General features: G+C 37.9%; 2 protein-coding genes across 3 annotated transcripts; one reads left to right on the forward strand and one right to left on the reverse strand.

Annotated features, from left to right (window-relative positions):
* Nucleotides 1–35,622: 35,622 nt before the first annotated feature.
* On the reverse strand, nt 35,623–42,242 carry nudt5 (nudix (nucleoside diphosphate linked moiety X)-type motif 5). The gene is made up of 10 exons (XM_038302041.1): nt 42,137–42,242; nt 41,728–41,820; nt 39,923–39,990; nt 39,783–39,835; nt 39,601–39,708; nt 39,424–39,519; nt 39,210–39,311; nt 36,710–36,718; nt 36,577–36,630; nt 35,623–36,228 (listed from the first exon to the last, which is right to left on the reverse strand). Exons 2-10 carry the CDS (start codon nt 41,782–41,784, stop codon nt 36,119–36,121), a joined length of 657 nt encoding a protein of 218 aa, XP_038157969.1. The 5' UTR covers nt 41,785–41,820; nt 42,137–42,242; the 3' UTR covers nt 35,623–36,118.
* A 1,245-nt stretch (nt 42,243–43,487) lies between these two features.
* Nucleotides 43,488–59,781, forward strand: cdc123 (cell division cycle 123 homolog (S. cerevisiae)). Of its 2 annotated transcripts, XM_038302062.1 has the most exons (13): nt 43,488–43,603; nt 43,829–43,900; nt 49,789–49,852; nt 51,085–51,117; nt 52,101–52,196; nt 52,265–52,371; nt 52,497–52,548; nt 55,041–55,116; nt 55,336–55,458; nt 55,542–55,570; nt 56,644–56,751; nt 56,827–56,964; nt 59,376–59,781. In XM_038302062.1, exons 1-13 carry the CDS (start codon nt 43,530–43,532, stop codon nt 59,433–59,435), a joined length of 1,032 nt encoding a protein of 343 aa, XP_038157990.1. In that variant the 5' UTR covers nt 43,488–43,529; the 3' UTR covers nt 59,436–59,781. The 2 variants fall into 2 exon arrangements, with proteins under 2 accessions (XP_038157990.1, XP_038157989.1); XM_038302061.1 differs by having other exon boundaries at nt 56,644–56,964.
* The last annotated feature ends 1,167 nt before the right edge of the window (nt 59,782–60,948 follow it).

A 60,948-nucleotide genomic window follows, 5' to 3' on the forward strand; every position in this document is an offset into this window, starting at 1 on the left:
CTTCCAGAGTTTCAGATCTCAGACAGGTTCTTCCTAGAAGCAGAGAGGACAAAAACTGGTTAGGTTCAGGTTATCAGGGAGTCTAGATTCAGGCAGGCAGGTTGGCTCAGGCTTGCTAACCATAACTGTCAAAACACTCTGGCCCTGGAGTGTTGTCCACAGCCCACTTAAGTACTGGTCTCCTGATGAGCAGATGAGAAGCAGCTGGTGAAGTCAGCTCCAGCTTCAGGAGATCCAGTACGCCCTCTGGTGGAGGAAGGTAGACAACACCCCAGATCCCAACAGAAGTACAAACCATCAGGAAGGGATCCTCGGCGCCCTCTGGTGGGCAAGCCTCTGGATCCCAACACACGCCCCCTCTGCATACAGGGGAATCTCCAAAAAAGACTATTTAAAGCCTAAAATTTATGCTTTTAAATAGAAAAAGTTTTTTTTTTTCTTTTTTAACAAGTTTGTCAAACTTTCACCCATGGATAGCATTTTTTGTTTCTCAAATTTCCATTTACAAAACGTTTGCTGCTACAATAACGGAACAAAATTCACTCCATAGCTTCCAAGACACCTATTGCTGAAATCTCTAAAAAGGTTGCTGGTGAAGATTCTCATTCATCCAGGTCATAGTCAATACAACAAAAAAAAGTTAAAAAACAATCCACTGGACTTTGTTTCCAAGTTTGAAGACGTTTCGTTAAAAATGTCTGGAATAGCGTTGAGTTCAAGGTTTTATACCATAGTCCATCAAAACCACGTTTTTTTATTGAAAACATGCAAAATTGAAATGGACAAGGGGAATGTGGGTCGTTTGGCTTCTTTTGTTAGCCTGCAATGCCCCATATTAGTCTAAGCGTTTGAAAGGGGGGTCGTTGAAGGGAATTGTTAGCCTGGCTGAATAGATGAGGTATTTTTTCCCCCTGTAAATGGGTTGGGGTTGCAATGATAGCAGGAAGGGATTAACTCAATTGCTGGATTGTAGGTTTTTGAAAGCTGAAAGCTGAGTCCTTGGTTTAAGGTTGGTTTTTCTTTCTTATCATAGATGGCTTCCTTCACACTCCTCTCAAAACACCAATTTTTCTGCTCCAAAATGTGAACATTCTGGACCTCAAAAGCATATCTTTTGTCCATAAGGTGTAGATGTACTTCTCAAAAAATGTTTTTTTTTAGCCAAACATTATTAAGGCGTAAGCTGATAAAATGGTTCCGGTTAAAATTACACACCTTTTGTCCCTTACACATAATACTACTGCTTCTATTTCACATTTAATCCTAATTCTTTTAACTTATTGTCTTATCGAGTTGTTTTGGCTTTTGGGTATTAGCTTTTGCATTGTATATGCATTTCAAGCCAATCCCACTGAACTGGTGGTTAACTTGAATGCCTGTGTTTCTGTGTAATTCAGTAGTGTTTGTTTCAGATCTGGCATGCAGGTGCACTGTTAGGTTGGGCATTTTAACTCTTCTATTGGAGGCCAGACAACAAAATTAAACTGACTGATCTTCTTTATTTTACAGCAAAAAGGAGGATTTGAATAAAATACTGGGAGAGCCTTAGGCCAAATTAAAAAAGAAAATGAAACTATATGAAACTTAACAGTCAGAGACTGCAATCCTCCACCAGAGATATACTATCTCTGGGGCCATAGAAAAAATAACAAAAGCAGTTTGAAAAACATGCATTAACCTTGTATTTCAGTTGGAAAGAGGCTAAAGTGGGAGATTCATTATGCTGTCGGGATGTTTTTGTTGTTTGGTAACCAGGAAACTATTATGCTGTGTTCACATCAAACATGATTCCAAATTGGTTCCCTCATTCTTGTGCTGTTGCTTGGTTGATGTTTTGCCAATGAGGGCAAAGCTGAGCTCCTTTCCCAGATTTATCTGTTTTCCGGATGTCTGTTTAACTCAACCTGGATTTTACTGAGGGAGTCCATTTAATTTGGACAGCCGAACAACTGCGCCAGTATCCACTGTTCCTACAGATCCTCCAGATGCTCCCAGTTCAGGGACTACATGAACTATGGCTGGATCTCAATTATGTCCTGCTTTGCATCCACCTCGGGTTTCACTGTGTTTTATTTGCCCATAGAAATGAGTCCTTTGCAATTCTTCACTCCTGAATGCACCTTCGCACACGGATAACATGTAAATCACCTTCTCTGGTTGCATCACTCGCATTCGATGCTTTATTAGAGGCTAAAACAAAACAAAAGATCTGTGACTGGGGAACAGATATATTGGCTCTGATTTAACAACAGACTTCACTTAAGTGTTGCACTAAACATTCGCCAACGATAACAAAAAACTGAGGAGCCTTAAAAATAAAAATAAATTAGAAGCTTATGCCAGCGATAATAGTAATAAGAGGGATATTCAAGGTAATTTCACTAGAAAAGAAACAGCTAATGCATTTTTGATCCCCAACGGTTTAAAGGAATAGTACACCCAAAACATGATTAGCCTTCATTTTCTACTCACCCCCATGCTGAACAACACTCTGGAGTACTTTTTTGATATCTCAAATGGATCTGGAGATCTGGGAGGCTTCTTGCCGTCTGCTGACATTCAAATAATGGAGGTCTATGGTGCTCGAGGCAGAAAGGTCCATAAAAATCCACAAAAAACGTGTCAATATTCCTCCATACTGCTCGTCCAATGTATTCCAAGTGTCCTGAGTTGGTAGCGTCCAGAATTTACTCGAAACGAAGTCATTTAGAATGTTTTTAGAGCATAAACAGTAGTGTATAGGATTTCCTAAAAGCGCGTTCACGAGCCTACGGAAACCGCGGCAGACCAAACCAGACGAAAGTGCGCATTCAGCGTCTGCTCTGCCGATAATGCAAGCGTAGAAGAAGAAATGTGCTGTTTACCTGTGCAAAGAAAGAAACAACGAAAGAAAAATGTCTGAGGACTTCAGTGTTGAGGAAGAGCATGAGTTCTTTGCTGAATGCGCACTTTCGTGTGGTTTGGTCTGCCGCGGTTTCCGTAGACTCGTGAACGCGCTTTTAGGAAATCCTATACACTACTGTTTATGCTCTGAAAACATTCTAAATGACTTCGTTTCGAGTAAATTCTGGATGCTACCCACTCAGGACACTTGGAATACATTGGACGAGCAGTATGGAGGAATATTGACACGTTCTTTGTGGACTTTTATGGACCTTTCTGCCTCGGGCACCATAGACCTCCATTATTTGAATGTCAGCAGACAGCAAGAAGCCTCCCAGATCTCCAGATGCATTTGAGATATCAAAAAAGTACTCCAGAGTGTTGTTCAGCATGGGGGTGAGTAGAAAATGAAGGCTAATCATGTTTTGGGTGTACTATTCCTTTAAGTGAGTAATTTTACTTGGTTTCATTTTGGCGCAGTGCTGAAACTGTGGCTAATATGCTTCTGTTGCAGATTAAATATCCTCCTTCATCTTTGTCCTTTGGCATCCGGGTCTTATAGGCGAGACACACAGGTATTCAGCTGAAGCCACCTTGCCTTGGCCTCCTGATGTCATCTGAGCATGGGCGTAGGTTTGCATAGGGACCATAGGGACATGTCCCTACCAAAATTTTGAACCGACCTAATTGTCCCGACCAATAATTGGATGTGAGCAACATGTTTATAATTTACAGCAGTAGTTATTGCAGCAGTGGCTTCTTTTCCTCTCGCAGCTATTCTGCCTGCTCTCTCCTGTCCCTTTCACGTAGCAGCGCATGGAACTGTGCTGCGCTGTTTAACTCAACTCTCATTGGTTGTTCTGCCTTAAGTTCCGCCTTCTCTCTCTCTGATTGGCTGTTTACTAGTCCGCGTGTGCTTGGAGCACAACATTGAAAATTTATTCACACTAGAATGCAGCGGTTACAACAATTAATATTAGGCTACAAAAATAGTCCCAATAAAAACATGAATATCATGTACACTAAAAAACAAAAACAAAAGCCAGGAGTTCTGAAGACTGCTGGAAAAATGGGCAAATAAAGGCTGTAAGCCATCAACATTTCTGATTCTTAGCCACAGCCAACTAAAAAAGAAAATGTGAGGGTTTCCTTTTTACTGATATTTAGTTGATATTACTGTTTTCATTTTTTTGTTTTTATTTTTACAATTTTGCTTCATTACCAGTAAAGAGCGAGTATCCTTCTATCAAATGTGTTGTGGAGTGGGAGCTGAGAGATAAAGACAACAAAGACCTGTTCTGCATCCGATTCCCAGTTCAGATTGTGAGCTAAACCACCATAACAGAGAAGAACCTCAGATGAGCTGCTTTTAAGAAGGGATTCAGCTTTGAGTAAAAAAATAAAAAATCTAATATCCCTGGTTCTTGAGACTTTTATCTAAGTGGGTTGCTCTGTGGGGAAAGGCACATTTTACATTTATATTACTGTATGTTTTAAAGTCTCTATACTCCAGTTAATGATGAATCACTTACTAAATTAGTTGACGATTATTGAAATAATCAATTAATATGATTCATTTTTTCAGCCCCAGATGAAATACATGAAATGGGCGACACAGAGTAACTACAGCCCAGATGTTCAACTTTTATAGTGAAGTTAATATTTTAATGAATGTATTATTTTGCTTGATACAGAGAGAGAATAGTAGGTACAAATATAAGAGTGGGGTTTAACTCTGCACAATTCTATATCTTCAAAAGAAAATACTGTATTTACCTTCTCTCTTAGTCGTTCAAATGAAACCGTTTTCAAAGTGGAAAACAGTCCTAATTCCACATTCATCAGAGCCGGTAATACTTCAAACATTGATAAACAGCATCTAATGAGTGTAGAGCTTATAACATTTTTATTAATGGAGCAAAATGTTGCTTTTCTCTTTTAACAATGAATTCCTCTTATCAGTACGGATGCTCACATCGAGCATAAAAAAGGGCATGCATATTGCATAGCACCAATGACACCAGACCAATAGTGTCCCTACCAAAGTTCAAATCAAACCTACGCCCTTGCATCTGAGCTAACACATTTTGCTGCATTTCTGCATCATTGTTCTTTATTCACTGTAAAACTGAATGGAGCTTCACTGTTTGATGGCATTGGCGCCTCAACCCCCTTATCAAAATGTCCCCTGAATGTTATGGCCGAAGGGCAAGAATAACTACTCCCCCCACCCACAACTGTAGTGCTGGTTGATAAACGTTCGTCTTATCAAGGACAATGGCCTGTGGATGGAGTTCATGGACAAATTAAACACACAAGACACACACATCTGATACGCAAATGTAAGATTGACTTTCATCTGGCTCCTGCCTCCGATGTGACCCTCTGCTCAAATGTTTGTCTGGTATTCATATGTGCTTTTCTTGTGCTGATATCCCAAACTGTATCCTCTCAAGGATAAAGTGTAAAATATGTTTTTTTCCCTCTCCCTCCCCAATGTGGCTCCTATCTTTCCACAGAATTAAAGGCAGCTATAGTGAACCGCCTCACCGTGGGGCCCTTTGCAGCCAAAGGCAGCGTTCTGCAGCACGCATGGCCTTCCTGTAAGCCCCCCCCACCCCAATTAATGTGATATATTTGATGAACGGTTTATACAATGTAAATTGTAGTTGACAATAAAGAAATTGATTGATTGATTGATTGATTGATTGATTGATTGATTGATTGATTGATTGATTGATTGATTGATTGATTGATTGAAATGTGAAAATAATAAAGAAATATAGACAGAGTGATATATAGATGTCTTTTTACTAAGGAAATTCACTGTGGCTTGGCAGTATTAAGTAGTTGCCATCTGGTAGTTTTGTAGTACTGTTAGCAGATGGAGCCATGTGCACATTGCTTGAATTCCATTTAGGCTTAAAGATGGGGCTATCTAGACAAGATAAGGATGGACCTTTGATTTAAATAACCTTATTATATTATAGGATCAAATGTTTTTTGGTCTTTTTTGTACAGACTTATAAAGTGATTATGCTTTTTTTTTATCAGTTAATGCTGTAATAATTTTTACTGTCTTTATTAAAGGGAACTATTGAGATCTTCAAAGAAATAATCAAATAGCAAAAAGCAGTTATTTTCTCTCTATTCCCTTACTTGCATTGTCCCACTTCTAAAGACTCAAAGTCACTAGTGCCTTAAAAATATCACCAATTTGATAAGAAAACATTTCAGGGAAATGCACAAATCCTGCTCCATTAGCAGCTCCAATTTCACATCCTTGTATCTGTGTGCAAGCTGCTGTGAACACCTTGTTCAAATTATACACATTGCTAGACATTATGAATAATAGAAACATGATGTTACCCCAGTTCACAGAGAGGTTTACAGAACTTCAAAAAGGGAGAAAACTCAAACCTTAACTCCGAAAACGCTTTCAATAAAAGTTGAGACGTGCCGCTTGATACTAACAGCATGGCTGCAGAAACAGTACTACATTGTAATCTTTTGATGATATCAAGCCTACACTGCAAAAAGTATCTAGAAATGAGTAAAAATCTCTTAAATTAAGTGAATTTACCCTTAATTTAAGTAGGTAAATAAGATGATCTGTCAATGGAATTAGTATTTTTACTCCGAAAACAAGATAATTAGAAAATATGCAATTTAAATAAGAGACTGCAACTGTTTTTTCTTATGTCAAATGTAAATTGTCTTGTTCCATTGACAAAGTGGCTCACTTACTTCCCAAATTCAATACAAAATGCACTTGTTTTGTGAAAAAAATGACTTAAGATTTAAATTTTTGGCTGTGTGGAAATGTTTTCTGAAGAGATGAAGGGCGTGGGTTTCAAAACCACATTTGCTCTGTACCTGTTAGTAATCAGGCTTTGGACCCTGTGCTGGCTCCGTGGCATCGGCTGTGCAAAGCTAACAGTATGACCTCAAAACCACATCCTCTGACCATTTTTATAACCTTTGAGATCATTTAAACAAGTTCTTCACCCATATAAAGAGAATCTCATCAGACTGTTTTATTATAAGACAGGGCTGTAAAAACTTCTGCTCCATCTTTAGTTTCAGCTCTTTAATGAAATGCCTTTGTTTGCTCTAGGAACTTAATATGTGGCCGTTTCTGGGCTCCTGAGCTTAGCTGTCCTGCGCAGTATTAGATTAAGCCTTCTTGAGTCTGTGATTCATAAAATTCAGCTAAATACACAGTTGAAAGCTTATTTAAGCAATATGAAAGGAAAAACTGTGATGTTTTAAGACTAACTGTGGAACGATGATTCAGCTGGGGGTGATGTCACTTCCACATCCAAATTCAAACTCACAAACTAGAAACTACCATCACACTTTACATTTAAGCCATTTGCTAAACTTAGTGCTTATTCTGGCTAAAATATGTTAATTTATGTGTTTTTCTAAACTAAAGCTACCTCTTTGAGACGGAGGTCTTCAACAGGGGTCCGCGACCCCTAGGGGTCCACGGAGGTACTGCATCTGGGACGCGAAAGTTTTGGTTCATTAGACTTTTTTTTACATTCCCCTCTGCAATTTTTTCCACTAATTGAAATGTCTTTAAATACACATTAACATGAATTCCACACACTGAAGTAAACAGATAAATGGAGGCAGAAAATGTCCTTCAGTCATCAATGCACACATTCAGCGACACATAGGAGCTCTTTCAAGCTGGGCACCGTTTCATTCACAACACCTGTCCCATCAACCAGGAATCAGAATCAGAAATACTTTAATAATCCCAGGGAGAAATTACTTTAGTTACATTACTCCATCTGTAATAGAGTGACTATAGGACCAGTTTGATAGAACACAATTTCATACAATATATATAATTAGGGGGTCCCTGCTCCATCTCGCCATCAGTTTGAGGGTCCTTGGCCTGGAAAATGTTGAAGACCGCTGCTTTAAGACATTATTTGCATAAATCATCATTGGGACTTTGTTGCGTGCAAAAGTTCAGCTACCTCCATACACCCATTAACTTGATAAACGTCACATTCTTGACCCAAGAGGTTTCAGATTATGTTGGCAAACCTTTTGCAGCTTTTGGATACATTTCCATAAATTTTAGGGAAGTTTGTTGTGGAAAAAAAACAAACTAGAACATGCATTTGCGAGGTCAGACACTGATATCGGACAAAAGTCTTGCATGATATATTTTCTAATTTCTCCAAAATGCATCCCTTGACTGGCTTTGAATCTTTCTCATGTCAAACTCACTCATCCTTTTCTTTGTCCACTCTTTTGTGGAGCGGTACAAAGTGAGAAAGTTATTTTCATCCAAATGGATGTAATGTTTCCATTAAAGTTAATGTTGAGATGTAGTTACATTCTTCTTGGAAAATGAACAGACGACACCAAATGACAAAATCATGAAACTGATCAGTCAGAGCCTCTAACATCTTCTCTCAGTGACTACAGATAGATGTTTCTGCAGCCACAGCTCACTATAAAGTATGCATTGAATGTGTGTGTATGAACTATGCACTGATTGCGCCATACTTTTTCTCTGATAAGTAAATAATATTCTTTACTATCAATAAGTCTACTCAATGTAGTTAAAAACCTTTTGTTATTCCAAATAACTACAGTTAGAGTTTTAGGACGTGTTAGATATTCCTCCTATCTTAGCTTCCTTTCATTGGCTTCCTGTTAAATCCAGAATCAAATAAAAAAACCGTCTTCTCACATATAAGGCCCTTAATAATCAAGCTCCATCTGATATCAGGGATCTGATCATTCCTTATATTCCTAACAGAGCACTTTGCTCTAAATCTACAGGTTTGATTGATTGACTTTATTCAGCTCAAATAGTCAAAGGAAAAGAATAAGGTGCCAAAGGAAAAAAAGTGCATGTGATATATACAGTATATATAGTACGTCCACGTATGACAGCTTTTTTCTTTTTTTTATGGGTTATTATACAGGGTTATTGCACAGGGTATCTACATGGGTATTTATATAGATGGATATTTATATATATAGTTGTTGCACTGGGTGTCAAAAATAGAGAAACATTATTGCACAAGGTATCAAATAGTAATTGCACATTATACATTGCAGAAGTTATTGCCGTTGTAGTGTCGCATTGTAGAGTTTTGTTGCAGCAGTGATGAATGACCTGCGGTTGCAAAGAGGATGTAAAAGTCTTTCACTAAAAGAGCTGCTCAGCTCCTCTACAGTCTGGTGTAAAGGGTAGAAAGTGTTGTCCATGATGGATGTAAGCTTGGACAGCATCCTCCTCTAAGCCACTTCACCAATGAGTCCAGAGTGCAGTCTAGGACAGAAGTGGCCTTTTTCACCAGTTTGTTCAGTCTCTTTCTGTCCCGCTCTGCGCTGCCAGGGTTCCAGCAGACAACAGTTGAGACGAGGGCTGATGCCACCATAGAGTCATAGAAGGTTGTAAGCAGGGGCCTACTCACTCCAAAGTCTAATGATCATCCCTAGACAAAATATTTCTAATTTTCAACAATATTAAGGAGCTGAAAGAAGGAAATTTGAAAAACTTTGTCACATACAGGAACTGGACCAGCCCAGGTCAGCAATATTTAAAGACAAGCGTCATTTAAAAAGCACAAGCACGGGGAGTCTGGGCGTGCAGCTCATTCTTAAGCAGGATATCCCCTGACTGCGGGACCTCAGAGCCTGGGGAACTGGCTTGGATGTCGACGAACTGGTCCGGTACTGGGATCCAACTTTGGGCGGGGTTTTGGGGGAGAAACCGTTGGGCAGCCAACAGGTAGGCAGATAGTCTGTTCAGGGTTTTCCAGAGGGGTCCGGGTCCGTACACTGAGAGGCAGATTTCCAGCAGCAGTACAGGTAGAGTGATCCAAGAGGGAAGGTCCAGGTCCGTGCAGGTCTGACAATATGCAGGATCAGAGATTTCACACAGGTTAGGCAGAATCCGGTCCTCACAGAAAGGCAGGGTCAGGTAAACAGGAGGGCAACACTAGGGAAGGCAGGTAGGTAGGTCCAAGGACAGATCAGGTCAGGTCTCCAGGCAGAATCAGAACCGGCAGGCTCAGTAACTGAAGGCAGAATCGGGTCATTCAACAGACAGGCAGCCAGGATAAGGAATGCTGGAATGCTCGTATGGGTGGCTTGAGACAATCTGGCACTAGTATCTGATCTGCATGGAGGTTATATGGAGGTGAAAAAAGGTGGAACTAGTAAGAGCTAATTGCAGCGAGGGAGCAGTAGAGCAGGTGTGCAGAATTGCGGATCAGACCTGCACCTTTGTCACAACTTTTTTTTTTTTACAAATGGGATTTAAATGACAAGTACTTAACAAAAAAAAAAAAAAAAAAAAAACACAAAGGTTTTTTTTGTATGTTATTATCGGATGCCAATTCAATGGCATTTAGATAAGAGTGACTAACTGATCGTTTTTAAGTCTAACTTGTGTCCTTGTCCAAAGTCATTCAGGTTTTAATGTATTTTAGACATTCCTGTAGTCTATCTAATAGGTTAGATTCCTCAGAATTAAAGGTAAATATAGCTGAGTATCATCAACATAACAGTGGAGTTAATCCCATGATGTCTGATAATTTTATTATTGAAATAATGTTATTTATAAAAAATCCATAAAGTCATCTCTGCTGAGAGCTGCGGGATTGTATGATCAGTGGAACTTTGACTCTATGTGAGCTTGAAAACTGTATTGAAATCTGGGATTATTCCTATTCTCCTCTATTACTAAAGAAAAATTCAGCACTTTTGTTTCATGAAGGGTCATTTTACAAAGCAGTGGGTTTTACTAGATCAAATAGTGTTGCCCTAAGTGTGGAGAGCCATTTTTTCTTTCTTTCTTTGAAAGTATGAAGTTCTAGGTTAAATTGGAGAGCAAACCTTCTATGGAATAATCCCTTCTTCTTTCACGAGGAAGTAACACTATGACATCAGTTTGTAATAAGGAACACACTAAATGGCTGCCGTCTGCTGTGTTTTTCTGTAATTCAGAGGAAACGAAAATGGGAACAGATGCTTTAAAGGAGCTGGCCAAAGTGACAGTACACTTGGTGTAAGTCAAACTGGTGAGGCTCAACACTCCAGACTGGACCAATCACTGCACGGGAGGCAGGCCCATAATGAAACAGCACTTTTCTTTAACCATAACAGTTAAGGTTGCAACTGTGAGAGAAGAATGTTTTATAGATACGTTTCCTTTTGTCCCAAAAGAAAACAGTCTTTAAAAAAAAGTCTTTTTTTCATCACATCCATAGTTTTCTAAATGGTTCCTAGCTGTCTGTGTTGACTCCGGTAGACCTGCTCTGCCAGCTTTTTACCGGAATAATATGTTGTGTTAATTCAATATTCTGGCTGGCAATGCTACAACCAACCATAAATAAATCCCTAAATATAAAATGTGTTATTATTTGACTCTTTATTTAGTTCCGGTTGAGCGGTGTTCAGACCAACACTTGTTTCAGTATTATCTCTTCAATAAACCTGTTAAACCTTTCCCCTGGTCTCTCTGAATTGGCTTCTCTGCATGTGAGTCCGAGCTCTTGATAAAACCATGACAACCGTAGCTCCAGCAGGCGTTGGAGATCGTAGATGCCGGTTTGATGTCTAGTTTGAATCATTTTAAGCGGCATATTTTGTGAAATTGTCGAGAGGAGCTGCTCTTGGCCGCTGCCTTGGAGTGCCGCCATGTAACCAAATTAAGGAAAATAGGCTACAGGTTACTGGCTACTTACAACATGAACTGACATCATAGACGACGTTTTTATTTAAATCATGTAAAAATAAAAACTCCAGGGCTGACTGGCAGTTATAAAAGGCAGGATATGATGCATTCATAGAAATATTGCAGCTTTTTTTTATTAATTCCAAGTCAAAATATTAGTTCCTACTTCCCCTTTAAGACAGTTTCCATTCTCATTTCATCACATCCTAAAAAAGTCATTTCACATTATGCAAGTTCCTGAACTATTAATACTATTAAACTAATAATACTACCCTACTTAATTTAGGGATATAATCACATCTTATTGCTTTGAAACATTTCTAACACTGCAAAAAAAAAAAATAAATTTTTCTTGAATAAATCTATTTTCTCTTATTTTGAGCAGGTAAACCAATTTCCCAATGGTAAAGAATAAAAAGACTCAGTTATCTTATTTTAAGTGTCTCACTTACCTCCTCAATTCAAGAAATAACTAACTTATTTTAAGAAAAATTACGTATTTAGATGAAATATTTTGCAGTGCAGGAAGCAGTGTCTAAAAGGACCGGGAAAATCACCATAGACTCCTCTCACCCTGCACACACACACTCTTCTCACACCTGCCCTCTGGGAGGCGTTACAGAAGCCTATGAACTAGAACCGTCAGACACCAGAACAGCTTCTTCCCCACAGCTGTCTTGCTCCAGAACGCCTCCTGACACCAACTATAAGTACTTTACACCCCCCCACAAAAAAACAACAACACACACAACAATACCATATGGACTGTCCTCACACACATGTCCACGGATCCAACACCACTTACATGTACTTCTCAACTATAGCTGTACATAATCTGTAAATCCTATATTTGCTATTATCTGTCATTATTTATCCAGTATCTTAACCCCACTGATATATATTGTATATTATCCATATCATAACTTTCCGTATTTTGTTGTTTATCTTTTAACTATTCACTAAGGTCCACATCTGTGTGACCATTTTTTTCTATAGTCATTTTGCTGCTGTAACTCCAGAATTCCCCATTGTGGGACAATAAAGGGATTTTCTATTCTATTCTACTGTTGTGACGGGGTTCTTTGCTCTCCAAGAATTCCAGGCTCAGTCGGGTTACCGGTGTTGTTAGTTTATTGTGCTCAAAAACTCAAAACAGAGTGCAAAAGAAACTAAACATATACAAGATAATCTGGGCCTCAGCCTCCCTCCAGTTACCAGCAATGTAACAAAAGAAACAGAAAACAAAATGGCTGCTCTTCTTCCCACAGCCCTTAATAGATAGTTTAAGCCCCTCCCCTCAGTCTCTCTTATTTCTGATTTCCTCTCATAAATCAGTTTTGTCCATATATTACATCCACAAACAATCAGAATTGATATACAAAAACAAATAATTTTTACAACTTAATTCCTTTACACAGATTCATTGACTTATTCAAATACACCAAACTTTTAAACATAAAATAAAAAAAAATAAATAAATAAATAATCTGGCAAACATTCAGCGAGTCACGTGTTGGTGACGTCACTTCCGCATTCCAACAACTCTGGCGTTTTAACCGCTTACTGAGCGTTGCCTCGGGTTTGAACCCAGGAATGATGCCGCCAGACTGAAGATGACAAGTCCCCGTAGCATACACACGTACACACACACACCCACACACAGTTGTGTGGCACGCAAAGTTAGCGAGGTTGTTTTCAGTGACGAGGCGGATTCGTCACAACTGTATTCTATTCTATTCTATCATCTGTACAAAGTTTTCATATTCATTTATTTAATAGCCTCTCACAATTACTCTCTTTTTATACTTATCATTTATAGTCAATGCAAACATAGTCTCTGTGCACATGTTAATAAATATGTATGATATCCTGCATAGCACTTCTGCATAGATGCAAACTACATTTCGTTTGTTTGTACTTGTGAAAAGTGTAGTGAAAGTAAAGTTGAATTCTATTCTATACTATAATAGCTTATTGTCTTGTTTTAAGAGAAAAAATACCCAATCCATTGGCAGATCATCATATTTACTCACTCAGTTTAAGGGTAAAAGACTTATTTGAAGGAAAATGTTACCAATTTAAGTGCAGACATGGTTAGTATTTGAATTTTACAGACGATGCAATGAAAGAAGTAAGAAATATTTAAGATGGACTTTAGGTAATCCAAATGTTTAAGAGCTAGATCTTCTCCCCGGGTCAGACAATTTTCACTAATGTAAGTTATTAACCAGGGTACCAGTAGGTGACTACATCTTATTGGTGGGCTCAGAAAAGGTACTCTAAGTCCACAGCCCAAGTTTTGGTTATGCTCCCCTGTGTCTCTTTAGAAAACAAGCTGCTGTTGTTCACATATGTGACCAATTATTTAGACATGAGAATTCCTGCAACGTGTGAGTCGGAGATTGATTGAAAGCAGCTGTTTCTTCCATAAATAGTGGTAGTAAAGTCTTACCATGTTGAGGATTATGCAAAGCAGCGTAAATCTTTTGGTTAGTCCTGCAAAAATGTTAAATTATATATTTCTAATCAATTTTTTTACTAGGAAAAAGTTTTAATTAGCCCCTAAACCAAACATGGAAAATGCCCTCCTGTCATCAGTGAGCAGACAGAAAGGTGATTGGAGCTAAGTTTTGTCAATAACAATGCCCCTAATGTCCTCCACATCCTTTGAATTTGTCTTTTTTTTATGTATTTATTTACTCTAAATATGAAATACGAACTTGAACAATTATTCAATGGAAAATTTATTCCAAGTATTTTTTTTTCATAATTGGCCTTTTAGATGGAGGCTATTTGCTTATCCACTTATAGATGTTACATAAATAACATGCAAAATAATCCAATGATAGAATCTATATGTAATATTAGGCTATGATTGGCTGATTATTTAAAATGTATGTGTTGTGACATGTAGTCTTATTAATAGGCTAATTGCGGCTTGTTGGCTTGTAACAAATAATTTTATTAATAGATATAAAACAACCAACTGTGAGACTCTTCATCAATTCAGTTCATAGGACAATTTTTAAGCCTCCAATCAGCACAGTTGATTTTCAGTTTAATTTCTGGATTGTATTTTGTCAAATATTCTTTGCTTGCAACAACAAAAAAGAAACAAAATTTACTCTAACTAAGAGATTGTTTAGTCTGTTAGCCATGATCTGGGACTTTTGGAGGATTCCGGGGTATCTGGGAGTGAGCCCCCTGTGAACATGCTAAATGAACTTCACCAGAGGATTAGCCATTTGCGTGTTCAGCAAGTATTAGTTAACCATATGTTTTCATTTATCCTACATACCTCACTACAGAGTAAAACATTACAAAACCAGTAGTTTTCTTTTTGAGCTACCAAGTACAGAAACTTTCCCTCATGAATGTGCTCTTTGTTTGAAGACTGGATTTATTGACTCCCAAACGTACTGCATCCTGCTTTTCTCCCTTTTCCTGCTGAGGTTGGTATTTTCAGAGCTTATGGCTCTGCTCAAAACTTCCCACACTGATTCCATCTAACTGGAAGCCACTGGGGATATTTAAAGGGAATTTGGACCATTTCACTGAAGCCAATATTTATATTGGGATAGACATGCTGAACTTGGTAAATAGTCCTAGAATATATATATATATATATATATATATATATATATATATATATGTATATATATATGTATATATATATATATATATATATATATATATATGTATATATATATATATATATATATATATATATATATATATATATATATATATATATATATATATATATATATATATATATATATATATTTATGTGTGTGTGTGTGTGGTTTGACTTGTGATAAAAAAAACAAATCTGGAGATATGAAAAAATCAACTAAAAATAGGCTGACACACAAATGAAGTCAATCCGTGAAGTCATATTCCGTGTTTATATTTATATATATATATATATATATATATATATATGACTAGGAATAACTTAATAAGTAATGGTTGTAATATATATTTTAATATGTAAATTTTAACCCTTGATTGGATTATATAAACAACCCAATTGTTGTATGAAGAGAATCCACACAAATTGCTGGGTTAAAATAATCCAGCACGTGTTCTGTCCAATATTTAAACAGTGCTGGGTTGGGAAACTTGCTAAATTGGGTTGTTTTTTTAACCCAACATTTTTCAGTGTAAGAGCAGAACATTTGGTAATGATCCAGATCGTGTTTGAGTTTTATCCTTAAGTCAATACGGGGCAAAATGAGCTGTTCGGTGGAGGTCCGTGCTCTCTGAGTGAATTTCTAGTTTAAAATAACAGATTCATTAATGTGCTCTGACTGTCATGATGGCTAACTGATTTAATCCACATGCAGAACACACTGCAGAAACGGGGGTAAAAAGTTCAACAGTTTATTAAAGTTGCACAAGCATGAAAATCACTGATACAGGTTCATGTCCGGGACAGACTTCACAAAGGTTTCTCTGTAGAGAAGGGATAGTTAGGTTAGCCAGGGGTCTGGGGAATCTTGACAGAGTCTGATGCTATTTGGTACCTGAAGGTATTCAGACAGATGCAATGAGAGAGGGAACCAGTTGGATCCAGAGTTTGAGGGTGCGGCAGAGAGCTTGTCTTCAGACTAGAGTATTCAGACCTTGAGGGTTAGCCAAAGTTCTCTCCTGAGAACTAAGATCAGACACAGCTTGCGGATCTTCAGGTTTGGCTCGTAAGGGTAGGCAGACAGGTCTAGGAAGTAGAGAAGACAAAAACTGGTTAGGAATCTGGTTACTCCTCAGAGAATCAGGAAACAGACTTAGCAGGTTTGGCTCAGGTTCTGCTAACCATAACTTGGCAACACTCTTGCATCTGAAGACAGGTCTGGTCGCTGCTTAAGTAGCTGGTCTCCTAATGGGCTGATGATCCTCAGGTGTGCAGGAGGCTCCAGCTCAGGAGACCCATAGCGCTCTCTGCTGGAGACAGGTGGCAGATCGGCAGATCCCAACACTGACAGCAGTCGCCATATGCTTTAAAATTACTTCTAATGCAAGTCAGTCCAACTTTATTTATAAAGCACTTCAAATTTTTCCAAGGACCAACATGCTGCACAATGAACAACAGTAAAAGTGTTACACAAACTCAGAGGACTTAAATTAAATAAAACAATAATGCGTGTAATACATACAATGTGTATAATACATACAATGAAATTAAAATAAATGCAACATAATTTTGGAACCTTGTATGAACATTTTTTATTGTATGTCAAGTGTTTTGTCTATAGATAGAATATCTTCTTTTCTAAAGCTGTCACCATACTTAACCTATGTTCGGACTTGCACTAATGTATTGTATATGTATGTATGTGTTATTTATGTGTGCACTTTTACAGAGTTGCTCTCACAATCTCATTGTATTGTGTACAATGACAATAAAGGCTTTCAATTCAATTCAAGCTGTCAGTTGATGACACGGTTGTTGGAAATGAAGTCAGAATTCAACTCTTCAAGAAAGCAGCAGTTAGGGAAGATAACACTACTGTCTCAAGAGGTGGGATTTCCTGATAAGCAGATTTTACCAACAAAAGTTGTCAGGATGAAGCAGAAACAGATCCACAGACAAATAGCAGAAAGGCTATGTTTACGTATAAAACAAGATCGCTTAGGAACATGTGTCTTACACATGAGGGTCTCGTGTTGCTAAATCTCCACAAATACATGTTAAAATCTGAAGGATAAAGATGAGCTCAGTATTTTATTGTTTATTTGATGTAATTATGTCTTTATTTGAAAAATGCAATTTATTCATTGCAGCTATTTTATTTGTTTGTTGTTTTTGCACTAGAAATAATTTTTGCACACTGCTAGCTGGAATTAAAAGGTTTAAACCACAAGATGTTTCAATGCTATTAAACTGCATACTAGTTTATTTTATTACTTTTAGAAACACTAGATTATGCATGGAAATATGAGAGAGTAAACAGCATTGCCAGATCTGCAATACGTTTATAGCAGGTGTGTGAATCATCCTGTCAGTGGATGATTGACTAGAGGGATAGACGTTATCAGCTGAGGTGGACAATCCAGGTCCAGAAAGTAAAAATTTCCAGTTCTACAACTTGTGCCCAATCCAAAACTGGCCCCTAAGCACTTTACCCTGAGTACTAACCTTCTGTTTGCTCGTTTTCGCCACATTAAGGACCATCCCAAACCATGTAGTGGGTACGACCAGTGGAACGTTCAGTCCTTAAATAGCGAGTCTCCATCAGTGCAGGCTCGCTGGAATATGGCAGTGGATGTAACAGCGAACAAGTGGCGGAGGAAATACGTTCCTACTTTGAATAAGTGCCACGGTTTCGGAGCATATGAGGCACACTGGTTTCGTGCTCGCGGGTGGAAGAATGAACATGTATGCATCAGTCCATTCCGTGTTGAACGCTCGATTTTCAGCATCTACTTTTCTCTTTTTAGAAAGCGCAATAGTGTTTGCACCTCTTCTTCCTGTAATTCACGCCCTGTCTTCCTGTATCACCTCCCTGCGTTTCTCGCTTCAATCGCTTTTCGCTCGCCTTTCACCTCCTCTTCCTTATATCACACTGCGTGGATGTCTGTGCCTGGCTACAAACCTCTGCTTCGGTTTGCTCATACAACTCGCTCTGAGTTCAAGCTGGTGATTTGATTCGCTAGTTGAACCACGTGGTTAGTATGACTCGCACACGATTGGATTGTAGCTTTCAATCCTTGCTCAGTGCAGTGCTGGTAAAAGCACTTGTGTCAGATAGGGAAAAAAATAAATGCCTCGGTTTAAATTTGATTCTCCCGTCAATATTAACAAATATTTTAACAATTTATTCCGGGTCCGGATGGGATGGCATATGGGTCTGTATCCGGACCAAGGTCCGTTGGTTGCGGACCACGGTAATAGTTAAATGTAAATCCCTTTATTGTCCCACAATGCAAAAATTCACTCTCTGTATTTAACCCATCCCCTTGGCGAGCAGTGGGAGCAGTGCAGGGATAAGGTTTTTGCTCAGGAACCCAGAGTGGAGGCTGTAGGGATCGAACCAGGTACTTTCAACCTTTTCAGAGCACAAGCACTCCGCTCTAACCCACTAGGCCAACCCTCAAGGGAGCGCTTTTTGATTCAGCCACAGACCACTCACCTGAGGGGCTAATGACCTGGTTAAGTGAACAGGATGAATAAAAACAATGCAGGGTTTTTACTTTCTGGACCTGGATTCCCAAAATCTAATTTTGCTTGGGGCCCCACAGAAGTTTGGGCCGGCCCTGGCTGATCAAATAGTATGCTGTCATCAACATGGGTGATTCTAGGCAGTGCCGGGCAGTAGCGCCGCTACATGTAGCTAAGCTATTAGTTTAACTACATTTTCCAGTAGCTTGACCGTAGCGTCGCTGCTTTATTTATCAAGTAACTTTCCAGTAGTGACGTTATTATTTTTATCAAGAAGCGACGTAGCGTCCACAAACGCTACAAAATCCAGGGCAAAACTAAGTAATGAAACCATGTTTTCTATTTTTGAAACAACAATCTGAGTTATTTGTTGGACATTCACGCATGAGCTTCTTCTGTGGGTATCTACTGAAACATGCGCACTGCAGTGGAACTCAAAGAATAACACACACAGAAACACAGAGCCACATACACGGGATGGAGGAGGAGACAGGAGCAGAGCGCCTTATCTTCAGAGATTTTGAAACTTATTGAATCCTCTGATAAAAAGTACGTGTTCAAATTTCGGTTCTTGGCCATAGAGAGCTCATGTGGCCAAGACTAGCCATTTGTTTTACATAGCCAAACGCTCATTAAAACAGTCAACTACAGTCAATTTTTTAAAATAAAAATGAGAAAAATATATCAGCTTTAACTTTATTGGCGCCTTTAATTTCCAGATAGTTCAATCTGATGAGTGCCACTAAGATATTCTCATTAGAGAGCAGTAGCCAAACTTAGATATTGTATTTTCATGGCCTAATTTACCAGACAGGATGTTTACATAAATCTGTTTTAAGGCTTATTTGCAGAGATAAAACTTTTTAGATATGGAGGAACAGCTCTCCCATATATAAAAATAAATACCGTACATAAATAAATACGATCGATCAGGGGAGGGTTCCGTGATCAGAGGAAATGTTACTTTGCGCAGAACAGTTGTGAAAATTTGAAGTTCAGTTTAATATAATAATACAACTCTGTGAATATTTCGGTCTGAAATTAATGAAAATAGTTGTTTTAATGGTTATTGAGTCAGATATGTGGCGGTAATGTTTGATTTATCTAAAGGTTTTTATCTGTTACTGTGTAAATGGGTTTGGCTGGAATTTAAGGACAGATTCTATTATATCTGCAGGGTGGGAACTATAAATCTGATGGGATTTTAATTTTTTTATTGTTGTTTTGCACAATATGCTTAACTAAGTATTTTTTGTTGTTGAATATTAGAGATTTTGCAGATATATTTTGTAGATACATTGTTTAAATTTACTTATATATTTCTACCCCTTTTATAGAATAGAATAGAAAATCCCTTTATTGTCCCACAATGGGCAAATTTAAAGCAGCAAAAAGATTATTGAAAATGGTCACACAAATGAGGACCTTAGAGAAATGTATAAGAATAACATAATAGGGAAGAGTTAAAATATAAAAAATAAAATTCTGTAAAGTGTTTTAACAATATAAAACTGGAGAATAAATAACCAATATGCAGCTATGGACATTTTTACAATATTGGATATTTGAAAATAGCAGCAACATCAGAGATTTGCAGAATGACAGCAGCAGGTTGTTTAACTGACTAAGGTTTCTATCATTACATTTGATTTGATTTGTTCCTGCTCCCGCTGGTTGGAACCTTTATTCCACTCTGGATTCTTGTGAGTGTAGTCTTTGTTCACTTTAACTTTTTAAAAAATAAATAAATAAACAAACAGTTTTGAAAACCTCGGTATTCATTCTTTTCCTGCTTTGTGTGTCAACTTTCACGGTTGCTAAGCAACAGAGCATACGGCGGTAAAACCCGCCGAAGGGAGGACCTGTTCGAATTTACAGACAGAACTCTTCCGGCCTCCTTATTTTCAAGGACTTCGAAGGATCCAGTCTAGGTAGACCGCGTCCTTGGAGGATGCAGCCCAGGTTTTTGAACAGAGCCTCTGATTAAGAACAGGGCTGCCCGCACTGACGCGGCTCAGGGATTACGTCACACGGAGCGTCGTGAAATCCTGAAATCAGGACATTTCCTCACTTTCTAAAAAAAAAACGGGACGCCCGGGACAGGACGTGAAATACGGATATGTCCCGGGAAATACAGACGTTTGGTCACCCAAATGTTGTTAAGCTACTTTTAACACATTAGTGTAACTTAGCTTGCTATAATTCTTTAGGTGGTAGCTTTGGTGTAGTGAAGCTTAATTTATTGTTGAGTAACTGATAGCTTAGCTCACTACACTGGACAAGTAGCTTGCCCAACACTGATTCTAGGCAGGGGCCAGTGCCCCTGTAGAACCTGCCCTGTCCCCTGGTATTGCTCCTGTACCAAATACATAATACGAAATAAATTTATAATAGATAAATAATTGTCCATGCCCTAAGACCATTTTATTCATTTTTTTTTTTTATTTTACTGCTAAAAAATGAATTTGTTGAATACTGAGCTTCAGTCATATTGAGATAGGATCACATTTTTCAGTTTTTAAGAGCTGCAAATGGCTCTTTGGTTGACGAACATACCGTATATGATAATGCTTGTCTTTTGTTTTATTCTTTTTTTTGGTGCTCCCATGAAAAAATTGCGGCCCCAGTCTGAATTTGGGCTAGAACCAGTTTAAAATGTGATATCATAACTTTTCTTTTCAATGACACTGACTTATTCATTGACCAGCTATATTAGGTTTCTGTTTCTGTTATGTTTTTCTTTTGCTCCTTGATTTCTTGTCTTTAGTTTTCTTTTCACCATGTTTCTTTATCCTAGTTATTTGATTATTATTTTGTTGTTGTTTTCTTATTAGTTCCTTTCCTCCAGGTTTTCCATTTGTTGTCCTCTGCTGCCCTCTTGTGTCCTCTTTCTCTTGCTCTGTTCTCTGTTCAGCTCTCACCTGTTTTCAATTCCCTCATTAGCCCTTTCTTTGTCTCTGTCCCCTTTAAAAGCCCTTCCTCTTCAGTTCCTGTTTGCTGGATCCTCGTCTAACCTCTCGTCATCGTCTGTCTGCCTTCCTTGTCTCTCCCTGGTTCCTAGATTTTGGTTTTCCCCTGATGTCACCTTGGTTCTGGTTCGTTAGTTATTTTTTGTTGGATTTTTTGATTCCTGCCTCAGTGCCTGTTAACCTCCTGCCTCAGTGCCTGTGAACCTATTGAACCACCTCTGCCCACTCGTCTCTGCATTTGGGTCCTCCAAACAAACATCTCTTCCTGACAAGCTATCCATTTTGGGCAAGTGATACATTTTTATGAATAAGGTTTTGCAGTTTGTAGTCCTGCTACTTGTTTTGAACACTGTACAACTGAAATGGTCCAAAGGGACCAAACCAAAAGTGTTTAAACCTCAAAATAAAATAAAAAAAAAAACTAAATTTTTTGTTACGGCTTTAATAAAGATAAATATATCAACCCTAACTGAACTGAACAAGAATATGCCTCATTTCATTTCAGCTGTTTTATTTCTTCATTCGATGTGTGGGGCTCCTGCCCAGAGAGTAGATTTATGTTTAACAAGTGGTGTGAACGTCCAGCTGGACCTCTCCAGTGAAAGTTTATAAGAACAAGAGACAGACATGGAGCCCTTTGGTAAACAGAGGCTGCACAAGAAATGTGTTCCCGTCTTCTACTGTAAACAAGTTCAAGAGACTTCAGATTCAGTGCAATCAGTGTCTGTTTCTTTCCTCTGTCCTGTTTAAAAGCTAAAGCATTCATTAATTTTAAAACATGTATGATACCAGAATAGGAAGAACACACAATCCCTGCTCCATTTGTTTATAGCTCCCTTCAAAATGTTTTATGATTATAGTTTGGGGCCTCATGGCTTTGGATCATTTAACAGAAAACAATTTCATGTTTGAAAACATGGGGGAAACAGTCTAAATAGCAAAGAAGTGGTGAGCGACAAATGTCGAAAATGGGATTTAAAGAGATACTCTTTTGAATTTCCAGAAAAGCAGATATGTGCAGGTGAAAGGGAACTAGAGCGTATTTGTCACAGAAAGGAAGTTGCTCAAGTAGAGGAAACTGAAAGATGCAAGATAAGTGAAGATGAGTCAGAGACCAAAAAACGGATGTTCAAAAAGATCCTTGACTGTAGTCTTCCTGTGAATTGGCTGTAGTATACGACGTTTGGTTTGTTCAGTCGGGAAGGAGCAACTTAGGAGGTTTTTTGAGGTTCGACATTTAATTTGAAGAAAAACGAGAAGCCTTGCATTCTAGAGAAAGTAGGAACATTGCTGATTATCAGAGTCCAGACCAACAAAAGCAATAGAAAGGAAATTGGTGAATACAAATACTGATTTTTTTTTTTGTTTGTTTTTGGACAGTTATGGGTAGGGAAAAAAAATCAGTGGAAATTAAGTGATTAAAAAACCTCCTATAGATGTTTAATATAGGATAAACAAGCTTGCATCAATATTTAGTCCGAAACTTAGCCTTCTTTCTGCAAAAAAAAAAAAAAAAAAAACTGTTAATTTTTTCATAAAGTTACAGTTTAATTGGTCAGGCTGCAGGATGGGAATTCCAGATAATGCATACTCCCAAAGATAATGTCTAAAATAAGAGCATCAATCATCATGTTTTTGGGATTTCTACCAAATTTAGACTCCACTGGTCTGTTTTACAAAAACAGAGTTAATAAATCCAGGAAAAGAGATAATTACAGGCTTATCCTGGATTTATAAACCCAGGGATGGGTTTGTTCTGAGTTTGCTTCATGAATGTTTTTGCAGCTAGTTTCATCGTTTGCTGCTCGTTTCCACCTAAAGGCCACTGAACTGTGGTCCAATTATTGTTATGGTATCCAATACCTGTGCTGACACTAAATTCCTACATTTCAGCACAGAGCCCGTGCTGCAATAGTAGCTTCAAATGTTAGTTTTTAGGTTGTTTGTTTGAAAAAAAAAAAGACAAAGAAGAGAAGTGGTTAGCTAATGTGTATTTTAGGCTATTTAGACATTTGGTGCAGCCAGTATTGTTTTTGAATCAGTAAATCTGTGATCTACCTTATGGTCTGTGGAATAAAGCTGCAGACTTGCATTTAGCTTGATTACTTAACACTTGCTTGATGTAACCCCTCCTATGGGGCCTGGATTGACCTTAGTGAAACAGGAAGCCAGGATACACAGATTATGCTGACTTGATCTCTTTTCCTAGTTTTCTACATTCTGCTTTAGTGAAACACTCCTCTGTTTTTTCAGGATTTGTTTTATTTTCAGCATGTCCCCGTCGTTCATTATGTTCTATAGGTCTCACCTTATCTTGTCCTCATTATTGCTTATGTTGTCAGGGTTTTGATGGTTTTATTCCTGTATGTTAAGTTTTGTCTTATTCTCTATTTCTTGCATACTCTATATTAAGTAAGATCTCTGTAAGACTTTTTCCTTCGTTTTGAAGGTTTCTTTGAATACTTGTTCAGCGCCTCTGCGTGAGTTAAGCCCCATTTACACCAACCTTTTGAAACCGGGCTGAGAACAGTTCGAGCACGGTAACCGAGAGAACTGATGAGAGTAAATGGAACGCAACTAAACTGAAACGTGCCAGAAAGAACCAAACCGTGATAAATCTAGTACTAGTTCAACAGTCGGGCTCGATACGGTTCAGTTGTTCTCTGAAAACAAAAGGCCCATTTATACTACCCCTCTGAAACTGAACCGTGCCAAGTTCAGACTGAGCTTGGATCAGATAACTGTGCTCAGCTCGGTTCCTTACCACACGTTAGCATTCGGTGTGCACGCCATTTACACTCAACGGTTATCGTCCTCGGACTGATCTCGGCACGGTTTTAAAAGGGTAGTGTAAATGGGGCAAAGGATTCTAGACAACGATGGTTAAGGCCTGCTAAAATCTACCTACTGGGCTATGAAGAGTTTTCAATCTGTAATCAAATATGAGAGACAGTTTTATTATGATGATTTTGTTGGGATCCTGAGGCTTGCCCACCAGAGGGCGCCGAGGATCCCTTCCTAGGGGTTTGTGTTAATCTTGGGATCTGGGGTTCTGTCTACCTTTCTCCACCAGGGGGCGTATTGGATCTCCTGAAGCTGGAGCTGACTTCACCAGCTGTTCCTCATCGGCTCATCAGGAGACCAATACTTAAGCGGGCTGAGAACCTCACTCCGGTGCCAGAGTGTTAGTCAGTTAAGGTACAGCAAACCCTGAGCCAACCTGTCTGTCTAGTCTCCAGACTACGATACCTGAACCAGAACCTGATCCGTTTTGTCTTCTCTGCTTTCCAGGTTGAACCTGCCAGGAACCAGAAACCCCCTGAAGAATTTCTCTGGTGGAAATCTGTCTGTCTGATCTCAGAAGAACCCTGGAGAACCTAACCTGTCAAAGATCAGCCAGCCTGCTCCCAGAAGAATCTGGAAGGGAAACTCAAACCTGGAGATCTACAAGCTCTAACCAAGCTCAGCCTCCACCAAGCCCTCAGTCTGCCGTCAGCCTCTGAACCCTCCTGGTTTTCTCCCCCTCTGCTGCTCTGCTCAAGCTCCAGGACAGTAACCCATGCGTGACCAGCCCTGGACCTGATTACACCCCCCAACCTGTTTTTGCACCTCTTCTTTATTAAACCTTTGAACTTTTTCCCTGTCTCAGAGTTGTGTTCTGCATATGGGCTAGCATTCAGAAACCCATTATGACAGATTTAATTGATTAAAGAACCTAAATCTTTTTTTTTCAGTGGATTAAAAAACTATATTGGTCTCATCTTTGCTGCGACTCTGTTTCAATTTACAAGAGAGCTTTTCAGGGGGTAAGTCTTTCAAAATAAACGTGAGCTAAAGTGATGCCTGTTCTAGACATGCTTCTAGAGAGCAAAGCTTGTGGTTCTGCCAATTTAAAGTGTGGAAGCAGCCATCCCACATCCACCATGATGTCAACAATTTTGTTTTTAATTTGTCTCTGAATTTTATTTAGCTTGTGGCATGATGCGTTTCTTTTTTTTCTTTTTTTTTAGATCTATTTGCCTGCTCCATGTTGGTGCAGTCTGGGTAGCTTATTGATTTTGCAGGTCTGGCTGTGATTAAGCCTAAAGTTTATGTATGCCATGTATGACAAACAACAGTTCTTTTTAACTTTGACGCAGTTTGAGTTTATCTTTCTTTTTTTGGAATATCTGCAAAAACTCATCCATGTGCCAAGAAGGCTGTCTAAACTTTTGCGGAAATTAGCCTTTGTTCTGCTTTCTAAAGTAACAACAGAGTGAAAATAACTATAGCGACATAACAAAACAAAAAAAATCCCCAAACGTAAAGTACCATGATGTCACATTTCAGTTTCAGATGGAGCTGAGAAAGCAGGAACAGTGGTTTTAATCCCATTTAAATTGATTTTTTCTGCATTAGTAGTCAGTGTCTGACTGAATCTTTAGTTTACCCGGAAAAGAGAGAATTACTCAATTCCCTTTGAGCTAAGTAATTACCACCACCCACCCTTCCCAGTTTGTAATCCATTGTTCCTTCCACTGTAAGCAACAAAGAAAGAAAAGTTAATATAAGTGAAGGCTCAAATATAGAGGGAGATGTTTTCTTTAATCATATTTATCCTCTTTAGTAGAAAATATTAGTATATCTTCTACAAAGAGGTCAGAAGGTTGTGTCCTCTTGCTTTTACTCTCAGTCCAACAATCAGTTTTAACGTAATAAGAAATACTGTGTTGCATAGCGAACACAGCGAGTGTGTAACACATTTCTTTCTCTTTCTACCCTTCTGCTGATTATGTGGTGTACTGCGCCATGTGTTTGCAGAGAGTGCCTTACCAGCATTAACAATGCTTGTTCAAGCTCTCACACCATCCATAGCAACCCCCAAAGTGCAACTATAACTAAACCTTAAAGCTCTGACTATATTTACTAACCTAAACTGCCTTTAAGTGTTCATCTGTTGTTTTCTTTGGCCTTAAAGGAATAGTACACCCAAAACATGATTAGCCTTCATTTTCTACTCACCTCCATGCTGAACAACACTCTGGAGTACTTTTTTGATATCTCAAATGCATCTGGAGATCTGGGAGGCTTCTTGCTGTCTGCTGACATTCAAATAATGGAGGTTCATGGCGCCCGAGACAGAAAGGTCCATAAAAGTCCACAAAAACGTGTCAATATTCCTCCATACTGCTCGTCCAATGTAATCCAAGTGTCCTGAGTGGGTAGCATCCAGAATTTACTCGAAGCGAAGTAATTTAGAATGTTTTTAGAGCATAAACAGTAGTGTATAGGATTTCCTAATAGCGCCCCCATGCGCGCTCACGATTCTACGGAAGCCGGCAGACCAAACCGGAAGGAAGTGCGCATTCAGCGTCTGGTCTGCCGATAATGCAAGCGTAGAAGAAGAAATGTGCTGTTTACCTGTGCAAAGAAAGAAACAACGAAAGAAAAATATCTGAGGACTTCAGTGTTGAGGAAGAGCATGAGTTCTTTGCCGAGCTGAATGCGCTGGTTTGGTCTGCCGGCTTCCGTAGAATCGTGAGCGCGCATGGGGGCGCTATTAGGAAATCCTATACACTACTGTTTAGGCTCTAAAACGTTCTAAATGACTTCGTTTCGAGTAAATTCTGGATGCTACCCACTCAGGACACTTGGATTACATTGGACGAGCAGTATGGAGGAATATTGACAAGTTTTTGTGGACTTTTGTGGACCTTTCTGTCTCGGGCGCCATAGACCTCCATTATTTGAATGTCAGCAGACAGCAAGAAGTCTCCCAGATCTCCAGATGCATTTGAGATATCAAAAAAGTACTCCAGAGTGTTGTTCAGCATGGAGGTGAGTAGAAAATGAAGGCTAATCATGTTTTGGGTGTACTATTCCTTTAATGGGGATGTTTGTTCACAAAAATCCCCCACCTGCTAGATGCATTTTAATCAGCTGCAGCCATAGTGAGTGTTTTGTTGATCTAACCTATTAACCCTCAGATTAAGTATTGGTTGCTGCAGATTCCTAGGTCGTCATGCCATAGGCCATGATATTAATTTTGGACAAAGATGGACCAATGCAGGTTTTCTTTGCAGAGCAGGAGACTGCCAAGCATAAGCTGGAGACGTGATGCTCCTCCTGCTGTGTTTGGTAAGGAGCCTTTGTAAGCCCCATACTCAATTCTCTTTGCCTGTCGATCCTGGAGATGACCCCACAATGGGGGGATTCATAGCTGGGTTTCCAGCTATTAAATTGTGTGTGTGGACTTGTTTTCATGACAGTTTGGGGACTTTAATCTGTTTACACAGTCACATCATGGGGATCTGAGTCCTTATGGGGACCAAATTCCTGGTCTCCATATGGTAAAGTTCTTTTGCGACAATAAAGATGAGACAAGATTGGTTGTAAAAATATATATACGTTTTTTATTAAACCAAAAAAAGTCATATTCCTCTCTTTTTGCAACACTGATGGCTTAAGGTAGACAATATACTATTTATACTCTGACATGTAGGTGGATAGTGGACAAACCTGCATAACCAGAAGAAGAAAGCTGCAGACTCACATAAGGCTTCACAGCAATCAGGTGAAAATAAACACAGCAAACAATCAGATCTGATACAATATTGTCTCCCAGCTCACAGTATGCTTGGGACAGTGACCAAGGAAAAACAATCAGATAAGAAGAAAAAAAAAAAAACATTAATTCGCCCTCTCATGTGAACAATGGGATTAAAGACACCAAAAAAGAGTCGGATTAACTAAAAACAAAACATAAATCTAAGAGAGAAACAAAAACTGTCTCTGTAAAAAAACAAAAAACACCAAATTACAAAAAATTCAATTAATTTATATTCTTGATAACCAACATGAAATCTCCCTGCACATACAGCCTGGTCTAAAAAAAAACATGCAGAGCCTCATGACAGAGAAACAAACCATCACAATGAGCATTTGTCCAAATTAAAATTTAATATAACCCTTTAACTTTTGTACGCTTTTATAACTCTTTAAAAACACATTTTTTTTAATTATTTAATGTGTTTATTGTTAAGTACATAAAGCCTACAAGGAATCTAGTAGTGACTGTTAATGATTATATGCTTCCTGATAAGATCATTACATTTTATTTCTTAAATATTTGCAAGGGTTTCTTTAAGATGAGTCCCCACTTAATGATTTTCTCAGGAACAATCCAAGTTTAAGAATGAATTATGTGAACCATCATTGATTTCTAATTAAGGAAAACACATATATTTACCAGCTAATCTTTTATTTGTCTCTTAAATTTGCATTTTAAATTGGTTTGAGAGCTTTATAGTGCTCTAAATTGGTTTAAAGGCTAATTTGACCTCATTCCAAACTGTGGTTGTCAAACATAAAATACGTGCCAAACCCTGACATAATTGCATAATTTTACCAATTATGGTTTTCAACCACATAGTAGCTTCATTTAGTTGAGTTTCAATAATTTAGTCAAGATTTTTTAATTGAAATATGTTTGACCTGGAGTTGAATGATTGTTCTTTTTTATTAAAAAGTCTTATATTTTGAATGCAAGCGGTTGTGAATTTATCCCATTGTGAGGGACTGAGGTAAAAAGCATCAGGAGTCACAGGAATTAATACAAAAATAGGGTGTTTTATTTTAACCCAAACAAGAAACTTACAAAAAATACATGGGTTCAAGTCATAAAAGAGGTCAACCAAAAAGGAGGTAATTCAAACTAAACAAACAACCACAAATGACAAACATTGGCAGTACAATTAGGTTTGGCAAAAAAAAAACTAATTTATATCTAAGAAAAATGAAAACACACCAACAGCAAAACAAATCCTAAGTGAAAAATGCAAAAAATGAGGAAAGGAAAATCCAAATTCCCCCTTTGAGCAGCAGCTGATGGAACAGTCCAATTTCCCCTCCTGCATTTAACAGATCTGAGCCCTGGCTGCCATCTTTTGTCGGGCCAAACTCCTAGGCACCATAGTTAAGAAACAGTTTAGTGACAAAAACAGAAAGAAATATGAATAAGTGCAAACAAATACAGTGAACTAAATGTGCGCGCTTACAAATAGAACACATGCATTTGAACTAAGAATAAAGTTTTATTGCAAACTAAAGTATGTGTTTGGATTAAATAAATAAAGGTGCGTATATAGTCCACACTTAAGGTGCTGCCATGGGTTTGGCCATCACACCCACATGTGTGCAGAGTTACCTGATTGAACTTGATTTGAGCTCGAATCACACTTGTAACTTATTTATCTGGGTTTGAGTTCACAGGACAACACATAAAAGGCCAAACGTCATTTGACTGAATAATATAAATGTAAACAGAATTTAATTGCATAACATGGTAATGTTACTTGCAAACTGGGCGCAAAATATATGTCCATACATTATTCAGATGTATAAACATACACAGAATCATCCTTCCTGCTGATGCATCTGTATGACTTATCGCCATTGTAATATTTTACCGTATCCACCAGACTTTTAAATCTGGTATAAAAATAGAAGCAAAACTCCACCTGTAATTACTTTCAGGTTACTTCCTGGAAACCGGCTTATTTTCATGAAGACAAACAATGAAGATAAAAACCCAGTTGGTGCTTTCTGTTCCACTCATCATACAACCTCAGTCCAGTTTGAAGATAAGCTTTCAACTGTTTCAGACCTAAAGTTTGCACTTTCAGTGAAATAGGTTACAAGCCAGATCATCAATGAGTCATATAAAAAAAAAGTTTCCAAACAGAGAGTTATCATGTTAAGATCAGCAGTGTCAACATTAGACATATATATAATGAAAAAGCATTATAGGAGTTTTTAACCATGTTTAAAGTCAGAACAATGCTCTAAAATGACCTGAAAGGTTAATTTACATTTTGTGGTAGTCTTAAAAAGGAGTAAGAGAGACCCTCACTGTACAAACACAGTGTTCTATGTTAGTAGCTCTGTGGTTACATGTTGAGTTCAGATTCTCTTTAACACGGTGGAACTCACACCCTTCAGCTGGGCACGCTCACCTAATACTGGCAGCCGGAAACGAAGGGAGTTTTTGATGAGTCGAAAATAGTTTTAAGTTGCTTCTCTGGAGTTCTGAGTGTTTAACGGATATCTCATTTCAACATTTTGTCCACTTTTTAAGAAAAAGAGAAAATGAACACTAATCTTAAAGGGGTTGTAGAATGCAAAACTGAGTTACATTGTCATAGATGAATAACGATAGTTCAGTGGGTGAAAGATTAGATTAGATGAGCTGGACGTACAGAGAAGTTCCAACCCCACCGACACCTCCTTTCTCTGCAAATCTCACAATTCTAAAACGAAGCACTGAATTGACGTCAATTCGGGGATGTCGCCTTATTTGGTTCTGGCCTGTACTTTTTTCACGCCCCGAAATTGAGATTCAGACCAGCCCACTGCTTCACTGGCCCAAGGGAGGGGGGGTATGAAGTGTCGACTGCTGGGCCACTGACTGGACCGGACCTCTGCAGAGCGCCATGAGCCGCCGTCCTCAGCCGGAGGAGTTGCACTGTAGTCGACCAAAATCCTGGACGATTTTAAATTCCCCCAGACATTTTTTTAAGTATGAAAAGTAGGACATGTCCGGGAATAAGAGGACATACAATGTCTGGTCATCCTACCATATCAACAATTTTGATGTTTCAGTGAGTGAGTGCTTGTTGCTATGATGCGTCTTTGCTCAGCAGCTTCACTCGTTATAAACCAACCAATCAGCGCAGAGCTCGTCTAAATATTCATGAGCATTCCATAAAAGGAAGAAAACCTGTCGTTTCATTCTAGGGCTTTTAATCAGCCTTGCATTAGGGATCATAGAACAGCAAATATACGATTTTCAGCCCAACCGATGTTACACACCCTATTCAGAGACCTTAAAGACCAGCACAAAATACCCTTTATAATCATTCTATCACCCCTTTAAGTCTATCTATTTAATACTATAAATTAAATATGATAATAAATTAACCCTTCTAAGCTGACCTTATAATGACATGTGAGTGGAAGAGTGGAAGTGGGATAAAAACATTGGAGAGAGTGCGCCCTCTAGTGTCAAACTTAAACAATCACATTTTGGTCATGATGAATTAAAGCTCATCTTTTTTATCCCTACTTCCTTGTATTCTTCCTTTTCTCATTATCCCCTTAGGTTCTTCCTTCCTTTATTGTTCTTAGTTTCTGTTATTTCCTTGTGTCTTATGTTCCTTCTGTTCTGGTCGAGATAATTAACAAAATCTCTTGCATAGGTGTTTGATTTTGTAAATGTAAATCAATAAACAAGAATAAATACAAGATTTGTATTTATTACTGCCTAAAGTGACATTAGGTGTTTCATCTATGATAATGCAAGTTTAGAAGTTATGAATGCAATTCACATAGTTACAAATTTGCAAAAATACAAGTACAAATCAGCAGTGTCGTGCATTAACCCAAACACTTCCTGATCTACTATAAATTATGCATTACACATAGATCAATAAAATCTCTATCACTCCAAAAAAGCTAAAAAAAAAATTATTAGTATTCTTGGCCAATTTTGACCTTATTTCTAAGAATTTGCCCTTTGGTTACCGCTGCTCAGGGGTTAAAGTAGATTCAAATTCCTTTGGGGTCTGACATTAAAAAATACACAGAGAACCTTCATATTGGCTTATAATGCCGTGGCAATCAGGACCTAAATTTCAATATGTTAACTAAAATGCTGAAATATTCAAATAGACAAAAATGAGAGCGAAATATTCAAAGATCTATTTACCTTTTCACCTTGATCTTTATCCAAAAAATAAACAGAATGCAATAAAATATTTTCTTTGGATATAATTTAGAGATTCCTTTTGATATAAGTTAAAGAATGTTTAGTATCACTTCTTGTGAGCTGAAAGAAATAAAATCTTAATAGTTAGACAAAAGGATTTTTTAAAGCTTGGCAGAGGATGATCAGCTTCGTAGTTTATTAAGTAGTGAGGGCAGGAAGAGCCATACTGCTGAGAGGGAACCATCATTGTGGAGTGTAAAGCGAACACTCTGAGCTAACAAAGACGCATATCTGTACAAACAAAGCTGGAAGAGCAGAGTTTTTCAGAGTTGAGCCTATTTTCGCCCCTGCTGCTGCTGCCATGGTTCATCTGTGGTCATGCAGAATGTGCAGCGCTGCACGCCTGGGTGGCACTGAGACCAAACAGGAAACAGCAGCACATTTTAAACGTCTAACAGACCACCTGCTACATTTTCTAATTAGTCTCGTCCCGTTAACAAAAACTCACACCCATGACTCGTCATGTTTTTGTCACTGTTCATGTTTAGCTTGTCAGTTCTCATTATCATCGTGAAAGAAGGGAGCTTCAATGAAATTATTTCGCCATCGTCAACAAAAAACAACACTGAGCCATTGATTTTGCAGCTGACTCTCTTTTCTCAACTTTATTATTAGACTGGTAAGTTAATGCTTTGCTCCTAGTATACAGTCATATATCTTTGTTATTATTTTAACAGAATAATTAAGGCAACTTAAACAAAATTCCCCTCTCAGTCCTTTGGAAAAGTGGTTTGTTCCAGGCTGCCACCTCCAGCTGATCTGCATTTGCAGAACCTCAAAGAAAACAACAAGTGTGGGTTAAACCATTCAGACACATAAGCTAAAGTGTGCAGCCATTAGAAAATATAAATCGGATGGAATAAATTAAAACTGGAACTAATGTAAATTATGAAAAACAATACAAACACCTTGTGGTAGTGGTAGAAGGATCCAGCACATATAGCCAGTGGCGGGGACAGAGCAGGGTATCTGTAAATCACAGGAGGGCATGTCCCCCCTGTCTCCGGTGCTATCTACGCCCATGCTTTACTGTAGGAACGCTGTCATTGAATCAGTGGCTCTGCAGCATGTTCCCTCCTCTGTGTTCACGCTGAGGTTACGTATCGTATCCAGGCAATGTAATGTAGCACCAGGAAACTCCTTCTGCATAAATGGTAACGAATATCAAATCTGATTAAAGCATAGTAACAACTAACTTGTTACTGACTTTTAAAAAATATTTCCAGTGCTATATTCTTATAAAGTAACATAGTTACTGTAACGTGTTACTAAATAACTTGTTACTTCCAACGCTGTACAAAAATACATATATGTTGGGTTTTTTTTCGGTTATTAGGGTGGCAGAATCAGGCTTCTGTAACTGATGTCTTTAATTTGGTGTTAAGGGTTACTGCCGGCCACTAGAGGGGGCTGCTGTTCAATTTTTTAGCCTTGCTGGCATTGGCAAGAGAATACTAGATTAAATCAGAGGCACCTATATGTATTAATGCTATTAATGCAGGGGCGGTGGTAGATGGGGGGCCATGGCCACCCTCAGCCAATCATTGGCCACCCCTAACATTTTTTCCCCCTCTAATACAGACAGTGGCAGCAGTAATTTAATTTATTTCATTTGACAGGGACAGTGCACATTAAAAAGCATTCCTGCAAATGCACCAGAATTAGCCAAAAGGCTATTTTTCATCTGTTGTCCCTGCACAGATCCTAAAATTGTGTACCTAAAAAAAACACAACAGTAAGCATGTTACAATGAAAAATACAAATATAAAAAGAAATAAAAACAGCTATAACTCCTCAAAACTGATTTAAAAATACAGAATAAGTGTTCGCTGGACTACAGAGGTTCATAAAATAGAATAAAACATTTAAACTATGTACACATATATATATATATATATATATATATATATATATATATATATATATATATATATATATATATATATATATATATATATATATATATATATATATATATATATATATATACATACATACATACACACGTATACACAAAAACATAAATACATACACAAAGCAGAGACACAAGTGGCAGCATGGTTTGTTAATGATAGACATTCAACTAATGCTGACATGACTGATGTGTTATACTTCAGAGTTAATACTCTCAAGTGGAATGTTCTAACTTATCTAACATTTAAATTTTTGATATGTTAACAGTTACTTGACAACAAAACCACTTTGGTTAAATATGCAAATCAATATACAAAGATTAATGATGATAGATACAGAATTCATGCTCTTTTCAGAACTAGATTTTCTTCTTATGGGGTAAAGAGAAAATGATGTGTCTGCAAGTCATCTATGAGTCTTCAGTGAAATCAGAAATAAATAACTGCTTTAACAATAATTAATCCATTTAATTTTAACTTTATTCTTATAATTGTATGACTTTTGTTGTGACTATTTGTACAAAACTGAAATTCAAAAAAACTTAATACTTAAAGGTGATCAAAGCAAAAGGTGAATTTAACTCATAGTCACCTGATGCACTGTGGATTCTGGCTTACACAATCCAAAAAGGGTCAAAATCCAGTTCTTTGCTTGTTTTATTCAGCGGTCAGACAAAACAGCTTACAGGCTTCACAGGATTCTGCTACTGCTGTCAATCTGATTCCTGCACCTGTTCTTTGACTGTTTGACTGGCAGACTGACAATTGATGGCAAAACTGGCTGAAACTGAAAACTGATAAAAAAAAAAACGACCACCCACATGCATAATCAGCTACCTAAGACCTCCCTGTTTGTACTGTGAAACACTCACATCCCAAGCTAAAATCAATTAACTGATTAAGTGAATCACTAAACAAATCCTATTCTAAATAACAAATTAAACTAAATTACTGAAAAACTAAAAAACTGTAAAAGGGAAAAAAGCTCCTATAACTTTATCTCATGTTACAAGCTTATTCTTGTAATTTTATGACTTTATTCTCATAATGTTACTTTATTCTCAGAATTTTATGATGTAATGTTACAACTTTAGTCTCATAATAGAAAAAAAAAATCTCTAGCCTGGTCCTAAAAGTCCATCGTAGAAAAGTAACCAAAAAGCACAACCCAGTCATGACAAAAAGACTATAATTTTTATTCATTAGTCAGTAACATGTTGTTCAGCTCATTGCAGCGTTCTGCAGCAGTAACCGTACGTCTAAACACCCGTTAGTGCATCATCAGGTTTGTTATCATCAAAACCATTTCAACAACAAAGGTCATATTCTCCGAAAAGTTTCAATCGAATGTTAGCAATTATTAAGGAATGTTTCCAGAAAAAAAAAAAAAACATAAAAAGGGTTTATCATCATTAAAAGACGAGGGTTAGTAATCGCCATTACTCAGGGAAAATAATACTGAAGACCGACAAAAGCTAATGTTGTTACACAACCTCAAAAGGCTTAATGGCTTTTATTGTTTCGTCACATTTAAGTTGAAAACAACTAAGAAAAAACAGTATTTGAGTGTCAGATTTATTGAGTTTTAAAAGCACAAAGCCAGGTGTTTCTACGGAATGTTAAGATCCGTTATTTCCCAGGCGAGAGGAACAGGAGAGGCTGTTTCTGTCACTGCTTCAGGACGGGCAGCTCCCTGGGCTTGAAGAAGGCCTGAGCCATTCCCATACCAAAGATGTAAACCTTGGAGTCCACGATGATCTTCTCTTTCTGCAGCAGGTCTGTGGATAAACCCAGCCGAGCATCAACACAAACAATACTTAGCAACCTGAGAAATCATCAGTTAAACTTTAAAAATAAGTCATTTAACTTACAGAGTAAAACTCAGATGGTCAAGCTTTATTATAAACAGTAATTAGTTTCAAGAATTTCCTTACCATAAGTTTTCCTTCCAGTGAACTTTCCGTTAATATGCTTTTAAACAGCAATTATTAGTCACTATAAATAGATTTTTTAGTAATACCTGAAACTGATGAAATAACAACCATCTTGGTTTACATTCTAGTTCACCGTTTTATAAATGCTCAGGAAAATTACCTGTCTGTGTTGAGATTGTTCTGAAAACCTACCGTCGACTTTGGACTGGAACTCATCAAGCGGTAAAAGGATAACTTCAACAAACTCTGGAAAGGAAGAGTGAGTCCTGTGTGAAAGTTTACGTGGAGAGGGGAATGTATCTGTGGAAATAAAGATGGGACTCACCTCCGTCACCTAAAAGAGAGCAAAGGAGAGCAGGATTAACCCAGTGAGGGAGACAAACACTGCATGTAATTTACAGGTGAGGCATTTTGTTTTCACCAATGTCTCCATTTTGTTTCTGTTTACACACTGATAGTAAAAACAAATTATAGCCTAATAATAAAAATGATTTGCTCCAGATGTTTCCCAATTAACCACAGAGTATTAGAGCCAAAATTGGGCTGATTCTTTTAATAAATATGAAATAAAACAGTAATATTATGAGACAAAGGAGTCGCTTAAATAAAATAAAATCTGTTGATCTTTCAGCCAAGATCAACAGATGAGCCGAGCATCTGAACTGGTTTAATCTCCTAATGTTACAGCTTTTTCGGCAATATTGTATCTTTAATTTCGTAACGCTACGACTTTAATCTTGTATTGCTACGACTTTAACAATGTTACGGCTTTTTTATGGTACTACTGCATCGTTAGTCCTGTAACGCTATGAGTTTAATCTCCTAAGGCTATGACTTTACTCTAATGCTACAGCTTTTTTATGGTACTACTGCATCGTTAGTCCTGTAACGCTACGATTTTAATCTTGTAACGCTACGACTTTAATCTTGTAACGCTACGACTTTAATCTTGTAACGCTACGACTTTAATCTTGTAACGCTACGACTTTAATCTTGTAACGCTACGACTTTAATCTGTTACAGCTTTTTTATGGCACTACTGCATCGTTAGTCCTGTAACGCTATGACTTTAATCTCCTAGTGCTACGACCTTAATCTCCTAAAGCTACGATTTTAATCTTGTAACGCTACGACTTTAATCTAATGTTACAGCTTTTTTTGTACTATTGTATCTTTAGTCCTGTAGCGCTATTACATTAATTTCCTAACGCTACAACTTTAATTTGTGAATGCTATGACTTTAATCTTGTAACGCTATGACTTTAATCGCCTAATGTTACAGTTTTTTTTTTGGTACTATTGTATCTTTAGTCCTGTAACGCTATGACTTTAATCTAATGTTACAGCTTTTTTATTGTACTACTGCATCGTTAGTCCTGTAACGCTATGACTTTAATCTCCTAATGCTACGATTTTAATCTTGTAACGGTACGACTTTAATCTAATGTTACAGCTTTTTTTTGTACTATTGTATCTTTAGTCCTGTAGCGCTATTACGTTAATTTCCTAACGCTACGACTTTAATTTGCGAATGTTATGACTTTAATCTTGTAACGCTATTTTTTGGGTAATATTGTATCTTTAATGCTGTAACTTTAATCCCGTAACATTACAACTTTAATCTCCTTATGTTACAGCTTTTTTTTGGTACTATTGTATCTTTAGTCCTGTAATACTACGACTTTAATCTCCTAACGCTAAGACTTTAATCTCTTATCGCTATGACTACTCTCGTAACGTTATGACTTTAATCTCCTACTGCTATAGCTTTTTTGGGTAATAGTGTATCTTTAATCCTGTAATGCTGTGACTTTAATCCTGTTATGTTACAACTTTAATCTCCTAATGTTACAGCTTTTTTTGGGTTGCTATTGGATCTTTAGTCCTGTAACGCTACCACTTTAATCTCCTAAAGCTACGATTTAATCTCCTAATGCTATGACTAATCTCTTATCGCTATGATTTTAATCTCTTATCATAATGACTTCAATCTCCTTTTGGGTAATATTGTATCTTTAAATGCTACAAATTTAATCTCGTAATATTGTGACTTCTTTTGGAATATTACAAATTTAATCTCTTAATGTTATGACTTTTTTCTGATAATATTATATTGTTAATCTTACAATGCTACAACTTTAAGGTTACACCATTTCCTGGTAATATTCCGTCTTAAATCTTGCAATGCTGCAACTTTAATCTGCTAACGTTGTGACGTTGTACGTGGTAATATTAGATTTCAATCTTGTGATGTTACGATTTTAATCGTGTAACATTTCAAATTTCGTCTTGTAGTTTTATGACTTTATTCTTATGATGTAACAACTTTAATCCCACTATTATGACTATATTAAAATATTTTAAACTCATTTAAATATATATATATATATCTTTATATGGCACAAATAATTTGTTGTTACTATACAAATTTTTTAGTCCTCTTTATTTAAAATGTTTTTTAGTTGCCATTTATTTGTATTATGAATCCTCTACTGATCAATAACCCTTTTCTGCAGAAGCCATGTCAGTAGCAAAGGTTGACTACGTTTTTGGTTCCATCTTTTACTGTAATAATAAATAAGGATAATTTGAGGTTAGATCTAAATCTGCCATGCTCTCATTTTTACGCTTTCCATTTTTTTGGGGGGGGAAGCAAACCCCATCTGTCTGTGTCACACCAGCTAATTGCACATCTAATGTCTAATGCTTTTATTTTTTAAATTATATAGGATTAAGTTAAACCTCTTAGATTTTATATTAGGGTTTTCCTTTTATTAAAAGCCCAAGAAGTGACTCCAGTCTCCACATAATGAGAGTGTCCTCACCCAGCTGCTGAGTCGGATGGATATTCTGCACATCGTCTCCGTTAATGTTGACCAGGATGATCTGGGTGGTGCAGTTAGACAGGCCAGGGTCCAGGCAGGTCACTGCAGTCACAATATGTACACCTTCAGATACTGAGACCCTTTTCTGATTAACCTCTGACCCTCTGTGTTCCTCGCATGAGATAAGGGAACTGATGCAATCAAACTGTGATACCTGGAGTGACTCCGACTACCTCCCCTTTGTAGCCAGTTTCTTCCTTCAGCTCCCGCAGCGCGGCCGCCTCTGCCGTTTCTCCTTCGTCGATCAGTCCTTAACACGTTAAAGTCCAAACTTTACCACACAGATTTATCAGAATCTAAAAGGTTAATCCAGAAGAAAAGCTGCTCTGACCTGCTGGGAACTCCAGGGTGTAGCATCCCAGAGGAGGACGGAACTGCTTCACCATCACCACGCAGTCTTTATGCAGCGTTCGCTTCAGCAGCGCGATGATCCCGACGCCTGCAAAAACCTCCAAGCTCTGAGCAGCTAGGAAACCATCAACCCACCCAACCAACCAGCCAGCCAGTACTCACCATCTGCTTCTGTATTGGTCCTTCTGGTGGTCCGCTTCACAGTCTCCCAGGTTCTTGTTGAAACAAACATCAGAGGGAAAAAACACTATGAGTGGCTGATTTATTTATTCCAGCATATATGAGAGAAAGTGTAACCGTACCTGGTGTTTCCTGCAGGATCCACGTACGTGGTTTGTTCCAGCTTCACCCATTTCCCTTCTGCCAAGAGCTGGAACAACAGATCGGATGCAGAGTTTAGTTTTCTAAAACAGCGAAACAAATTTTGCTATTTTGAAATATTTCAGGTACCAAAAAAACCCAGAGAAAAAATGTGAAATTTGAAGAAAACACTGCTGCTTTGTCTCGTTTTAAACAGAAGCATCTGTTAAACACCTCAGTTTAAACATTTTGATTAGTCTGAGATAATCAATCAAATAAATGTTGACCCTCTTGTTAAATAAAAAACAAAAACAAACGTGTGGCTGATTAAATCAAATACTAATCAGGGTCCCTGTCAATCTATAAGCCAAGTTTGAGTTAACATGATTATATATGCAAAAGGTTATATGGTAATTTTGATCTAGTACTGGAAAAAATTATCTTTCTTTTAAAGTTTTCAAAAATTTCTGGTTATAATCTGAACTCATTGCAGGAGGTGGAAAACAAAAGGACCCTAACTAAATTAAGATCTCTGTTGGATAATGTCTTCCATCCCGTGCATGAAGCTGTTCAGAACTGGAGAGCTCCTTCAGTGACAGACTGCTGCACCCTAAATGCACCAGGGAGCGTTATCACAGATCCTTCCTCCCAGCAGCTGGAAGACTCTATAATCATCACTGTTCCCAACAACCTCAATAGGTTGTTACATTCATGCTGATTTTGCTGATATCGGCTTAGACTTCTGGAGGACATAGGGACCCCATTTCATCATTCTATCTCTTTTCTCCCACTCTGCAGAATCTGTCAGTTCAATCTCTAACGTTCTGCTCTCTCTGCTTTTTCTCAAAGTAGCTTCATTTGGTCTGTTCCTGTTTGGCTGTGACTCCATCCTGGAGAGAAATATCAGCTGTGTTGCTGCCATCAACACCTTTGTTTATAGATGTTGGAGATCAACCTGTTTTCCAGTGTAGTCCTGTTTCTCTGATTGTGACTGCCTGGATATGTCTGACATGGGAGTTGGCCCAGATGTTGTCTGCCTGGTTGTGGGCCCCCTTTCAAAGTTTTTTTTTTTTTTATCTCTGCTGCTGTTTTCTTGAACCCCAGTCGGCCTCAGCAGATGGCCGCTCACACTGAGCCTGGTTCTGCTGAAGGTTTCTTCCTGTTAAAAGAGTGTTTTTTCCTTCCAATGTCGCTACAAGCATGCTTAGTGTGAGGGATTGCCTTTGAGTCACTGACTCAAAGGCAATCAACTGGTTTTCCTTAGACAGAAAACTTTGAATCAAATTGACTGAAAAGTGCTTTGAGATGATATGTGTTGTGAATTGGTGCTATAGAAATAAACTGCAATTGAATTTTGCAGTTTTTACCTTAGTCAGTTAAATAACATGCCTCATTTTCCACACCTCTGATGTTGCTGCTATTTTCAAATATCCATTACTTTAAAAATGTTCATAGCTGTATATTGGTTACTTTTTCTCCAGGTGCACAATATTTATATTTTTAAAACATGTTACAGTACAGCATTGTATTGTTTATCTTTTAAATCTTCACTATTATGCTAGTTTTATACACTGTTCTAAGGTCCACATTTGTGCGACCCTTTTTTCTATATTTTTGCTGCTCTAACATCAGAATGTCCCCATTGTGGAACAATAAAGGGATTTTCTATTCTATTCTAATTTCTTGACGTCATGTGATGTTATCAAAAAAAAAGAAAAAATCACGACGCTAATATTTGCTAATAACAACTTATTACCTCTTTAAAGTAATTTTTAAGTATTTATTTATAAAAGAAAACCCCACAAACCTCCTCTTTGAGTATGTGTGATGTTGTGGTCACTTTGGGGTCCTCAGGTTTGCTCATTTTAAATGAAAATGTAGGAATGTCCAGTCAGAAAGCCTGTACAAAAAAAAAAAAAAAAAAAAAAAAGAAAACAAAGAAAGAAAACACCGTTAATATATCATTTAAATGATATAGTTTTAAAGTCATTGGTTACTTATGAAAGTTTAAAAATTGTTTCAGCTAGCTGCAACAAGACAATAGAAAACTATAAATGTTCTCCCTGTTCACATTAATCCGCTTCAGATGGATTTTCTGTCTGATAAACAGAACATGTGCGATCTGTAGTCGATGGCGGCAAGAGTTTAAGGCTTTTTATTTTATATTAAGCATTTTACGTTTTTCTTTCAATTAAGAGAAACTAAACTTGACTCACGTGAAATCCCAGCCGTGCCTAACAAACAGCAGAGAGGGTAAAATGCTATAGATGACTCACTCTGACACCACTTCCTGTTGAAGGCAAACGTCATCGGTCTTTTCTTTATTTTTCGAAATTTAAGTAAAAAAAACAACAAAAAAACAAGTAGTACAAAAAAAAATATTATGTATATTTTTTTGACAGAACTTTTATGGTTAAAATATACACTGACCAATAAAATAGGATTAAACATTTATTTTATTATATTACAAAAAATGTATTGTATTTACAAGCATTTGATCATTTCATCCATTTTTCCATGTTACATTAATCATCCATGTTAAATTAAAAAATATATTCTGAATAAAATTTAAACAGTTTGATAGTGATTTCGTTTCTTTTTCTTTTTCTTTTTTTAAAATAAAACTATGTTTTTTTTTTATTTAAAAACAATTCCCCTCACAATTATTTTAAAAACATTGAGTTTTCATGTAAGATGCTGCTTCTGTAAAAATTTAAAGATTATCAATTAGTGACAGTTAACCCAAACCTCATACAATTTTAATTAGATATAATGTAGAAATGGATAAACAGCGGAATAGTGCAAAACAGAAGATGTGCTTAAATTAAATATATTTTCAGCCTTATGAAATATTGCATTGGATTGACCTCTTTAGCTGAAATGGTTTACCATATTCCAGTGTTTATAGTAACCAAAAGCCAGTTGTAAGAACAAGTTTTAAAGGAAAGCTCATTATTAAAGCTCTCATTCATGGATCAGTAGACAAACCATAGTTGTTGGACAAATATTTGTCAATAAAGTGTTATCTAAGGCAGCATTGGTTGGATAGGGGACACGGGATCACCTCCAACCACACCAGCATGCTGCAGCCTTTACTATGCTTCAGTGTGGGGATTTTGGTGTTGGTTTGTGAAGCTGTCATTTGTGTAACAAATAATAAAAAAAAGATTTAAAAAAAAAATGTGGCCTCTAACGTATTTCTAGGAATTAGTTTATTAATCCCATTCACGGTTTATTACTTATGCCAAAATCCGGAAGAAATGCTTAGGCGGGAAAGGACAACAAACTACGAGAAAACTACCATTTAATAAAACGCTTCAAAGGAAATTCTAACCTAAATAAACGATCTATGTAACAAAACACGCCCTTTGTGCATCTCAAAGATGTCTCCCTCCGTAAAAAGCCAAACATTATCCTTATTGAAAACCACACAAAACACAAGTACTAGATAAATAAGAGCTAAATTTGAATTACATAAATTAAAACAGCTCTAACTGGTGCTTCTCTACTGAACCAAAATACTTTCGGATATGTTTTATTTATTTTTATTTTTTTGTTGATCCGGACGTTATTTGGTGACGGACATGCTTCCTCTCCGGAAGTTGCAGCATGAAGAAAGAGCAAGTTGCACACTGTCAGTTCTCGGTTTGGTATCCGATATTTAAGAAACACACAATTAAAAGGTAAACAAACACGTTGAAATTGGAAAAGGAACAGTAGAAGTTTATTATATCACGTCGAAGTGTGTTTGCATAGTTGTTAAGGGCTAGCATTAGCAACAATGCTAATACAGTAGACTCAGTTACATCTTCTGTTTTTGTTTGTTTTACTGAAATGTTTTCTAAAGTTAAGTTCATATTCCATCGTATTTTTTTATGATCCCCGAGTGATGTGTGTCTTTTTTCCAGTCTGATCCTGCCACTGCCTCAGAATGTAATAGACTATTTACTGGACGATGGGACGTTGGTAGTCTCTGGAAGGTATGACATCACGCTAAACAGGAATCAGGGCGGCTATTGGTTTTATTAACAACGATGCTGAGCATTAATCGGTATAATTTTGACATGACAGCATCCATCATGTGGAGAATATGGTTGCCCAGCAACAAGCAAAGAAGGCGTTTTGTAGATGGGGGGGAAATAAGGGAATAACAACTTGAAAGATAAAACGCAATCCAGAAATGAAGCTGAAATGAAAATTTCTTACCTGTTCTACAATTTATTTATTTTGCGTTATTCAGTTTTATTATATTTTTTTTTATTGTTTTACAGACTTAATATTTATTGGGGTATATTTGTTGAGTTTTCTTTTCCAAGTTTAGTTAAAGTGTTTTTGTTGTTGATTTCACTTTGTATATTTTTTGGTATCATTATTATTTTAATTTGAATTTACAAAACTTGCTCTTTGTTCCCAACAATAATGAAACAAAATTCACTTCATGTCATTATAGATAAAGAATCCTAACCAAATAATAATAATAATGCTGCTATTACACTATTCCGCCCACCGATATATGACGTCCCGAGTCAAGGTCAGCAGCACACCACCCCCACTATAAATAATGTTGGTACTGCACTGCTTCCCCCTCCTGAGACACCGGATTGCGGAAGTCGTACGGAAGTCTTTCTCCATGGCCTCTCCGAACTCTTCCCACGCCTGAGTTTTTGCCTCAGCGACCAGCCGAGCCACCTGCCGCTTTGACTGCTGACACACATCAGCTGCTTCTGGAGTCCCACAGCTCAATAAAGCCCTGATCGCTCATTTGGATCAGAATGGACCAAAATATAAAACCCATTCTGCAAACTTTTCTTTGAAATCGCTCTGAAATTGTAATCGGCTGATTTTCAGTTTTCTTCTGTAAAAACATCTGATCTGAAAGGTGTTAGCAGGAGCTATTGATGATGATATACGGTTCATGCATATTGAAAAACGGGTCTGATTGTTCAGTTTTGAGATCAGTCACTAAGGCTAGGTTTCAATCCAATTTTTTTGCCCATTTCTGATCTTTTCATGGCAGTCTGAACAACACAGATCCATTTTTTTTCCCACTGCGACCCAGGCCACTTGGCTATGTGGTCCTAAATCCAATACGTATCTGATCTCTTTCAATGCGACCTGTGTCTGTACAGCTAAGTCACATTCATCTGATCTGTACGCAGTTAAAACTCGACAAAGGTCACTGTTCCGGGGCTTACTACCCAGGAGTGAACGCTGGCGTGGATGTCGCCGCTGCTCACCGCTGCACAGCAATCCCGACGGCGGTCTCCTGTTAACAGCCGACCTGTCCGCGGCCTACCTGTCTATAGCCCACCGGCCCATCCGTCAACAATCGACCATCATCAGCTGACCGGCCACTGGCCCACCTACCTACAGCCGACCCGCCACCGGCCCACCTGTATACAGCCGACCCATCAGCCCACCAGCCACTGGCCCACCTACCTACAGCCGACCGGCCCTCCTGCCGACAACCGACCCGTCAGCCGACCGGCCACCGCTCCACCTGTTTCCAGCCAACTGGTCAACGACATACCTGAGGATCCCTGGCCCTCCAGCCCTTCTTCCGTATTGGATGATGTGGATCCTCCGGTCGCTGTGGTGGTTTACGCTCGGCTGCCTTCTGGTGTCACTTGCCCAACTGCAAGCTGACGCTCTGTTCCAGTACTCCGTTGTTGAACTTCTGAAGCTCCGACGCCATGTCGACGTCCTCCAGCCTCCACATGGTTGCTCCATCCCCTCCGACATCGCCTTTCAGCCCAACCGGAGATACATCCACCGTGGATCGCGTGGTAAGCGCTTTCATAGGAACCCCGATCCCTCCATACAGACTCTGCTCACCACGCGCCGCCGCCCTCGTCACGCTCGCCGGGGTGCTAATCCGGCCTCCCTGGCTAGCTTACCCAGGGTGGCTAACCCCGCCCCCAAACTTAACTCTGCCACCGTCAGTCTCGGTCTCTTGAACATCCGCTCACTCAGTAATAAGGGGCTTTTAATCAGAGACGCCATTGCGGATCATAATCTTGATTTTTTATGTTTGACAGAGACCTGGCAGCTTCCTAATGATTTTATCTCTCTTAACGAATCTGCACCACCTGGCTTTGTTTACGTTTGTCTGCCTCGTTCGTCTGGACGCGGCGGAGGTCTCGCATTGTTTCATCGCGAGAGTTGGAAGGTTGTCCCAATTCCTGCTGCTCCTGTTTTTTGTTCTTTTGAATATTCCGCCTCACTGCTGCCTGGACCCTCTCCCACAGTTATCACCACCGTCTACCGTCCTCCTAAATATAATAAGGATTTTTTGACTGACTTTTCTCAGCTCCTCACACATCTCTCAACCCTCTCCCATAATCTGATTATTTTGGGAGATTTCAACATTCACATGGATAATATCAGTGCTCCTCTCTCCAGAGACTTCTCATCCTGCCTGGAAAGCTTCGGTCTACATCAATACATCAACTTCCCAACTCACTGTAAAAATCATATTCTAGATTTAGTCTGTTGTTCTGGCATCACCCCCTCTGACTGTAAATCCCATACTGTTGCTTTTTCCGATCACATGCTCATTACTTTTAACGTTAAGCTCCCCCTGTCTAAAACCACCCTCCCTCGCATCATCTCCTTCCGGAATGTAAAGGACATCAACATTGACGCCTTCACCTCTGACATCAGTAATATCCCCAGTGTATCCGCCTGCTGCTCACCTGATGAACTGGTTTCCCACTACAATCAAAATCTCCATACTCTCCTGGACATCCATGCTCCTCTGAAATCTAGATCAGTCTCCTTCACTCACTCAGCTCCCTGGTTCACTCCTGCTCTCCGTCACCTCAAATCTCGCGGTCGTCAGCTGGAACGCCTTGCCAATAAAACTGGACTCACCATTCACAAAAATATGTACAAGGATCACATTGCACTGTACAAGACTTCCCTCTCCTCTGCCAAATCTGCATATTACTCTAACTTAATCCACTCCAACCGCCACAACTCCAAAACTCTCTTTTCCCTTCTCACTTCCATCACCAAACCTCCCGACTCCCTTCCCTATCATATGCAATCCGATGACTTCTGCAATAACCTTATGTCCTTTTTCGTCTCCAAAATCACAAATATCCATAAACACCTGACCTCTTCTGGAGCTGCAGCTCCTGGAGGCGACCCGGCTACCCCCTACCCATCTTTTGCAACCACCCTCTCCAGTTTTGACCTTCCATCTGTTCAAGCCATTTCTGACTTCATTCATAAATCCAAACCTTCCACATGTCAGCTCGATCCTCTCCCGTCCACTCTGGTTAAATCCTGCTGCTCTTCATTTGCTCCTCTCATCACCAAAATCATCCACTCTTCCTTAAGCTCTGGTTCAGTCCCCTCTGCACTCAAAACCGCTACAGTCACCCCAATTCTGAAAAAACCTGGCCTGGACCCCACCGACTTCAATAACTTACGTCCCATATCCAATCTACCCTTCATATCCAAAATTCTGGAAAAATCTGTTGCCTCCCAACTCCACAACCACCTGATGTCCAATAATATTTACGAACAGTTTCAATCTGGCTTCCGTCCTCTGCACAGTACTGAAACAGCACTCATCAAGATCTGACGACCTCCTTATGGCTTCTGACTCTGGACTACTTTCCATCCTCATTCTCCTGGACCTCACAGCAGCCTTCGACACCATCTCCCATGCCACTCTCCTCAGTCGACTATCATCCATCGGTATCAGCCGCACCCCTCTAACCTGGTTCACTTCATACCTCTCAGATAGGATACAGTTCATACAACTCAAATCTCATAAGTCCATCTACTTCCCTGTTTCTGCTGGTGTGCCCCAAGGTTCTGTCCTGGGGCCCCTCCTGTTTATTATCTACATCCTCCCTCTTGGCTACATCCTCCGTAAGCATCATATCAAATTCCACTGCTACGCGGACGACACCCAGCTCTACCTTTCTACTCAGCCATCTGCCTCACTCCCACCAATCTCCCTCACCCTCTGTCTCCAAGAAATCCATTCTTGGTTCTCATCCAACTTCCTCAAATTGAATAGCTCTAAAACCGAAGTCCTCCTAGTAGGCACACCTCACACTCTCTCCAAAGCTAATAACTTCTCGATTACCATCAATGATTCAACTGTCCTCCCCTCCCCTCAGGTTAAGAGTCTGGGTGTCGTCCTCGACAGCACCCTCTCCTTCCAGTCCCACATTAACAACATCACCCGGTCTGCCTACTTCCATCTGCGTAACATCTCTCGTCTCCGTCCCTCCCTCACTCCCCAAACTACCGCCATTCTTGTTCACAGTCTCATCACTTCACGCATCGATTACTGTAACTCACTTCTTTTTGGCCTTCCAAACAAGTCCCTCCAGAAACTACAGCTCCTCCAAAACTCTGCAGCACGCCTGATCACTCGGACCCCCATTTCTCATCATATCACTCCCATCCTGCAACAACTCCACTGGCTCCCCATCAAACAAAGAATCATCTTCAAACTCCTCCTAACTACATTCAAGGCCCTTCACAGCTTGGCTCCATCTTACATCTCAGATCTCCTTCACGTTAAAACTCCCACCCGCTCCCTAAGATCCTCCCACTCCTTCCAGCTCTCCGTTCCCTCGGCCCGTCTGGTCACAATGGGGAACCGGGCATTTAGTCGCTCTGCTCCCCACCTCTGGAACTCCCTCCCTCCGGATCTCCGTACTCTGGACTCCTTCCCTCTTTTCAAATCCAGACTCAAAACTTTCCTGTTCAGACAGTCCTATCCCATCTAGTTCCTACGCATCACTTCAATATTGTTCTCTTCCTTTTCTTCCTTTGGTTTTATTTTACTTTCTGCTGTTTTGTTTTCTGTGGCATCTTATGCTTGTACTTTTTAGCTCCCTGTTTTTAATGTTTTTATCTGCCTGTACAGTGTCCTTGGGTGTTGTGATAAGGCGCTTTCAAATAAAATGTATTATTATTATTATTATTATAGGAGCAGCGAGAAAAACATCAACACCCATGGTCGATGTTAATGCGGAAAGCAGTCTTTATTTTCAACCATCCTGGAAGGATTGTGTGGTTAGTGAGGTTGGGAAAGATCACTAGATGCGCACCAGCTCTACCATCCATGTTTACTTCTGTAAACACAGAGCACGCTTACTTGTGACATCATTGCATCCTCTACTGCGCATGCGGGACACTTAAGTTGTGTGAACTGTGTTCACACAGGAGATCACATACAAGTTGCATATATTTGGAAATGTGAACAGCAATGCAAAAGAATTTCACAAAAAATCGTAATTGAATATTAATGCCTGCAGTGTGATTGAAGCCTTAGTGATCAGAGTAGGGCTGAAACAATTAATCGGATTAATCCGGATCAACCTATTGAAATAATTGTCAAACAATTTAGTAATGAATCAATCATTAACTTGAGTGTAGAGACTAAAACATGCATTTAACTGACAGAGACAACCTAGGACAGAAATGGCCTTTCTCTCCAGCTTATTCTGTCTCTTTCTGTCCCGCTCTGCGCTGCCAGGGGCCCAGCAGACCACAGCGTAGAGAAGGGCTGATGCCACCTGTTGAGTGGCGGTATCTACGCAGTATTGATGCATTTTAACATTGTGTGGAAACGCTTCACGACGTCTCATGAACCGATCACTACTTTGTGTTACGGATCAGGCCTGCCTGAGGTCTCACTCGATTACCACGTTTGCAGATGACGTTGTGTCGTGTGGCGAGAGCAGGGGGCAGGTGCAGGCGTCCGATGCAGAGTCAAATAAAAATGTGTCAAAGAAAGAGGGTAACTAGTGGAACAGTGCCGGGTTCTGGACGCTTTGTTTGCAGGTCTATCTGCTTCATCCCTTTATAACAGGAACTCTTTCTGTTGTCTTCCTAGTGATCACAACTCTCAGCCGATACAATCCAACAACAGCGACTCGGATGCTGAGGAAGACATCCAGGTAAGAAAAGAAGTTGTTGCTACGGTAGTTTTCGGCTGTGCATTGTCAATTATGAGATCTTGGAGCACTGAGGAGTTTCTACTTATTGACTTATTGAGTTTAACTGTTTTCTGTTTGATTTCAATAAGTATCGTCATCATATGAACTCAGAGGTTGTTTTTATTTAATGGAAAGAAGTTTAAAAAGACATTAAAATGGCAGCATTGAATAATCAAAGTGACAGAATGTCAAAGTGGCTTATTAGAGGGAGGTGTTGGTTATTAAAGGCTCAGATTAGGATTTTTGTTCACTTTGTGCTGCAGGTTTCAATATGTTTCAATCATGGCTGAGAAAAAGACATTAAAGAAGATTTTCTCAGCCAATTAAAACCCTTTAAAAGTAAAAAAGTTAGCATCTCCAAAACCAGAGAAGAATCCATTTTTCTCCCAACAGAATGGCTGAATAAGGGAAAAGCTTAGATGTTTCAGTTGGCTCCCCCTGCTGGACGGTTGTAGTATTAAGAAAGACGTTAGACTACAAAGTCTGGTTTGGTGGCCCAAAAAATGAGCAATTAAAAACGAAAAAAAAAAACAAAATAAAAACTTGTAAATAGAATATAAGATGTTTGTTTTGTTGTTGTTGTTTTATTGTGTGAATTTGAGACGCCTGCCAATCCAGGCTCATTTTTGCTGCATTTAAATCTTCCTTTTTAGATTTATCTATTCAAAGTCTCAATTTAGATTTTATTTTATCTAAATATCAGCACCACAGCAAGATGCTGCCACCACCGTGTTTCCACTTAGTAGTGAAATCCTGATCTAAGCCGTAAGACCCGCTAAAGAAATGCAAAAAAATTTCATTTTACTGTTGGATCTTAAGAAGGTTCTAAGTAGAGCTTTAAAAAAAAGAATAAATGGGAACAAGGGACCAAAAGTTATGAGCAGAGAAGACAACAGCCTTTAAAAGGCAAAAACTGATTCAAATTTTGGATAAAATGTAATTTCCTTTTAACTAATCATACTGTGAATATATCCTTATGGCAAAAAGGATTTATTCTTCACTGCTTTAGAATCTTCACTTGGAGCAACATTATCACTAACCTTTTGGAAACGCTAACATAAACCAAAAAAAGGAATTCATGAATCGTTCTACTGTCTTTTTTTTTTTAAATAAAGTTTTTTTCTTGTTTTTTTTTCTTCATTTTGTTTAAATTAATTATAAAACGACTTCTTTGCTCCTCTACTCCCCTCTAGTGGTCGGACGATGAGACGACAGCCACAGCCACTGTGAGTAAATGATCGAAGGCGTGTTTTCTCATGGCTGATGCTCATTGGCCATTTTATTAGGTACACCCGTTCTGTGACTTGTTGACACCAACTTCCAATCAGAGTTTCAGTAGCTGCTGATGTGCTGAGGTTTGTTTTTACATACAAGCTGTCTGATTAATGGAGCTTAAATAACAGAGCACCTTTAAAAACAGCAGAACGGCATATTTGATCGTAGACGGGAAAATTATGGAGTGAGTTTTGTTCCAATGTTGTTCTAAAGAGGACATTTTGTAAGTGGAATTTAAAAAAAATGCAAAAATTGAACTTTTGGGTAAAAAAAAATGTTTTGAGAGAAACTTTGCTGTTTTCACAGATTTTATTTTTTCAAAAAAAATTTTTATATATATTTTTGCCTTACAATTTTTTTTTTTCTGATTTATGTTGTTTTTAATTTTATTTTTCAAAGTTCTGTTTTTCACATTGAGTTTATATGAGCCGCATTCTTTTCAAAGTAGATTCTATGAATCACATTCTGTCCACCTCTGGGGGCGGGCTTTCCTCTGGAGTGAGGAGGGACGAGGCATGTCTATTGGTCGAGAGTATAATGCAAAAAAAAATTAAGGTTTGAAAAATAAAATCTTAAAAATTTTAATAAAATACCAAAAATGAAAAACAAATTACAATCAAATATGAGAAAACAGGAAAATTACTCTAAATTTTTTTTATATTATTAAAAGTCTTTCAAACTTTCATGTCTTGAATGCGTTTTTTCTTTTTAAATCTCCATATAGCAAATTTGTTTTTTGCAGCAATAATGAAACAGATTTCACTCCATAACATAACGCCATCATGTCAGTCTGCACATTTAACACCTCACAGAAATCATACTGAAGAAAAAAATGATCTCAAAACAGAAGAATTTGGAAGTTAAACCCATTGAAAGCCAGCTGTACCTAATAAAGCGGCCGTTAAGTGTATATTCTGTGTTTTATGTCGACCAGGCGCCTGAATTCCCAGAATTCACCTCTATGGTGGAGGAAGCCATAAGCGCCCTTGGTGGGCGTGTCTTCCCCAAACTCAACTGGAGCGCTCCGCGGGTAAATCACCTCGACATGTCACACAGCTGTGATCTTTAGCAGCGTTTTAACGCGGTTTCCTTTGACAGGACGCTAACTGGATCGCTCTGAACAGCTCGCTGCAGTGCTGCAGCCTCAGCGACATTTTCCTGCTCTTCAAAAGCTCCGACTTCGTCACCCACGACCTCACTCAGCCGTAAGCTGCACTCTGACACCCAGAAACTGCCAGAAGAGGGATTTTCTGTTCTGCTTAAGAAACATATTTAACCCACCTCTGCTAAATCCAGGCATCTAAGTGGCTTGATGCGATTTGTTCTATAGATTCCTTCAATGCAGCGACCAAGACTCTCCAGATCCTGTCATCTGTTATGAGGTATTTTACTCTTTATTTAGAAATATGTTCTCTTTTTAATTAATTCATATTTAGGCTTATTTAATGCATCAAACATTTAGAGAAATAAAAGCAGGATGTTTAAAATAGAACTGCACTTAATGCAGTTTTCTGGCTGATCAACAATTTTAAGGTATTTTATGTTTTAATGAAAAACATGACAATAGAAACTGGTTTTAACTGGATATCTAGAATAGGGCGAAAACAATCAGATTAATCGTAATTAATTACTGAAATAATTATCAACTAATTTAGTTATCAGTTAAGCAAAAGGGCTTGAAATAAAGAGAATGTGATCTGATTTTAAAAAATCAATTTGAAAACTAAAACTGAAAAAAAAACCGAAATAAAAAATCTATAAAGATGAAAGTTTTTGAAAAAATAACCTTTGAAAATATAAAATCTGTAAACAAATGAAATATAAAAACTAATTTAAAAAATGTATTTGTACAAAATATAAAAAAATATAAAAATTACTTAAAAAATGTTCTTTAAATAAAACTCCTGGATTGGATTTTGCCCAGCGTCGGTGCTTTCTCAGGGGTTAGATTTACAAGGAAGTCCTGCCGAATCTGACAGAATCTGGATGAACCAAAGTAGACTCTTTTTCTCAGAGTTTCTGGGGCTTTAAAAGAAATGACGGTCTCCCCAAGGCGATTCAAAAGTTGTTTAAAGAGAACAATTTAGCAGCAGTCATGTTAAGTTCCACCTGTGCTTTTATTGTGAAATGCCAACAGCAAGACATTGAGAGGAAATGACATGGTGTTACCACGGGTAATGGCAGGTCAAAAGCAGAGGGTTTGGAAGGCTGGTGATTTACTAAATATTAAACAATCATTCGCTAACGCCTGCTAGGATGGTGACACCATTGGCCGTAAATAGAAATAATTCTATCATTAAAACCAAATCAGAAGTAGTGCTGAAAAGTAGGCTAGATCATTTAGCATGCTGTCGCTACAAGCATGCTTAGTGTGAGGGATTGCATCCGCGTCAATGAGTCGATGCAATTAACTGGTTTTCCTTAGATAGAAAACTTTTAATCATCTGACTGTAACAAAGCCTTGTTATTGCTAAGAGAACATGCAAATTGAACAGAAACAACAGGTCCACCCCTTAGGAATAGCACAGCAATAGAGTTGATCCTTGCCGCTATCATCTCAGCCCCCATCGCTATGCAGGGGACCAAAAACATGTGGCCTTGTCAGCCAGGCCAACAGTGACCCTAACGACTCCCCTATCAGAAGCATAGGCCAGTATCCGGTATTAACAATCCGGCTAACAAAGACTTCAATGACCTGTTCTTCCGGTTAACGGTTTAACATGGGATATTTATTTTTTATGTAGCTGCTGTTTTTGTTTGTGGAGCGTTAGGAGGTCGGTCACATGGTGTTTGTTAGGTCAGGTGATAGCGGTTGTGACAGCATAGTATTGTGAGTGTTTAACTGAAGCAGAGAAGCGATGTCAGCACTGTGGTGGTTTTTTTAAGGTGACCAATGGGTACATCAAAAGAAAATAACGTCCATAACAACTTGTCTGATATCAATATTCTCCCAGATCTTTTTTTAATTTGTCCTTTAAAGCAGTTAAAAAAAAAATTATGTTTTGGTAACTTTTGGCTCCTCCCAGTGGACAAAAGCTGTATTGTTTTGCCTGAAGGAAGACACTATTTCCCATGAGGAGCAGCACATAGAGTAGTAAAATCCTGATCTCCTGGTCGCCTGCAGTTGGATTGAAATACATTTCTGTGTCCAGTGGCTGAATAGTGATGAGGTAACAGATCGGACTGTGACGAAACAATGTCATATGATGTCTTATTCAGGGTGTTCAGATACGCTGCTACTTCATTTTGACGATTCTGTTTTGTTTTAATGAAACTTCCTCTACTGTGTTTGTTTGTTTCCTAATAAATAGAGCAGCTGGTTTGGTTTAATTAGCAGAGCAATCTGGCCTGTCCCTGTTAGCGCACCCATGTGAACTGAGCTGCAAAGGAGAAGACTAGGAGGATTTTTAGAATTAAATTGGTTAAAGATTTGAAAATATATAAAAATAAAACAATTCACATCTAAAATAAATACATTTTATTATAGATATATTGTAATTGTTCCAACAGTTAAACTAACTTTAATTTAATTCAATTTAATTTAAAAATTCTTTATTAATTCTCAAAGGGAAATCAAATAATAACAAAAAAAAAATAATAATAATAAAACTGTAGATGTTAAAATAAAGTGAATTACTAAAATAAATAAAAGGTTGATATTTCTTAGCTGCTGACCTGAATCAGAGTTTTCGATTGGAGAAAATTACATTTTTTCTGAGGAACTTGAACGTAGCACGAGGTTTTGCATCAAACCATAGACAGCAGCTGGTTTGATGAGCTGCATTCACTGATTGAAACTACTGGGTATATGTCCTGGATGCTAACAGTTTAGCGTTTTAGATTCTAACCGTCTCTGCTGTCTTTGTGTTCTCAGCTGGTGCTGAGGAAGTGGAGCGAGCTGATTCCAGGTGGAGAGTTTCGCTGCTTCGTCAAAGAAAACAAGCTGATTGGTAAAAAACATTTTAACCTTATTATATGAAGCAACCAAAAGACCTAATGGAAGCATCTGATTGTTTATGAAGAATATGAGTACCTAAGTAATATGAGAATAGCAGGGTTTGATGTGAGGCACACAGGCCGGATAAAAATGGAGCCATGGACTAATTATTGAAGCAATTATAAAATCCAATTTGAGCTCGACTCATTCGCCCGTCTGCCTGCTCTCGCAGCAATCTCCCAGAGGGATTACACGCAGTACTACCAGCACATCCTGAAGCAGGAGGAGCAGATCTCCCAGGACATCCAGGACTTCTTCAGCCAGCACGTCCAGTACAACTTCCTGGACGAAGACTGTGAGCCGCAGCTCTGCTTGTTAATGCCGAGAAGAGATTAATGTTAAATAATCTCACGCTGGTTTCTGTTTTTTCATTCGCAGTCGTGTTTGACGTGTACAGAGACTGTCAGGTAACTCATTTACCTGTTTTTACATCAATATTTCCGCATTTTTCATGATAAAACTTTCAAACTCTATTTCTCTATAAACTTCTCTATTAGATTGGGGGTGTTAAAGTTATCTAGATCCTGTTAACTAGAATTCTTCATCTCATCTGATAAAAATATGATTCCTACTATAAAAAGATTGTTTTGGTTAGGATAAAAAATGTCTGTCTTACACTGAAAAATTTAAAACTAAGTAGGAAAATCTGAAACCAAAGCAATTTTGGATTCTAGAATAGTTTCAGTGTTTTTAACTTTCAAAATATTTTCTCTTATATATCTGATTTTCTTTTCAAATTTCAAAATTATTTTTCAAATTTAAAAATATTTTCTTTCCAAAACTACTCTTATATCTATATTAATTGTTTGTCTTAAAGTTTTTTAATTTCAAAATAAATGTTCAATTTGTATTATTCACATAGACCTTTTTTTTTTTTTTTTTATAGGTTTTTTTTTATTTCTTTTCATATTTAAATAATTTTTGTATCAAATTTGTTTTTCACTTGTTTGTTTTAAAAAAAAATTTCAGTTGGTTTACTTTTCAGGTTTTTTTTTTCAGTTTCAAAATTTCTTTTCAGTTTAAACTTTTATTTTTAAACGTAATATTACCTAAAGTTTAAATCTGTTTTTTTTTGTCTTAAAATTACTTTTTTTAATTGTAATTCTTTTTTTAGTTGTAAATGTTTTACAAAACATTTTTTACAGCTTAAAAAGAGAAAAATGTTTTTTTTTATTTTCTAATCAAAATTTATGGCCCTAGTTTAACTCCGTACATATCACCCTGAGCGCAGAGTCATGGCGGAACATGGTGTTGGCAGCATCATGCTGTTTGGGATTTTTCTTTCTCTTCCAGCAGTATAAAAACCCTCAAATCAAACCAGGGCTACAACATTTCCTGCCGTGTATTAAGTGGCCTAGTCAAAGTCTAGAACTGAATTGACTTTACCTGCTGATCGAGCCCTATAGTTCATGAATGTTTACAAGTCCTTAATCAGGATGCTTCTTAGAGCGGCTTTAATTGTTCGGTTTTCTTTTCTTAGGGGAGGGTTTGGCTCATCGACCTGAACCCTTTTGGAGAGGTGACCGACTCGCTGCTGTTCAGCTGGGAGGAGCTGATGTCTGGTGGGGAAATCCCCCATCAGCAGCAGGTAAGCAAACATCGAGCCTTCATCCATACCCAGCGCTCTCCTTCCCAACCATTAGAGATATCGTCTGATGCGCAGGAGGGTCCGGCGTTCCGCTACACTACGAGCGAGGTGACGGTGCAGCCCAGTCCCTGTCTGAGCTACAGGATCCCCCGGGACTTCGTAGACCTCTCAAATGGAGAGGACGCCTACAAGCTCATCGACTTCCTGAAGCTGGTAGGTGCCGATGTTGGCTAGGAAACGTTTTATTCATCGTCATGGTGATCATTTAAAACAATCTCGTGATAAAAAGATGCCAGCAATAGGGATGGGAATTATTTAGGATTATTGAATAAAAATAAATAAATGTTTCTAAATCAAAATTTCATTTTTAAATTAAACAAAAGGGTAAAAAAACTAATCTGTTTTTAAATAAAACAGACTAAAGCTAATAAATGTAAAAACATCCAGGTCAGAGTCATTCCAAAAAAGTTCAAAAACAATCCACTGGACTTTGTTGCAAACAAATAAATAAGTCGCCTTATACATGTAAATCTGTTCATAATGGTTCTCTTTAATTGTTTATAAACATGAAAATTATATTTTGTGTAATGTAAATTAGGGCTGAAAAATTTACTGGATTAATCAATTATTGAAATAATCGTCAACTAATTAAGTAATTGATTAATCGTTAACTGGAGTAAAGAGACTTTAAAATATGTAAAATATATACACTTTGAGCAGTAATTAAAGAAGAATTAAAAAACGTGAACATTTTGCATTTAAGATCATATTGATTTGTCTGTCAGATCATAATGATCGACAAAATGTTTTCTCTATCCAGAACTTCAGTTGAAAAGTTTTAGTTTTACATGGTTTAATTGTTTCTATCCGAATATTAATCGAAGAATTGAACAAAAATAATATTCGCAAAATTAATAATTATAGTCATTAATTGCAGCCCTAAAATAAATATAATGATGTATCAAATGATTTTATTAATTTAAGTGAGAAAAATGTGGATCTCTGAACCTAAACAGCAGAGAGGTTCCACAGATTCACACGGTGCTCTGGCTGCTCTGCAAAAAGAAAGAAAAGGATAAAATGTTGCCTTTCTTAATCACTGATACTATTTCAGGATATATGGAGGACCAGCTCTACCATATTTAAAGATAAATACAATAAACAAATAAATGTAGGTAGAAATTAAATTATACAGTGACGCATAAATATATGAATCTCTTTTAAATAGCTTCTTTATTTATTCGCCTTTGTAATATTACCTAATTTATTTATTGTCCATTATAATCTTCAAATATTTTTAATTACATATTATCTTAAGTATTTATTTATGTGCATGTTATAATATTTTTGTTTTATTCTTCCTTTGTATTTTTTTACCCTATTTATTACTTCAATGCTATTTATTTCTGCCTGTCATTTTTACACTTCTGTATGCATTTCTGCCTCATTATGCAAATGAGGAAGGGCTGTGTCTATTTCAGCTAATTAAAAGAGATGTATACATTTATGTCTCACTGTATAATTAAATTTCTACCTTCGAAGGGTGTTCAATAAGTAATTCCCCTGATCCTCTTCCAGATGTTTGATCGAGCTGAAATTTTGCATGTGGCGTTATTTAAATCTATAGATTAAATAGCAAATTACAGATCTGAACTAATTGTGGTTTCTGATTTACTGGTGTTAAAACTGATTTAAGTCTGGGTTTTTGCAATTGAAAGGACGCACACAACGGGAGACTTTTGATGAAAATAAAGTAACTAATGGTGATGATGCCCGTTATATGACCTTGCAAAATGTTTCACATGGTTATATTATTGGACATTATCACTATAAGTTACTTTCATTTTATCAAAAGTCTCCCGTTGTGAGTTCAGCTGTAAGTTTTATGGTTCTGGAGGCAAAGACTGATAAATAATTTTCCACATTTTCATCTTCCTGTTGGATTATGATGCATCTGTAGCAGAATAAGGACATTTGCCAAAGTTATTGTTTTAAAAGACACTGATGTTTAATCAAACATATTCATCCATTTACAACTATAACATTTTTTAAAATGTTTTTACCATAAAACCGACTTAAGAGTGATTTATTTTAATTTTAAATTGGTATTGGAGAGTAGATTGTGAGCAACAACAGCTGAGTTTGTTTATTAAATAAAGCCTGCTTGCACACCCAGCACCCAGCAGGTAATTAGCTGCTCCCAGCTCATAAAGATGAGACTATAAGAGGACAACACAAAAGAAAAATAAATATATTCTCTATTAATTTGCTTTTCAGATATATTGAATTTAGTATGACGTACTATAGAAAATAAATTGGAACTCAATTTTTCTAATGAAAATCGAAATAAATTGTTTGATGTATTTTTATTGTTGGTTTTAAGTACAAAAAGAAACAGCGGATTCATTGATTCAATATGGTCCAGAAAAACACATGCTATTGGTTTGATTGATTTACAGTTTGTTAGATTTTATTTTATGTGCTGCACCGATGTTCTTGTGTGCTGAGAATGTGCGAGCATCTTAGAGGGAACGTTATCTGTGTTACTTTACTGATTGGATTGGTTCAGACGCTTCGCCTGACGATAAAGCTTAATTAAAATGTTTTTATTGTTCTGCTTGCAGAAGAAAAGCCAGCAAGAGGAATCTGAAGAGGAGGAAGTAGAGGAAAATCCTCCACAGTGATGTCTGCCATCTGTTTTCCTCAGCTCATGCTGTTCTTCTCACACGTCGGTCAGAAGCAAGCCCTCTGCTCTAAAGCAGGACTTATAATTAATATTAGAGCATCATGCTGCCGACTCCTGATGATCCGATTCTTCTGTCCGGTTCTTATAGTCCTGAGCAGAGCTGATTGGAGGACGTTACGCTCCGTAGATATCGCCTGCTTCTGTATAGTGATGTCATTTCTTCTATCAGTTCTGGAGGGTTGGATAGAAGAAAAAAAACAAATTAAACGCAGGCTTCTCGAAATATTTAAGTGTTTTTGTTTTTATTTGCATCCAAACAAGTAAAATTAACCTTTTACTCTTTTCATGTGTTTCCTTTCTTTCATCTCTCAGCTCGGCTCTTGGATCTACCGGTACTAGGATTTCTGGGGTCGTTTTTATGTCGACTTTTAGTTAATCAAAGACGGTGGACGTCATGAGGTAGAGCTGGTCTGATTCTGCCACAGCAGAGATTTCCCCAATCATGACACCTCCTCGTCCGTGCTTATCGTTTTGGGTTCACACCTGGAAATTTTTTTTTTACTTTAAACCAACTTAAAAAAAAAAAAAATTAAAAAAACTAATTTCTTGCAGCTTAATTTCTCAGTTTTACTCTGATTTGATTCAAACTGATAATTCTCATTTAAATTAATTAAAAGATCTAATATTCTGAACCACTATTGTACATTTAGTTCAATTTTAATAACGTAACTCTGCAGCCTTGCTCACGCCGTCGTAACGCTGGCCTCACATTTACGCAGGTGACTTTTGATTTGACACCATTACCTTTGATTCGATGTAGATATTTAGTTGGCAGCTATTTGGTTGAATTCATTTGTTTTCCATCGGAAGATATTGTTAATTCTAACAAGTATTAATATAAGAAAATATAAGACTCTATAAGAAAAGCTAAAGGAAGATTTCAGGGCTTTCAGTGGGCGCTGTTCTAGTCTCCAAATACTAACATCTGTCCAGAGAACCTGGTCTTCCTCCAACCACAAACATTCCCTGTTAGTCAGACTTTGATCCATCCATTAATACAGAAAGCATCCCGGAGGAAAGAGGGATCAATATCCTGTCTTGTGTTGAATAAGAAAAATAAAATAAATAATCAAGGAGAACATGTTAAAGCTTCTTTTATATTTCAGATCTGAAGTGAATCTATAGAGAGAATTTTGTTCCATTATTGTTGCAGGCAAAATACATGCTTTGTAAAAAAGAAATTTGTAAAAACTCATTTTTTTGTAATTTGATATTTAACAGAGGAAATTTGAAAAATCTTCTAGTCAAAAAATAATTCGAGTGTTTTGTTTTTAAATACCCGATTTATTTTTACCATTTGCAGTTATTTTGAAAATGTCATAGATCCCATTCTCCTCACTTCATTGGTCCTGCAGACCAATAGAAATGGTTCCTCTCTCCTCACTCTAGAGCAGCGGTCCCCAACCTTTTTTGCACCACGGACCGCTATATGTCAGACAATATTTACACGG

Source organism: Cyprinodon tularosa, unplaced genomic scaffold (genome assembly GCF_016077235.1).
Source record: "Cyprinodon tularosa strain WSP-4 unplaced genomic scaffold, ASM1607723v1 ctg480, whole genome shotgun sequence".
NCBI classification, from domain to species: Eukaryota; Metazoa; Chordata; class Actinopteri; order Cyprinodontiformes; family Cyprinodontidae; genus Cyprinodon; species Cyprinodon tularosa.

What these genes read in the sequence shown, in the direction of transcription:
- nudt5 (XM_038302041.1), bottom strand. Translation starts at nt 41,784, where the DNA reads ATGAGCAAACCTGAGGACCCCAAAGTGACCACAACATCACACATACTC. An exon ending in CACACATACTCAAAGAGGAG is followed by an intron (nt 39,991 to 41,727) that starts GTTTGTGGGGTT and finishes CTGTTGTTCCAG; the next exon opens with CTCTTGGCAGAAGGGAAATG. An exon ending in CACCCTGGAGTTCCCAGCAG is followed by an intron (nt 39,520 to 39,600) that starts GTCAGAGCAGCT and finishes TAACGTGTTAAG; the next exon opens with GACTGATCGACGAAGGAGAA.
- cdc123 (XM_038302061.1), top strand. Translation starts at nt 43,530, where the DNA reads ATGAAGAAAGAGCAAGTTGCACACTGTCAGTTCTCGGTTTGGTATCCG. An exon ending in CAACTTCCTGGACGAAGACT is followed by an intron (nt 55,459 to 55,541) that starts GTGAGCCGCAGC and finishes TTTCATTCGCAG; the next exon opens with TCGTGTTTGACGTGTACAGA. An exon ending in ACGTGTACAGAGACTGTCAG is followed by an intron (nt 55,571 to 56,643) that starts GTAACTCATTTA and finishes TTCTTTTCTTAG; the next exon opens with GGGAGGGTTTGGCTCATCGA.